Genomic DNA, 72,089 nt, shown 5'->3' with positions numbered 1-72,089 from the left:
GTATACTACATACTATATACTAAGACAAACATTTGACTAACTGATATTACATACAAACCATACCTAACTGTTCCAATTTACGTACAAATTTGACTTAAAGAGACTTAGAAATAAAACTCATTCATAATCCGGGAACTACCTGTATAGAATATGATGTTTGCACAACGTCCAAATCACATAACTTCCAATTTCACAGAACATATCGTGGGCGTTATGTGTTGCATGACTATATATTTGTTGTTGTTAGGTGCCCTCAAGTCAGTTCCAACTCATAGTACAACAGAACAAAACACTGCCCAGTCCTGCACCATCCTCATCATGGTAGCTATGTTGGAGTACACTGTTGCAGACACCGTGTCAGTCCAACTTGTCAAGGGTCTTCCTTTATTTTACCAAGCATGATGTCCTTCTCCAGGGGCTGGTCCCTTCTGACAACGTGTCCAAAACACATAAGATGAAGTCTCACCATCTTCCCTTCTAAGGAGCACTCTGGCTATATTTCTTCCAAGACAGACTTATTCGTTCTTCTGGCGGCCCACGATACATTCAATACTCTGCCAACATCATAATTCAAAGGCATCAATTCTTTTTTGGTCTTCCTTATTCATTGTCCAGCTTTTTCACACATACGAACCAAAAAAAAAAAAAAAAGAACCCATTGCTGCTGAGTCGATTATGACTCATAGCAACCCTACAGGACAGGGTAGAACTGCCCGATAGGATTTCCAAGGAGCAGCTGGTGGATTTGAACTGATGACCTCTTGGTTAACAGGCTAGTTCTTAACCACTATGCTATGATGCATATGAGGTGATTGAAAATATGGGTTGGGTCAGGTGCACCTTAGTCCTCAAAGTGACACCTTTGCTTTTTTTTTTTTTTAAGAGGAGAACTTATTTTAATGCTTATTTTAATAAGTTAGTTTCCAGTTTGCTTTCTAAGGTAACATATTCTAATTCCTATTATTGGAGCTAGCCACAATGAATTACCAAGATGTGATGATTTTAATATTAGAGTCTTAGTTTGTCATGAAAAATAAACCTAAACCTGAACATCTTTGCTTTTTAACACTTAAAAGAGGTCTTTTGCAGCAGATTTGCGCAGCATAATACATCGTTTGATTTCCTGACTCCTGCTTCCATGGGCTTTGATTGTGGACCCAAGTAAAATGAAATCCTTCACAACTTCAATCTTTTCTCCATGTATCATGATGCTGCTTGTTGGTGCCATTGTGAGGATTTTTGTTTTCTTTATGTTGAAGTGTAATTCATATTGAAGGCTATAGTCTTTGATCTTCATCAGTAAGTACTTCAAGGCCCCTTTGCTTTGAGCAAGAAAGGTTGTATCATTTGCATATCCCAGGTTGTTAATGAGTCTTCCTCCAATCCTGATGCCACATTCTTCTGTATATAGTCCAGCTGCTCAGGTTATTTGCTCAGAATACAGATTGATTAAGTATGGTCAAAGGATACAACCCTGATACACACCTTTTCTGAGTTTAAACCATGCGGTATCTTCTTGTTCTGTTCAAACGACTGTCTCTTGATTTATGTACAGGTTCCCCATGAGCACAGTTAAGTGTTCTGAAATTCCCATTCTCCACAATGCTATCCATAATTTGTTATGATCCACACAGTCAGATGCCTTAGCATAGTCAATAAAACACAAGTAAACATCTTTCTGGTATTTTCTGCTTTTATTATCTGACATCAGCAGTGATATCCTTCGTTCCACATCCTCTTCTAAATGGTGGTTGAATTGCCGTTAGTTGCCTGTCAATGTACTGCTATAACTGCTTTTGAATTTTACTTGTGTGTGATATTAATGACACCATTTGATAATTTCCACCTTCTGTTCGATGACCTTTCTTTGGAAAGGGCACAACAAATATGGATCTTTTCCAGTGGGTTGGCTAGGAAACTGTCTTCCAAATTTCTTGGCATAGGTAAGTGAGCACTCCAGGGCTGCATCCACTTGTTGAAACAATCAGTTGTTATTCTGTCAATTCCTGAAGCCTTGTTTTTCACCAATGCCTTCAGTGCAGCCTGGACTTCTTTTTTCAGTACCATTGGTTCTTGATCTTTTTTTCAGTACCTTTGGTTCTTGATCATATGCTATCTCCTGAAATGGCTGAACATCAACCAATTCTTTTTGGTACATTGATTCTGTGCATTCCTTCCATCTTCTTTTGATGGTTCCTGCATCGTTCAGTATTTTGCCCACAGGGATCCTTCAATATTGCAACTCAAGGCTTGAATATTTTCTTCAGTTCTTTCAGCTTAGGAAATGCTGAGCATATTCTCCCCTTTTGGTTATCTAACTCCAGGTCTTTGCATATTTCATTATAATATTTTACTTTGACTTTTCCAGCTGCCCTTTGAAATCTTCTGTTCAGCTCTTTTACTTCATCATTTCTTCTATTCGCTTTAGCTACTCCATATTCAAAAGCAATTTTCAGAGTCTCTTCTGACATCCATTTTGTTTTTTTCTTTTTCTTCTCTTTTTAATGACCTTTTGCTTTCTGCATGTATGATGTCCTTGATGTCATCTCAAAACTCATGTGGTCTTCAGCCATTAATGTTCAATATGTCAAATCTAATTTTGAGATGATCTCCAAATTCAGGTGGGATATACTCAAGGCTGTGTTTTGGCTTCCAAGGAGTTGTTTTAATTTTCTTCAGTTTCAACTTGAATTTGCATGTGAGCAATTGATGGTCTGTTCCACAGTCAGTCCCTGGCCTTGTTCTGACTTATGATATTGAGCTTTTCCATCACCTCTTTCTACAGATGTAGTCGATTTGATTCCTGTGTATTCCATCCGGTGAGGTCAATGTGTACAATCACCATTTATGTTGTTGAAAAAAAGTATTTGCAATGAATAACTCGTTGGTCTTACAAAATTCTGTCATGTGATCTCTGGCATCATTTCTATCCCCAAGGCCAAATTTTTTGACTACCAATCTGTCTTCTTATTTCCAACTTTTGCATTTCAATCACCAGTAATTATCAATGCATCTTGATTACATGTTTGATCAATTTCAGACTCCAGAAGCTCATAAAAATCTTCAGTTTCCTCATCTTTGGCATTAGTGGTTGGTGCATAAATTTGAGTAACAATCATATCAACTGGTGTTCCTTTTAAGTGTATGGACATTATCCTATCACTGACAGCACTATACTTCAGGATAGATCTTGAAATGTTCTTTTTGACAATGAACGCAACACCATTCCTCTTCAATTTGTCATTCCCAGCATAATAGACTACAAGATTGTCTGATTCAAAATGGCTAATACCAGTCCCTTTCAGCTCACTAATGCCTATGATATCAATGTTTATGCATTTCATTTCATTTATGACGACTTCCAATTTTCCTAGATTCATACTTCATACATTCCACATTCCAATTATTAATAGATGTTTGCTGCTGTTTCTTCTCATTTTGAGTACTACCACATCAGCAAATGAAGGTCCCGAATACTTGACTCCATTCACATTATTAAGGCGGACTCTCTTTTCAGGAGGCAGCTCTTCCCCAGCCATATGTTGAGTGCCTTCCAACCCGAGGGGCTCATCTTCAGGCACTCTCTCAAACATTGTTCCACTGCTATTCATAAGGTTTTCACTGTCCAATTTTTTCAGAAGTAGACCACCAGGTCCTTTTTCCTAGTCTGTCTTAGTCTAGAAGCTCTGTTGAAACCTGTCCACCAAGAGTGACCCTGTTGTTGTTTTAAATACCAGTGGCAAAGCTTCCAGTATCACAGCAACACGCAAGCCACCATACCAGGACAAACTAACAGATGCATGGCCATTCTACAGAGGTGGAACCTGAGGCCTGAAGAGATCACATGGCTAACCTGAGGAGGTTCAGTGGGTTATACGTGGGAGAAGTACACTCATGCCTGGATCTTGTGACAACACAGTCTCATGTTCTTTCCACCTGCTTTGGTCAAACTGTTTAAGCCTAGAGTGAAAAAAAAAAAAAAAAAAAACTTACAGAAATACAAAGGTTCATGCCTGCCTACAACACTTTCATTAGCTTTACCTCCACCCCCAGCTGCTACATCTCTGTTGTGGCAACAAAGCTGTTGTGTACCTGGAAAAAATGTTCTGATGTACCTTTGAGTCTGTTTGGATTTCTTCGGAATGTTTACTATTTAACCTGAAGGTTTTAAAGCATGGGAAATGGAGAAGAGAATAAGGAAGATCCACAAATGATCTTATTCTGTGGAAAAAGTTCCCATGCTCTGGACTTACTTGGGAGAAACAACTTTTTAAGAGTAACTCAACAAACCCCATCAGCTTCATGATCCTCAAAAGAGAGTTTGTAACCACTTGATGTTTCTGACCTGAGCGCCCTGTTGAGGAAGCATGAAGAGTGCTGACAGGTCACACTATAAACAGAGATCAGTTTACAAAGCACAAAAGCTCCAACAAACTCATGCAGAGATTTTCCTCCCTTTAGTCTGGATCTGACTTCCTGCAGGCAGCTATTAGATAAAGAAAAAAGAATGTTAGCTAATTTAGAAAGTTGGCTAAGAACTAAACTCATCGGTGTTAAAACTTACTGAATTTTATCCATTGTAGGGAATAAACTTTAGGTACAATGTCAACCTGGAAAATCTAAATTTGGTAACAAATTAGCAAAATATTTTTAATAGTCGATGAATCTTCCAATGTCATTTCAAATTGAAAAACAACAGTATGACATAGCAGAAGGTCTTAAAGTCACTAAAACTGTATTGTTTGGTCAGTACAGGTGAGGTTAAAAGGAGATTTGTCACTAACCCTTAAGTATATATAAGGTTTGGAGCTTACTTCTTCATTTTAACTAAGGAAAGATCCAGAGGAAAAGTATAACAACAAGGTAAGAAACCAGTAAAATAGGCTACCAAAAACCTGTAACATCTAGTTTTCTAGTGTTTTTTAAAAAAACTGAATAAATTCTTATGCTTCTTAGATAACTCCAATTAAAAAAAAAACCCACTGTTAGGTTTCCCTAAAAAGAGAGATGTATGTTGGTGACAATTAGAGCCATTGATCTCAGGAGAAAACAGAAACCAGTAAGCTCCAGAATCCCTACAGGAGGCTTCAGAGGAGAGACGAGAAGGTGGCTGGACCTTGGACATTGGGAAGGATTTGGGCAGAACCAAACCAAAACCAAAACTGTTGCCGTCGAGTCGAGTCCAACTCATAGCAACCCTATACAACAGAGCAGAACTGTCCCATAGGGTTCCCAACGAACGGCTGGTGAATTCCAACTGCTGACCTTTTGGTTAGCAGCCGTAGCGCTTAACCACTGTGCCACCAGGGCTCTTTGGGCAGAACAGTTCTGGTTAAAAATAAAAGAAGAAGAAAAAAGAATAAAGACTCCACGGCGGGACCACGTTTGGGGTCATATATAGGGAAGGTGACCAAGAATAAGATTAACAAAATTTATAAAAACACAAATGAATATAATAGTAGATTAATTCTTCACTGTACCACAAAATTCCAACATAAAAAAACATTTCTAGACCATCCTTTCCATATAATTTAAGTCTAATGTTCACAAAACATTGACATATTCTAAATTGTCCATCAGGGTTGTAAAAACTAACTGTGATGACCCACACCACCATCTGTGTTTTCAGGGGTTGTCTGAGCACCTGTTTCCTGCAGGAGCTGCGATCTGGCAAAGCCAGTAAATCAGGGCCAGGTTACCCAGTAAGCAAGCCAAATGCTTACTCTCACATGGGCGATGTGGTAAAAACACTTGCTAATCTGTAGTGCACAATTTCTCATAACCCAAGTAAGCTCAAGCTTACCCAGCTTAATGGGTAATCAGTCTCTGTCAGGGATTATAAATTTGAAAAGAGGCTTTGATTCTGTAGGAAGGTGTGAGGTTAGGAGAGAGACAAATGCCAGCCATACCTAGAAGCAGAATCTTTGGTGCGGTGAAAAAACGTGAAATTTTTCACTACAGGTGATCTGGTAAGCAAAGTAAGCACCGTGCTTACCTCGCCTATTGAATAATTCACTCCTGCGGTACAGACAGGTTCCAAGTTCAAGGAAGAACCAGGTGCAGAAGTGAGTAAAAGCAAATGCGCCAAACCTCTTTCCTGCCAAACTTCCTTACATTTACACTATTTCTATGGGTGTGTTTTTTACTGGACAGCCTTTTTAACCTTCGATATCCTGCCTCTCATATCCTCTTCTCTCCCGAAGACCTTTAGCAGCAAACAGCTCCCACTGAAATCTGCCATCCGTCTCTCTCCCACCCCCACCACTAGAAAAAAAAAAGTGAACACCCCTCCGGCACAGCTGCTCAGACCTGCCTAGTCCTGGGGCATCTCCACAGAGATGGTCAGACCCAGAATTCCACGATCCTCCTCAGGCCAGCTTAGAAATGATCTAAACACGAGAGGGTACAACTTATGAACTGAGATCTACTTAATGCAGCTAACCAAAAAAAAACTAAAATGCAGACCTGTTATAACAACATTTCAAATCATTTTGCACAGCACTTTTATTCAGTAGTCCACTATTTTTGAGACTTTCCCAAACCTATTGATGATGGATTAGCTAACGGTGAATTCATAACACATTTCCTATTCTTGGAGGAAGACCTTTAATTGTTGCTTTTTAGGCTGTGAGTGAAGAACATGACTAATTTCTTTTCAATTTTCAAGTACATGACTAATTTATTTTCAATGAGCCATCGCCCTGTGGTAAAACAGATGTTTCCCACCCCAGCTAATTTCAACCAATACATATGCCCTATAATCAACTCCAAATACCTTCATCTCACTCCCACACTAGGAATAACTAAAGGCATGGCCAGACCAGCCCTGCGCACATTGAGAAAGCAGGGCCACAGGTGAAGTCAGCTCCAGGGACAGAGTACAAGTACCATCATAACTACCTCTCCCAACTCTGGCATCTAGGCCTTCATTAGACACTTTCTGTTGTGGGCTGAACACTGTCCAAAAAAAATTCATGACCACCCAGAAATGTGGTGGAATCTGGAAATAGGGTCTTTGCAGATGCAATTAGTTAAGGATCTCAAAATTGAATCATTCTGGATTCAGGTTGGGTCCTAAATCCAACGACTGGTGTCCATATAAGAGGCATAGAAACACACAGAGAAAAGGGGATGTAAAGACGGAGGCAGAGGTAGAACGATGCACCTGCAAGGCATGGGGTGCTGGCAGCCACCAGAAGCTAGGAGAGAAGCATGAGGCAATTCTCAGAGGCTCCAGAAGGGACCAACCCTGCCAAAACATTCATTGCAGAATTCTGGCCTCCTGACTTGTAATAAAACGAGTTTCTCTTGTTAAAAGCCATCCAAACCAAAACCAAACCAAGCCTATTACTGTCAAGTCAATTCCAATTCATAGAGACCCTATAACAAACTCTCACTGCCGTCGAGTCGATTCTGACTCATAGCGACCCTATAGGACAGAGTAGAACTGCTCCATAGAGTTTCCAAGGAGCACTATAGGACAGAGTAAAACTGCCCCACAGGGTTTCCAAGAGGCACCTGGTGGCCTTTAACTGCTGATCATTTGGTTAGCAGCCGAGCTCTTAACCACTGCACTGCCAGGACTCCAGTTTGTGGTGATTTGTCATAGCAGCTATAGAAAACTAACACACCTTCCTTTCTCCCAACAGTACACTCAGGCTGCAGGATGTTTTCTTCATAGACACAACATATTTTAATACGGTTATAGCTAAATTTCATAATGTGGTGGAATTCATTAAATAATATCAATGCCCATAGTATGAATCTCTCAATGCATCTGGAATTTACTTCAGCCAATTCAGAGTTTAATAAACCATGTTTGCTTGCATTTGGCCAATTTAGGAGCGAAAATCTTTTAATTATGCTTAGAACATTATGTACTTGGCCCAAATTTCTACCAAGTGCAAGAAAACAGGTTGGCATAAAAGCAAGTAAGAATACATCAAGTGACATGACATCCTCTTATTAGGGTTGGAGAGAGGCTGACTCTCCTCACACAGATGATGGAGGCAGGAAACCTCACAGAGACACTTGCCCAGAGCTGGATAAAAATCCACTGGAAGGAGGCGAAACCAAGATTGCAGAATAGCCAGATGTTCTGGCTATCCCTCTTACAATAAAGACCCAAAAAAACAAGTGAAAAGATTATATTTATGACAAGCTAAGAGCCCTGAACATCAAAGGCAAAGTTAGAAAATGGACTGAGAGACAGGGGGAGGGAGAGACGGTTGAGAAGTGGAGAAGAGTTGCTGGATCTGAATCGCTGGGATCCCTCAGGCACCATTCCCAGGAGCAGCTGCAGTGGGCTGGTAGAAGCGTTCAGCCACAGTTCCCTCAGGAAGAAGCAGCCAACTGCACAGCCTACTCACACCTCCAGAACCAGAGAAGAATGGTGCTCTCAGAAAAAGCTAAGTACTTGCGTATATTTTACCGCATCCCACCCCACCAAGTCGACTTCAGAGGCTGTCATTTTCCCTGGGCCTGAGGTTGGTCCTGTTGTGATCCCTAAGCCATTCTCCCAGCCTTGGGAAAGGAATACATTCACAATTAGGGAAAAGATAATATGCTGGCTCAACTAACCTGGGAAGCTCAGGACAGAAGTGGTTCCTGTCCAGGAATAAATGGTCCATGGACTTTGAATACACTTCCCCCCTGCATGGACCTGTGTGGGCCTATTTCATGAGAATAAACCCTTGTTGGCAGACTGAAACTGTTTCAGCTGTGTGCTGGAGAGGTGGGTGTTTGATGATTGATACCACTTTGCCTATTAAACAGAGTTCTCACCTACACAGATCAGGGGCATAACAACTGGAGGCTCCACTCAGACCCCCCAGCCACCAGCAGCAGAGGTCCAAGGATAACTGGTACCTCCAAGTCCTTACAACCAAACGCATTGGGTGCCCAAGGTCGTCTGCAGAACCCACCCACCCGTACACTCTAGGGAAGAGGGACAGGCTTTCTTCAGAGTCACGTGGGGAACAATTCTCAGCCCCCTGCCTTGCTCAGAGCATGACCTCCTGCTGCAATCAGATACCAGTACCTACACCAATCACCACTGCCCCTCTAAGACTGTACCATGAACTTGATGAGCAGCTACTTGGACACTATGAGGTGAATCCATATAAGAAAAGTGAATGGACTCCCAGACTGATATACCTGATAACAGCTCTAACCATATGGTGACTGGAAGTGAGAGCTTCAAAGGTGAAAATAATCAAGCTAGCTCACTCAAGAAACCCATTTGGCATATCAAAACAAAACAAAGCAAGAAGCAGTAAGCAAACATAAAAGAAATTAACACAATAACATAGATGGCTCAGAGACAACAGTAAATATCAAATCACATAAAGAAACAGATGCTGATTGCTTCAACAAGCTCTCAAAACAAAGAATCAACAGATCTTCTAGATGAAAGTATCTTCCTGGAATTACCAGATGCAGAATACAAAAGATTAATGTACAGAGCCCTTCAACACATCAGGAAGGAGATCAGGCAATATGCAGAACAAGCCAAGGAACACACAGATAAAACAGCTGAAGAAATTAAAAAGGATATTCAAGAACACAATGAAAAATTTAATAAGCTGCAAAAATCCAAACAGACAGCAACCAGAAATTCAGAAGATTAACAATAAAATTACACAATTAGAAAACTCAAGACAAAGTCAGAGGAGGGAAATCGAGCAAGTAGAAGGCAGAACTGGTGACAATGAAGATAAAGCACTTGGAACCAATATATCTGAAGAAAAATCAGATAACACAATTTAAAAAAATGAATAAATCCTATGAATCATGTGGGACTCTATCAAGAGAAATAGCCTACGAGTGATTGGAGTACCAGAACAGGGAGGGATAATAGAAAATACAGAGAGAATTGTTGAAGATTTATTGGCAGAAAACTTCCCTGATACAGTGAAAGATGAGAAGATATCTATCCAAGACACTCATCGAAATCCACATAAGGCAGATCTTAAAAGAAAGCCACCAAGACATATTATAATCAAACTTGCCAAAATCAAAGATAAAGAGAGAATTTTAAGAGCAACTAGGGATAAACAAAAAGTCACCTACAAAGGAGAGCCAATAAGAATAAGCTTGATCTACTTGGCAGAAACCATGCAGGGAAGAAGGCAATGGGATGACTTATACAAAGCATTGAAGGAAAAAAATTGCCAGCCAAGAATCATATATCCAGCAAAAGTGTCTCTCAAATATGAAGGTGAAATCAGGACACTTCCAGATAAACAGAAGTTTATGGAATTCATAAAAACCAACCCAGAAGTACAAGAAATACTAAAGGGAGTTCTTTAGTTAGAAAGTCAATGACAGGTATCAACCCAAGAAGAGAACACTGGACAGAGCAATCAGATGTCAACCCAGACAGGGAAATCACCAAAATAAACCAAGATTGAAAAAATGCTCAAAACAGGGAAACAGCAATGTTATTATGTAAAAGAATACAACATTGAAACAATAAAAAGGGACTAAGAAATGTAATCATAGATCTTTCAAATGAAGAGAAGACAAGGCAATATAAAGAAATAAAAGTTAGGTTTAAACTTAGAAAAATAGGGGTAAATATTAAGGTAACCAAAAAGGAGACTAACTATCCTACTCATCAAAATAAAACACAAGCAAAAAATAGTCAACAGAAACAAAATCAACAAAAACGAGTGAAAGACAATATATAAACTACTCAGCACAAAAAATAACTGGGAAAAAGAAACTGTCAACAACACACAAAAAAAGAAATCAAAATGAAAGCACTTAACACCTATCTATCCATAATTACACTGATTGTAAATGGACTAAATGCACAAATAAAGAGACAGGGAGTGCAGAATGGATAAAAAAAACACGATCCGTCTATATGCTGCCTACAAGAGACACACCTTAGACTTAGAGACACAAACAAACTAAAACTCAATGGACAGAAAAAAATGTATGAAACAACAATCAAAAAAGAGGAGTGACAATATTAATTTCTGACAAAATAGACTTTAAAGTTAAATCCACGAAAAAGGATAAGGAAGGACACTACCTAATGATTAAAAGGACAATATGCCAGGAGGATATACCCATATTAAGTATTTATGCACCCAATGACAGGGCTGCAAGATACATAAAACAAACTCTAAGAGCACTGAGAAATGAGTTGGACAGCTCCACAATTATAGTAGGAGACATCAACACACCACTTTGGGTGAAGGAAAGGACATCCAGAAAGAAGCTCAAAAAAGAAATGGAAGATCTAAATGCCACAGTCAACCAACTTGACCTCGTAGACATATACAGAACACTCCACCCAACAGCAATCAAGTATACTTTCTTTTCTAGTGCACATGAAACATTCTCTAGACCAGGTATTAGGTCATAAAGGAAGCCTTAGCAGAATCCAAAACATCGAAATACTACGAAGCATCTTCTCTGGCCATAAGGCCATAAAAGCAGAAATTAATAACAGAAAAAGCAAGGAAAAGAAATCAAACACTTGGAAACTGAACAATACCCAGTTCAAAGAAGACTGGGTTATAGAAGACATTAAGGATGGAATAAATAAATTCAGAGAATCCAATGAGAATGAAAACTCTTCCTATCAGAACCTTTGGGACACAGCAAAAGCAGTGCTCAGAGTTCAATTGATATCAATAAATGCACACATACAAAAAGAAGAAAGGGCCAAAATCACCTTGAACAAATAGAAAGAGAGCAACAAAAGAAACCCTCAGGCACCAGAAGAAAACAATAAAAATTAGAGCAGAATTAAACAAAATAGAAAACAGAAAAACAATTCAAAGAATTAACAAGACCAAAAGCTGGATCTTTGAAAAAATTAACAAAATTGATAAAGCACTGGCCAAACTGACTAAAGAAAAACAGGAGAGGAAGCAAATAACCCGAATAAGAAACGAGATGGGTGACATTACAACAGACCCAACTGAAATTGAAAGAATCATATCAGATTACCACAAAAAAATTGTACTCTAACAAATCTGAAAACCTAGAAGAAATGGATGAATTCCTAGAAACACACTACCTACCTAAACTAAGACAAACAGAGGTAGAACAACTACATAAACCCATAACAAAAGAAGAGATTGAAAAGGTAATGAAAAAACTCCCAATTAAAAAAGCCCTGGCACTGACGGCTTCACTACAGGGTTCTACCAAATACTAAAGATGTTTCAGAGCATAGAGAAGGACAGAATACTCCCAAGCTCATTCTATGAAGCCACCATATCCCTGATACCAAAACCAGGTAAAGACACCACAAAAAAAGAAAACTACAGACTTATATCCCTCATGAACTTAGATGAGAAAATCCTCAACAAAATTTTAGCTAATAGAATTTAGCAGCATATCAAACAAATGATTCACCATGACCAAGTGGGATTCGTGCCAGGTATACACAGATGGTTCAACATTAGACAAACAATTAATGTAATCAATTGTTGAAATAAAACAAAAGACAAGGATCACATGATTTTATCAATTGATGCAGAAAACGCATTTGACAAAGTTCAACACCCATTCATGATAAAAACTCTCAGCAAAATAGGAAGAGAAGGAAAATTTCTCAACATAATAAAGGGCATTTATACAAAGCCAATAGCCAACATCTTTGGAACCAGAAAAGGATGCCCTTTATCACCACTCTTATTCAACATTGTGCTGAAGGTTCTAGCCAGGGCAACTGCCTAGAGAAAGAAATAAAGTGCATCCAGATTGGTAAGGAAGAAGTAAAAGTATCTCTATTTGTAGATAACATGATCCTATAAACGGAAAACCCTAAAGAATCCTCAAGAAAACTACTGAAACTAATAGAAGAGTTCAGCAGAGTATCAGGATACAAGATAAATATACAAAAATCAATTGGATTCCTCTACACCAACAAAAAGAACATTGAGGAGGAAATCACCATATCCATACTATTTACAGTAGCCCCCAAGAAGATAAAATACTTAGGAATAAATCTTACCAGAGACTAAAAGACCTGTACAAAGAAAACTACAAGACACTACTGCAAGAAACCAAAAGAAACCTACATAAGTGGAAAAACATACCTTGCTCATGGATAGGAAGATTTAACATTACAAAAATGTCTATTTTAACAAAAGCAATTTGTAGATACAATGCAATTCCGATCCAAATTCCAGTGACATTTTTTGATGAGATGGAGAATAAATCACCAACTTCATATGGAAGGGAAAGAGGCCCCGAATAAGGAAAGCATTACTGAAAAAGAAGAACAATGTGGGAGGCCTCACTGTACCTGATTTTAGAATATATTATACTGCCACAGTAGTCAAAACAGCCTGTTATTGGTACAACAACAGATACACAGACCAACAGAACAGAACTGAGAATCCTGACATAAATCCATCCACATATGAGCAGCCGATATTTGACAAAGGCCCAAAGTGAGTTAAATGGGGAAAAGGCAATCTCTTTAACAAATGATGCTGACATAACTGGATATCCATCTGCAAAAAAATGAAAGAAGACTCATACATCACACCATGCACAAAAACTAACTCAAAATGGATCAAAAACCTAAATATAAAATCTAAAACAATAAAGATCATGGAAGAAAAAATAGGGACATTAGGAGCCCTAGTACATGGCGTAAGCAGTATACAAAAATTTACTAAAGACAAAGAAGAGAAACTAGATAACTGGGAGCTCCCAAAATTCAAACACCTGTGTTCATCCAAGGACTTCACCAAAAGAGCAAAAAGATTACCTCCATACTGGGAAAAATTTTTAGCTATGACATTTCTGACCAGTGCCTGATCTCTAAAATCTACATGATATTGCAAAAACTTAACTACAAAAAGACAATAACCCAATTAAAAAATGGATAAAAGATACGAATAGGCACTTCACTAAAGAAGACATTCAGAGGGCTAAGAGATACATGAGGAAATCCTCACGATTATTAGCCATTAGAGAAATGCAAATCAAAACTACAATGAGATTCCATCTCACTCCAACAAGGTTGGCATTAATCCAAAAAACACAAAATAATCAATGTTGGAGAGGCTGCGGAGAGACTAGAACACTTATACACTGCTGGTGGGAATGTAAAATGGTACAACTTTGGAAATCAATTCAGTGCTTCCTTAAAATGCTAGAAATAGAACTACCATACAATCCAGCAATCCCACTCTTTAGAATATATCCTAGAGAAATAAGAGCCTTTACACAAACAGATATATGCACACCCATATTCATTGCAGCACTGTTTACAATAGCAAAAAGATGGAAGCAACCAAAGTGCCCATCAATGGAGGAATGGATAAATAAATTATGGTATATTCACACAATGGAATACTACACATTGATCAAGAACAACGATGAATCCATGAAACATTTCATAACATGGAGGAATCTGGAAGGCTTTATGCTGAGTGAAATTAGTCAGTTGCAAAAAGGACAAATACTGCATGATACCACTACTATAAGAACTCAGGAAATAGTTTAAACAGAAGAAAATATTCTTTGATGGTTAGGAGAGGGGGGAAGGAGGGAGGGAGGGAGGGAGGGAAGGAGAAGGGTCTTCACTAATTAGAGATAGTAGATATGAACTATTTTAGGTGAAGGGAAAGACAACACACAATACAGGAGAGGTCAGCACAAATGGACTAAACCAAAAGCAGTTTCCTGAATAAACTGAATACTTCAAAGGCCAGCATAGCAGGCGTGGGGGTTTGGGGACCATGGTTTCAGGGGACATTTAAGTCAACTGGCATAATAAAATCCATGAAGAAAACATTCTGCATCCCACTTTGGAGAGTGGCATCTGGGGTCTTAAACACTAGCAAGTGGCCAGCTAAGATGCATCAATTGGTTTCAACCTACCTGGAGCAAAGGGGAATGAAGAACACCAAAGACATAAGGTAAAGATGGTCCCAAGAGACAGAAAGGGCCACATAAACCAGAGACAACATCATTCTGAGATCATAAGAACTAGATAATGCCTGGCTACAACCGATAACTGCCCTGACAGGAAACACAACAGAGAACTGAGGGAGCAGTCAGATGCAGACCCCAGATTCTCGTAAAAAGACCAGACTTAATGGTCTGAATGAGACTAGAAGGACCCCGGTGGTCATGGTCTCCAGACCTTCTCTTAGCCCAAGACAGGAACCATTCCCAAAGCCAACTCTTCGGACAGGGATTGGACTGGACAATGAGATAGAAAATGATACTGGTGAAGGGGGAGCTTCTTGGATTACGTAGACACATGAGGCTGTTGGCATCTCCTGTCTGGAGGGGAGATGGGAGGGCAGAGAGGGTCAGAAACTGGTTAAATGGACACAAAAAAGAGAGAGTAGAGGGAAGGAGTGTGCTGTCTCACTAGGGGGAGAGCAATTAGGAATATATAGCAAGGTGTGTATAAATGTATGAGAGACTGACTGGATTTGTAAACTTTCACTTAAAGCACAATAAAAATTAAAAAAACAAACAAAAAAATTCACCGACAACCCAGAAATAGTCACAACTGGCATAACTCCAGCAGCATTGGGGGAAAGGTGATAAAGGACTTTCTTGTCTTATCTCAATCACTTATAACTGCATCAACAGGTAAACAGGTGCAATATTGCCCACTTCCAAGATTAAGTAAGAAAATGTGAAAACTCCTAGCATTGTGCTTGACACACAGCAGTCGTTCAATAATTGCTTATGTTTCTTCGTGTCTCTTTGGGAGTATAAGTTCCTTGGCCCGGAGAATAAACTTACTCTGTTTCATTTTAAGCACAAAATAAAGAAGATCTGTTTATAAAGAGGAAACCCTGGTGGTATAGTGGTTAAGAGCTACAGTGCTAACCAAAAGGTTGGCAGTTTGAATCACCCAGGCGCTCCTTGGAAATGCTATGACAGTTCGACTCTGTCCTACAGGGTCACTATGAAGCTGGTAAATTTGAACTGCTGACCACTGCACCACTAGGGCTCCATATTGATTACAGAGATTAATATTTTTAATTTTTCAAAATTACTTATATACCTGAAGCTAAATTTCAAAGCACAGAAGATCAACTAAATGTCTCATACAAAGTCCAGGAATTTCATGATTCAGTTTTGCAAATAACTTGAATGAACATGAAAAATCACTCAGACATAAACCAAATATAATTTCTGTAACCAAAGAAAAGAATAATAGATAGAAAAACTGAATACCACCTCTTTGGATAGGAAAAGAGTAAAAGTTTACTTATGAAATCTCGTTTCTTAATGCTAGTTGGCAAAACATCTGCAGAAGAAACTAGTCAACTTCACACACGTTACTATGAAACAGCTGAAATAAGCAAATTGCTATTCTAATCTCCTGGCTGGCACCCCAGCCAAACTGCTTTCTTTCTTATGCCTGTTACGACTTAAATCTACTTGATGAAACTCACATGTTTGCACAGCAGGTTCCAGCGGATTTTTATAACATACACATGATTCTCCATCTCGTTCTAAAGTGTGATCTTGGTTAAATACCAAAAGAAAAAAATTCCTTCAAGCTCAAGGTAAATCACAGCACTACTTTGAAGTGATCAAGGTCACCAAAACAAAGAGCTGAAAAATACCAAAGTGAATGGAAATATTTCACAGAATTTCATTTTTTCAGCTCTCTGAATGCTTGCTTATTTGACATTTTCCAGTATACATAACTAGACTGAACAATAAAAGCATCTATTTAAAAAATTAAATCTGTCACCACTGGGATGTATGCCCCAGAAATGCATGATTTTACCCCACACCTTTATGTGCTTGACTCAAGAAACACTGTCATCATTAAGTACACCCCCAAGTTTCTATCAAACCTTTTTATAAAGGGAAAAAAAGTAGACATGTAATGACTTTCTGGTTGCCGCTGAATAAGTAGAAAGGTAGAGATGTGGAATGAAAAGCAGAAAACATACATGTAGGACAGAATATGACTGAAGTTTCTAAATACATATCCCAAGCCATAACCATCGTATTTCCCTGGGGCTGTTTTTCCCCTCCACCTTTCCTATCTCTGTCAAGAGCTCTTCTCCTGCATGACTCACCCAACCTCAGAGGCAAAATTAGGCAACATGTTCTGCCATATTCTGAGTCCAGTTAATCACCAAGACCAACTGACACCTCCTTTGAAATATTTGTCATCATCCTCAAACTGTGCCTTATGTAGATAAACACACAACAAATATTAGCTGAATTAACTTCATTGCCCTGGTGGCACAGTGGTTAAGAGCTGGGCTGCTAACCAAAATGCTGGCAGTTCGAATCCACCAGCTGCTCCTTGGATACCCTACAGACAGTTCTACTCTGTCCTAACAGGTCACTATGAGTCAAAACCAACTCAACAGCACATAACACCAACAAGTATACATTTTCAGCTATTCTGCTTTAAAAATAACTATGAAAAATAGGCTATCTTTTGTTTGGATCCTGATTTGAACAAGTGAACTGTAAAAAATGTTTCTGTAAGTGCTGAAAGAAAAGAACTCTCAACCAAGAATACTGTATCAGGCAAACTGTCCCTCAAGAATGAGAGTGAAATTAAGACATTTTCACATAAGCAAAAGGTGAAAGAGTTCATATCCACTAGCCTAGCCTAACCAGAAATGCTAAAGGAAGTCCTTCAGTTGGGGAACAAAGGACACGAGAAAGAAACTCAAAGCCATGTATAGAAACAACGACCTCATTTATAGGTAACTGCACAAGCAAGTCAATAAAACACAGGTAAACATCCTTCTGGTATTCTCTGCTTTCAACCAGGATTCATCTGACATCAGCAATGATATCCCTGGTTCCACGTCCTCTTCTGAAACCGGTCTGAATTTCTGGGAGTTCCCTGTCAATATACTGCTGCAGCCGTTTTTGAATGATCTTCAGCAAAATTTTGTTTGTGTATGATATTAATGATATTGTTCTATAATTTCCACATTCGGTTGGATCACCTTTCCTTGGAATAGGCATAAATATGGATCTCTTCCTGTCAGTTGGCCAGGAAGCTGTCTTCCATATTTCTTGGCATAGACGAGTGAGCACCTCCAGCACTGCATCCGCTGGCTGAAACATCTCAATTGATATTCCATCAATTCCTGGCGCCTTGTTTTTCGCAAATGCCTTCAGAGCAGCTTGGACTTCTTCCTTCAGCAGCATCAGTCCCTGATCATGTGCCACCTCTTAAAATGGTTGAACATCGACTAATTCTTTTTAAGCATCAGTCCCTGATCATGTGCCACCTCTTAAAATGGTTGATCATCGACTAATTTTTTAATGACTGTGCATTCCTTCCATCTTCTTTTGATGCTTCCTGTGTCATTTAATATTTTCCCCATAGAATCTTTCACTATTGCAACTCAAGGCTTGAATTTTTTCTTCAGTTCTTTCAGCTTGAGAAACACCAAGCATGTTCTTCCCCTTTGGTTTTCCATTCCCAGCTCTTTGCACATGTCATTTTAATACTTTACTTTGTCTTCTCGAGAGGCCCTTGAAATCTTCTGTTCAGTTCTTTTACTTCATCAATTCTTCCTTCTGCTTTAGCTGCTCAACGCTCAAGAGCTAGTTTCAGAGTCTCCTCCGACGTCCATCTTGGTCTTTTCTTTCTTTCCTGTCTTTTCAGTGACCTCTTGCTTTCTTCATGGATGATGTCCTTGATGTCATTCCACAACTCGTCTGGTCTTCAGTCACTAGTGTTCAATGCGTCAAATCTATTCTTGAGATGGTCTCTAAATTCAGGTGGGATATACTCAAGGTCATATTTTGGCCCTTGTGGACTTACTCCGATTTTCTTCAGTTTCAGCTTGAACTTGCATATGAGCAATTGATGGTCTATTTCACAGTCGGCTCCTGGCCTTGTTCTGACTGATGATATTGAGCTTTTCCATCATCTCCTTCCACAGATATAGTCAATTTGATTTCTGTGTGCTCCATCTGGCGAGGTCCATGTGTATAGTCACCGTTTATGTTGGTGAAAGAAGGTATTTGCAATGAAGAAGTCGTTGGTCTTACAAAATTCTATCATTCGATCTCCAGCATTGTTTCTATCACCAAGGCCATATTTTCCAACTACTGATCCTTCTTCTTTGTTTCCAACTTTCCACCAGTAGTTATCAATGCATCTTGATTGCATGTTTGATCAATTTCAGACTGCAGCAGCTCATAAAAATCTTCTATTTCTTCATCTTTGGCCCTACTGGTTGGTGTGTATATTTGAATAACAGTGGTATTAACTGGTCTGCTTTGTAGGTGTATGGATATTATCCTATGGCTGACAGCACTGTACTTCAGGAGAGATCTCGAAACGTTCTTTTTGACAATGAATGCAACACCATTACTCTTCAAGTTGTCATTCCCAGCATAGTAGATTGTCTGATTCAAATGGCCAATACCATTCAAATATATGATTGTCTGATTCAAAATGGCCAATACCACTCCATTTCAGTTCTCTAATGCCTAGGATATCGATGTTTATGTGTTCCATTTCATTTTTGACTATTTCTAATTTTCCTAGATTCATACTTTATACATTCCAGGTTCCAATTATTAATGGATGTTTGCAGCTGTTTCTTCTCATTTTGAGTTGTGCCACATCAGCAAATGAAGTACCCGAAAGCTCTACTCTATCCATGTCATTAAGGTCAACTCTACTTTGAGGAGGCAGCTCTTCCCCAGTCATGTTTTGAGTGCCTTCCAACCTGGGGAGCTCACCTTCCAGCACTACATGAGACAATGTTCCACTGCTATTCATACGGTTTTCACTGGCTAATACTTTTTGGAAGTAGACTGCCAGGTCCTTCTTCCTAGTCTGTCTTAGTCTGGAAGCTCAGGCATTCGACTGTGTGGATCATAACAAATTATGTATAACATTGCGAAGAATGGGAATTCCAGAACACTTAATTGTGCTCATGAGGAACCTTTACATAGATCTAGAGGCAGTTGTTCGGACAGAAAGAGAGGATACTGATTGGTTTAAAGTCAGGCAAGGTGTGCACCAGGGTTGTATTCTTTCACTATACTTATTCAATCTGTATGCTGAGCAAATAATCTGAGAAGCTGGACCATATGAAGAAGAACAGGGCATCAGGATTGGTGGAAGACTCGTTAACGACCTGCATTATGTAGATGACGCAATCTTGCTTGCTGTAAGTGAAGAGGGCTTGAAGCACTTATTAATGAACATCAAAGACCACAGCCTTCAGTATGGATTACACCTCATCATAAAGGCAACAAAAATCCTCACAACTGGACCAATGAGCAACATCATGATAAATGGAGAAAAGATTGGAGTTGTCAAGAATTTCATTTTACTTGGATCCACAATCAACAGCCATGGAAGCAACAGTCAAGAAATCAAAAGACGCATTGCATTGGGCAAATCTGCTGCAAAGGACCTCTTTAAAGTGTTGAAGAGCAAAGATGTCATCGTGAAGACTAAGGTGCGCCTGACCCAAGCCATGGTATTTTCAATCACATCATATGCATGTGAAAGCTGGACAATGAATAAGGAAGATCTAAGAATAATTGATGCCTTTGAACCGTGGTGTTCGCGAAGAATATTGAATATACCATGGACTGCCAGAAGAACGAATAAATCTGTCTTAGAAGAAGTACAACCAGAATGCTCCTTAGAAGCAATGATGGCGAGACTGCATCTTACATACTTCGGACATGTTAGGAGGGATCAGTCTCTGGAGAAGGACATTATGCTTGGCAAAGTACAGGGTCAGAGGAAAAGAGGAAGGCCCTCAATGAGGTGGATTGACACAGTGGCTGCAACAATGGGCTCAAGCATAGCAACGATTTTAAGGATGGCTCAGGACCGGGCAGTGTTTCGTTCTGTTGTGCATAGGGTCACTATGAGTTGGAGCCGACTCAACAGCATCTAACAACAACAACAACAGCACGAGCAAGTATAAGGGGAAGTTTAAACATAATTGATAATTCTAACATTATGTCCTTCACGCTTTGTAATGACAAATGCATAAAAAGATGATAAATTTATTTTATTGCATACATGATGTATAAAATGTAATTAGTGATAACAATGACATAAATGGGAGAGGGGAAGAAACTGTATAGGTATAGAGTTTTGTATGTTACTGAAGTTAAGTTGGTATCAGTTTAATCCAGGTTGTTATAAATGCAAGATGTTAAATATACTCATGGTGACCATAAAGAAAATATCCAAAAAAAAATACACACAAAAGGAAAGAAGGGACTCAAAATGGCTCACTACAAAAAAACATAACAAACCTGAGAGTTAGTAGCATTAGAGCTAATAAGTGACAAAGAAGGTATAAGACATACGAAACAAAATAATAACATAGTAGAAGTAAGTCCTTCATTATTGGTAATCACAGTGAATTTAGAAACTCTGGTGGCATAGTGGTTAAGTGCTACAGCTGCTAACCAAAAGGCAGCAGTTCAAATCCGCCAGGCATCTCTTGGAAACTCTGTGGTGCAGTTCTACTCTGACCGATAGGGTCGCTATGAGTCGGAACTGACTCAAAGGCAACGGGTTTGGTTTTTTGGTTTACAGTAAATTTAAATGGACTAAGTGCTCCAATCAGAAGGTAGAGAACGACAGAATGGATAAAAACAAACATGATCCAAATATATGCTGTCTACAAGAAACACATCTTAAGCCAAAAAATGCAGATTGGTTGGAAGTGAAAGGATGGAAAAAAATATCCCATGCAAATCATAACTAAAAGACAGCAGGGTTGATGATCATTATATATCAGATAAAACAGACTTTTAAGTCAAAATCTGTTAAAGAGACAAAGAAGGACATTATATAATGATAAAAAAGTCAGTGCATCAAGAAGATATAGCAATAATAAATATATATGCTCCTAACATTGGAGGGAAACTCTGGTGGCATAGTGGTTAAGACACACAGGTGCTAACCAAAAGGTCGGCAGTTCGAATCCACTAGGCGCTCCTTGGCAACTCTATGGGGCAGTTCTACTCTGTTCTAAAGGGTCGCTATGAGTTGGAATCAACTCGACAGCAATGGGTTTGTTTTTTTTTTGTTTTTTTTTTTTTGACATCGGAGATCCTAAACACATAAAGCAAACACTGAAAGAATTGAAGGGAGAAATAGTTCTACAATATTAGTTGGAGACTTCAGTACACCACTCTCAATAATGGACAGAACATCTAGAAACAAGATCAATAAGGAAACAGAAAACCTGAATGAACTATAAACAAACTAGACCTAAAAGACAAATATAGAACGCTCCGCCCAACAATAGCACAGTAGACGTTCTTCTCCCAAGCACATGGATCATTCCCCAGAATAGACCACATGTTAAGTCACAAAGCAAGTCTCAATAAATTTAAAAAGATTGTAATCATAAAAAGTATCTTCTCCAGCCACAATGGTATGAAAGTATAAATTAATAACAGAAGGAAAACTGGAAAATACACAAATATATGGAAATTAAACAACATACTATTAAACAACCAATGTCAAAAAAGAACTCAAATGAGAAATCAGAAAATATTTAAAATCAAATGAAAATAAAAGGACAGCATATTAAAACTTATGGGAAATAGTGAAAGCAATGCTCAGAGGGAAATTTACAGCTATAAATGCCTGTTATTAAAAAAAAAAGAAAGATCACAAATCAATATCCTAACTGTACAACTTGAGGAAGTAGAAAAAGAGTAAACCAAACCCAAAACAACCAGAAGGAAGGAGACAACAGAGATCAGAGCAGAAATCCTGTATTTTTATACAAATACTGCACCCCTTCTATGTTTGTTTGGCAACTGTGCCCTTCACTTGCCCTCCCCAAGGTATTTTCATAAGCTCACTATGCTAATTTTTTTTTACATGAACATGATGTAAAAAGAAAAATTGGCATGGTGACGTGCTTACAAAAATATCTCATGGCAGCAGGGTGCAGTTGGCAAACAAACGTAAAATGTACACATAATTTGCTTAAAAAACACAATAAATAAAATAGAGAATAGAAAAACAATAGAGAAAATCAATGAAATCAGAAGTTGGTTTTTGGAAAAGATCAATAAATTTGACAAAACTTTAGTTAGACTGACAAAGCAAAAAAGAGAGAAGATACAAATATCTAAAATGAGAAAATAAAAGTGGGGACATTACAACTGTACAGAAATAAAAACGTTCATAAGAGAATAGTATGGACAACTGCATGCCAACTGTATGAACTGGACAAAGTCCAAGAAACGCATAAACTTCCTACATTGACTCAAGAAGAAATAAAGATGTGGTTCAACATAGTAGAGTAGTCAGATATTTCACAACACCCCTTTTACAACAAAGACCTGAGAAAGCAAGCAAATCAGATATGGATGACAACTTTGGAAGCCTAAGCACCAAAGACAAGGTTGAAGAATCAGACCAAATGCCAAGTGGAAGGAAAGACAGTACAAAAACAGTGGACACAGAGAATTATCGATTGCTGGCACCCTACTAGCTGAACCTGCACAGTGCTGCTACATTGAGACAAAGCAAGCAGCGTTCCCAGCTGAAACCCCCATCACCTAGTGCAGCCAAGCAGGAGCAACTCTGCACCCATGCCCAGAGCCAGGCAGGAGTGCTGCCATCCTGCAAAAGTTAAGTGCTTGTACCTCACTCAATTCATCCATCCCAGCCACCTGTGCTGGAGGCTCACAGGCCTGTGTGGTGCTCCCACCCTCCTCACCAAAGCCCCTTCCCTGCACGTGGTTGCTGTCCGGAGACACCAACCACCGCCCCACCCCCTAAGCCAGGAGCCCACAGACTGGAGGCACTCACCCCTTTACTCAGCCATCCGCACCAGGCACCCACAGATCTGCAGTGCCTCCTCCTCCCTCCAGCCACCTGAGCTATGGACCTAAGGGTAGGCAGAGCCTCATACTCCCTCCAGCCACCCACGCCAGAGGTCAGAGGGTTGGTAATGCCTCATACTCCTGCTGGCCATCCCAGCCGGGAACCCGAGGACCGGCAGTGCCTCCTACTCCCTCCAGCCACCCGCTCTGTGGCCCAGATGGCCAGCTGTGCCTCCTACTCCCTCCAGCCACCTGAGCTAGGGACTCTAGGGCCAGTGGTGCCTCCTCCTCTCTACAACCACTTGCACCAGGGGCCCAAGGACTGGCTGCACAACCTCCCCGGCAACACAATCTATTAGACAGGGCCCCCTCCATCTAGGCACCTGTGAGTAAGCAACATCACTTCTGCCTCACCTCCTGCATCACACCACCCATGCACACAGCCCTGCCTGCTTGTGACAGTCAGTGAGGGTTTCCATACCACATACCCAGGTACCCTTGCCCCGACCACCTGGCAATTGGTAAAACACACACACAAAACACTCAACCCAGCAACCAGGGAGAATGCCTCCTGCACCCAGAGCCAGGTAACCAGCTGGACAAATACATCACCTCACCAGAAACACCAACTACATCCTCAGCAGCCCTACAAGACATGCAAACAGAGATCTGCACTTACACTTACTGCCCCACGCACCTGGAGACAGGAGATGAGAGCTTCAATGCGGCCACATTAGATACCAGGTAAAACACACCCAGCCTGCTTGGATATGTCAAAACAAAAATTCAGGATGCAGCAAACAAACATATAACGTAAACATAAATATAATAACTTCTTGATGCATCAGAGACAAGAGACAATATAAAATCATATAAAGAAGTAGGACAAGATGGCTCAAAAAAGTGACAAAAATAAAGAACCAGAACACCTCCTGGAGAAAGATGGCATTGGAACCACCTGAGAAAGAATTCAAGATTTGCTGACAGAAAACTTCCCTAATATCATCAAAGACGAGAAAATATCCATCCAAGAAGCTCAACAACCTCCATACAAGATAAAAACCCATTGCCATTGAGTCAATTCCAACTCATAGATCCCGTATAGGACAGAGTAGAACTGTCCCATAGAGTTTCCAAGAAGTGCCTGGTGGGCTTGAACTGCCGATCTTTTGGCTAGCAGCCGTAGCACTTAACCACTATGCCATCAGGGTTTTCCCATACAAGATAGACCCCAAAATAAAGTCACCATGACATATCATAATCAAACTCACCAAAACCAAATACAAAGAGAGAATCCTAAGAGCAGCTTGAGAAAAATGAAAAGTCACATACAAAGGGGAACCATACAGGCAAGAAGGCAATGGGATGACATATATAAAACCTGTCAAGAAAAAAATTGCCAACCAAGAAGTATATATCCAGCAAATTTGTCTCCCAAATGCACTGGCAAAATAAGGACATTTCAGGTAAACAAATTAAAGGAATTTGTAAAAATCAGAACAGACTTACAAGAAATATTAAAGGGAGTCCTTCAGATAGAAAACCAACATCAGACAACAGCATGAGATTAGGACACGGGACAGCACCAGCCAGATACCAACCCAGACAAGGAATTCTCAAAAATAAAACAAAGCTAAAAGATTGAAAACAGGGAACCAGAGACATTGATCTGTAAATGACAACAATGTCAAAACAAAAAAGAGAGAATAAACAGTGTAGTTATAAAACTTTCATTATGGAGAGGATACAAAGGCAATATCAAGAAATAAAAGACTTTTAAACTTAGGAAGATAAAGGTAAATTTCAAGGTAACCACAAAGAAAGTTAACAAACCTACTTAGCAACATAAAAAAGAAGAAAAACATAAATAGTAAATACAAAATCAACAACAAATAAAAGAAATGAAAAAACCCTCAAACAAAAAGAACTCAGCACAGAAAATTAAGTGGAACAAAGAAACTGTCAGCAGCACAAAAAAAAAATTACAACAAAATGACAGCAGTAACATCATATTTATGGATAATCATACAGGATACAAGTGGCTTAAACGCACCAGTAAAGAGGCAGAGATTGGCAGAATGGATTAAAAAGCACAACCCATCAATACGCTGTCTACAAAACACACAACTTAGACACAAAGACACAAATAAACTAAAACTCAAAGGATGGAAAAAATATATGAAGCAAACAATAACCAAAAAAGAGGAGGAGTTGCAATACTGATCTCCGATAAAAAAGACTTTAAGGCAAAATCCACCATAAAACATAAGGAAGGACATTAAAAGTTTAATCCACCAAGAGGGCATAACCATAATAAGTATATATGCACCCAATAATGGGATTCCAAAATATATAAACTCTAACAGCACTGAAAAGAGAAATAGTTGGAAACTTAACACAACTTTCGGTGAAGGACAAAACATCTAGAAAGAAACTTAACACAGCTACAGAAGATCTAAATGCCACAATCAACCAACTCAACCTCACAGACATATACAGACCACTCCACCCAACAGCAGCATACATTCTTTTTCAATGCACATGGAACTTTCTCCAAATTACACCACATTTTAGGCCACAAAGCAAGCCTTAACAAAATCCAAAAGATTGAAATAATACAAAGCATTTTCTCTGATCACAACACCATCAAAGTAATAATCAATAACAGGAAAAAAAAAAAAAACAACGAAACCCAGTACCATCGAATCGATTCCAACTTATAGCGACACTATAGGATGGAGTAGAACTGCCCCATAGAGTTTCCAAGGAGTGCCTGGCGGATTCGAACCGCTGACCCTTTGGTTAGCAGCCGTAGCACTTAACCACTAAGCCACCAGAGTTTCCAATAACAGGAAAAGCAAAGGAGAAAAATCAAATACATGGAAACTGAATAACACCTTGCTTAAAAAACACTGGTAATAGAAGAAATAAAAAATCCAATAAAAAAATTTCTAGAATCAAATGGTAATGAAAATACATTTTATCAAACCCTTTGGGACATAGCAAAAGCAGTGCTAAGAGGTCAATTTACGGCAATAACTGCACACATCAAAAAAAGAAGAAAGGGCCAAAATCAAAACGTTAATCCTACAACTTGAACAAACAGAAAGAGAGCAACAAAAAAAAAAGCCCAAGTCACCAGAAGAAAGGGAATAATAAAGATTAGAGTTGAAATAAGTGAAATAGAAAACAGAAAAACAACAGAATCAACAAGACCAGAAGTTGGTTTTATAAAAGAATTGACAAATCCTTAGCCAAACTGACAAAAGAAAAGCAGGACAATAAGCAAATAACCTGAATAACAAATCAGATGGGTGACACTACACCAGTACCAACTGAATTAAAAAGGATCATAACAAAATCTATGAAAAACTGTACTTCAACAAATTTGAAAACTTAGAGGAAATGGACAAATTCCTAGAAACGCTACCTAACTATCCTAACACAAACCGAGGTAGAAAAACTAAACAGACTGTCTTAGTCATCTAGTGCTGCTATAACAGAAATACCACAAGTGGATGGCTTTAACAAAGAGAAGTTTATTCTCTCACAGTACAATAGGCTAGAAGTTCAAATTCAGGGCACCAGCTTCAGGGGAAGATTTTCTCTCTTTGTTGGCTCTGAAGGAAGGTCCTTGTCATCAGTCTTCCATTGGTCTGGGAGCATCTCAGCGCAGGAACCTCAGGTCCAAAGGATGCACTCTGCTCCCAGTACTACTTTCTTGGTGGTATGAAGTTCCCATGTCTCTCTGCTCATTTCCCTCTTTTATAACTCAAAAGAGATTGGCTTAAGACACTACCTAATCTTGTAGACCTCATCAACATAACTGCTGCTAATACAACATATTACACCATAGTGATAGGACTGGTTTTCTTTTTTTAGGAAAATCACACAAAATGATGGACAATTACACAATACTGAGAATCATAGCCCACCTAAGTTGACAGATAATTTTTGGGGGACACAATTCAATCCATGACATAGGCCCATAACAAAAGAAGAGGTTGAACAGTTAGTAAAATAACTCTCAACAACAACAACAACAAAAAGTCCAGACATCTTCATTTGAGAATTCTACCAAACATTCAGAGAAGAGTTGACACTAATACTACCCAAATTATTTCATTGTATAGAAAAGGAAGGAATACTCCCAAATTCATTCTACAAAGCCAGCATAACCCTAATACCAAAGCCAGGCAGACACTACAGAAAAAGGAAATTGAATACCAACATTCCTCATGAATATAGGTGTAAAATCTTAATAAAATTCTAGCTAATAGAATAAAACAGCATATCAAAAAAAAAAACACATAGTCAAGTGGAATTCATACAGGTATGCAAGGATGGTTCAACATTAGAAAAGAAATCAACATAATCTACCATTTAAATACAATAAAAGAAATGCATCACACGATCATCTCAACTGATGCTGAAAAGGCATTTGATAAAGTCCAACATCCATTCCTGATAAAAACTCTCAGCGAAATAGGAATAGGAGGGAAATTCCTTAACATAATAAAGGGTATCTACACAAAACCAACAGCCAGCATTATTCTCAACAGAGGGAGACAGAAAGTATTTCCCTCAAGTACGGGAACAAGACAAGGATGCCTTTTATCACCTCTCTTATTCAGCATTGTGCCAGAAGTGCTAGGTAGAACAATAAGGCAAAAAAAGAAAGAAAGAAAAGGCAACCAAATTGCTAAGGGAGAAATACAATCATGCCTATTCAGAGATGATATGATCCTATACATAGAAAACTCCAAAGATTCCACAAAAAAAGCTACAGGATACAAGATCAACATACAAAAATCAGTTGGATTTTGATGTGGAGGTGGAGCCAAGATGGCAGAATAGACAGATGCTTCCAGCAAGCCCTCTTACAACAAAGACCCAAAAAAACAAGTGAAACGAATATATTTATGACAAGCTACGAGCCCTAAACATCAAAGGCAAGCTTAGAAAATGAACTGAGTGGCAGGGGGAGAAAGAGACTGTTCAGAAGCAGAGAGGAGTTATAGGACCCGAATCTTGGGAGCCCTCAGGCACCATTCCTGGGCGTGGCAGCAGCTGGCTGGTACTAGCATTAGGCTGCAGTTTGCTCAGGAAGAAGCAGCCAGCCACAGAGCCTACTCACATATCCAAAACCAGAGACCAGAGGTCTCCAAAAAAGCTAAGTACTTGCGTATATATATTTTATTGCAACCCCTCGTTCCCAAGCTGGCTTCAGCGGCTGACTTACCTGGGTCTCAGATAGGCCCTGTTGAGCACCTAGAACCATCCTCCCGGCCTTGGAGAAGGAATAAATTTGCAATTAGGGGAAAGATACTTTGCCAGCTCCACTAATGAGAAGCTCAGGACAGAAGAAACTCCAGTCCAGGCAAAAACAGTCCATGGACTTTGAGTACCTTTCCCCTCTGCATGAACCTGTGTGGACCTATTTCAGGAGAATAGGCCCTTGTTGGCAGACTCCAACAGTTTTGGCTGTGCAGCAGAGACGTAGGTGATTGATGTTTGACGTTGCTCTGCATATTAAACAGGGTCCTCACCTACCCACATCAGGAGCCTAAGGACCGGTAGCTCTACACAAGTAACCCAGCCACCCGTGACAGGGGTACGAGGACAACTGGTACCTTCCAGTCCTTACAACCAAAAACATTACGTGCCCATGTTCCGTCTGCAGAACCCACCCACCTGTACGCTCTAGAGAACAAGGACACACTTTCCTCAGAGACATGGGGGCGGGGGATGATTCTTAGGGCTCTGCCTTGTTCAGAGTGTGACTCTCTGCTGCAACCAGATACCGGTACCTACACTAATCACCCCTGTGCCTCTAAGACTGTAGGACAGAGTCTGTACCACACACTTGATGATCAGCTACCTGGACACCTGAGCTGAATTCATACAAGAAAAGTGAATGGACTTCTAGACTGATACACTTGACAACAGCTCTAGCCATCTGGGGACAGGATGTCAGAGCTTCAAAGGTGAAAATAATCAAGCTAGCTCACTCAAACAACCCATTTTGGCACATCAAAACAAAACAAAGCAAAAAGCTAAGACACAGTAAGCAAACATAAAATAAACTAATACAATAACTTATAGATGACTCAGAGACAACAGTCAATATCAAGTCACATAAAGGAACACCATGATTGCCTCAAAAAGCTCTCAAAACAAAGAATCAAGGGATCTTCTACATGAAAGTGGCTTCCTGGAATTACCAGAGGCACAATACAAAAGATTAATATACAGAACCCTTCAAGACATCAGGAAGGAAATGAGGCAATATGCAGAACAAGCCAAGGAAAACACAGATAAAGCAACTGAAGAAATTGGAAAGATTATTCAGGAACATATTGAGAAATTTAATTAGCTGGAAAGATCCATAGACAGAAATCAGAAATTCAGAAGATTAACAATAAAATTACAGAAGTAGACAGCTCAATAGAAACTAAGAAAAACAGGTTTGAGCATGTGGAAGGCAGAATTTCTGAACTTCAAGATAAAGTACTTGGCACTAACATTTTTGAAGAAAAATCAGACAAAAGAACTTTAAAAAATGAAGAAACCTAAAGAATCCTGTAGGACTCTATGAAATAGCCTACGAGTGATTAGAGTACCAGAACAGGGAGGGATAACAGAAAATACAGAGAGAATTGTTGAAGATTTGTTGGCAGAAAACTTCCCTGATATCATGAAAGATGAGAAGATATCTATCCAAGATGCTCATCAAGCTCCACATAAGGAATATCTTAAAAGAAAGTCACCAAGGCATATTATAATCAAACTTGCCAAAACCAAAGATAGAGAATTTTAAGAGCAGCTAGGGAAAAACGGAAAGTCCTCTACAGAGGAGAGCCAATAAGAATAAGCTCAGACTACTCAGCAGAAACCATTTCAGGCAAGAAAGCAATGGGATGAATTATATAAAAAATGAAGGAAAAAAATTGCCAGCCAAGAATAATAAATCCAGCAAAACTGTCTCTCAAATATGAAGGTGAAATTAGGACATTTCTAGATAAAAAGAAGTTTAGGGAATTCGTAAAAACCAAACAAATACTACAAGAAATACTAAAGGGAGTTCTTTGGTTAGAAAATCAATAATGTCAGGTAACAACCCAAGACTAGAACACTGGGCAGAGCAATCAGAAGCCAACTGAGACAGGGAAATCAAAAAGTAAAAAAAAAAAAAAAAAAACACTCAAAACAGGGTAACAGCGATGTTATTAAGTGAAAGAAAAGAACATTAAAACAATAAAGAGGGACTAAGAAATGTAGTCACAAATCTTCCATATGGAGAGGAAGATAAAGTGATACAAAGAAATAAAAGTTAGGTTTAAATTTAGAAAAACGGGGGTAAATAAAAAGGTAACCACAAAGGTAAAAAACTATCCTACACATCAAAATAAAATACAAAATAGAGACTCAGCAGAAACTAAATCAACAACAATGAATATGAGGAAAGGACAATATATAAAGACAAGCTACTCAGCACGTAAAATTAAGTGGGAAAAACACACTGTCAACAACACACAAAAAAAGACATCAAAATGATAGCACTAAATTCACACCTACCCATAATTACGCTGAAAGTAAATGGACTAAATGCACCAATAAAGAGACAGAGAGTGGCAGAATGGATTAAAAAACACAATCCATCTATATGCTGCCTACAAGAGACACACCTTCGACTTAGAGACACAAACAAACTAAAACTCAAAGGATGAAAAAAAAAATCAAGTAAACAACAGTCAAAAAAGAGCAAGAATGGCAATGTTAATTTCTGACAAAATAGACTTTAAAGTTAAATCCATCAGAAAGGATAAGGAAGGACACTATATAATGATTAAACAGACAATACACCAAGAATATATAACTATATTAAATATTTACGTGCCCAATGACAGTGAGATAGACGGCTCCACAATAATAGTAGGAGACTTCAACACGCCACTTTTGGTGAAGGACAGGACATCCACAAAGAAGCTCAATAAAGACATGGAAGATGTAAATGCCACAATAATCCAACTTGACCTCATAGACATATACAAAAGAGTCCACGCAACAGCAACCAAGTATACTTTCTTTTCTACTGCACATGGAACATTCTCTAGAATAGACCACATATTAGGTCATAAAGCAAGCCTTAGCAGAATCCAAAACATCGAAATATTACAAAGCATCTTCTCTGATCATAAGGCCATAAAAGTGGACATCTACAACAGAAAATGCAGGGGAAAAAAAAATCAAACACTTGGGAACTGGACAATGCCCTGCTCAAAAAAGACTGGATTATAGAAGACATTAAGGATGGAATAAAGAAATTCACAGAATCCAACGAGAATGAAAACACTTCCTATCAGAACCTTTGGGACACAGTGAAAGTGGTGCTCGGAGGTCAATTTATATCAATAAATGCACACATACAAAAAGAAAAAAGGGCCAAAATAAAAGAATTATCCATACAACTTGAATAAATAGAAAGAGACCAACAAAAGAAATCCACAGGTACCAGAAGAAAACAAATAATAAAAATTAGAGCAGAACCAAATGAAATAGAAAACAGAAAAACAATTGAAAGAATTAACAAGACCAAAAGCTGGTTCCTTGAAAAAAATCAACAAAATTGAAAAAGCATAGGCCAAACTACCAAAAGAGAAGCAGGGGAGGAAGCAAATAACCCGAAAAAGAAATGAGATGGGTGACATTACAACAGACCCAACTGAAATTAAAACAATCATATCAAATTACTATGAAAAATTGTACTCTAACAAATTTGAAAACCTAGAAGAAATGGATGAATTCCTAGAAACACACTACCTACCTAAACTCACACAAACAGAGGTAGAACAACTAAACAGACCGATAACAAAAAAAGAGACTGAAAAGGTAATCAAAACACTCCCAAGGAAAAAAAGCCCTGGCCCTGACAGCTTCACTGCAGTGTTCTACCAAACTTTCAGATAAAGGTATTTCAGAGGTACTAAAGGTATTTCAGAGCATAGAAAAGGAAGGAATACTCCCAAAACCATTCTATGAAGCCACCCTATCTGATACCAAAACCAGGTAAAGACTCCACAAACAAAGAAAATTACAGACCTATATCCCTCATGAACTTAGATGCAAAAATCCTCAACAAAATCCTAGCCAATAGAATTCAACAACATATCAAAAAAATAATTTACCATGACCAAGGTGCGATTCCTCAACATTAGAAAAACAATTAATATAATCCATAACATAAATAAAACAAAAGACAAGAATCACATGATTTTATCAATAGATGCAGAAAAGGCATTTGACAAAGTTCAACACCCATTCATGATAAAAACTCTCAGCAAAATAGAAAAGAAGAAAAATTCCTCAACATAATAAAGGGCATTTATACAAAGCCAATAGCCAACATCAAGGTAAAAGGAGAGAGCCCAAAAGCATTCCCCTTGAGATCGGGAACCAGACAAGGATGCCCTTTATCATCACTCTTATTCAACATTGTGCTGGAGGTCCTAGCCAGAACAATTAGGCTAGATAAAGAAATAAAGGGCATCCAGATTGACAAGTAAGAACTAAAACTATCTCTATTTGTAGATGACATGATCTCATACACAGAAAACCCTAAGGAATCCTCAAGAAAACCACTGAAACCAATAGAAGGGTTCAGCAGAGTATTAGGATACAAGATAAACGTAAAAAAATCAGTTGGATTTCTCTACACCAACAGAAAGAACATCAAAGAGAAATCACCAAATAAATACCATCTACAGTAGCCCCCAAGAAGATAAAATACTTAGCAATAAATCTTACCAGAGATGTAAAAGACTTATACAAAGAAAACTACAAAACACTCTGCAAGAAACCAGAAGATATATGCATAAGCGGAAACACTTACCTTGCTCATGGAGAGGAAGACCTAAAACTATAAAAATGTCTATTCTACCAAAAGGAATCTATAGATTTAATGCAATTCCAATCCAAACTCTAATGACATTTTTTAATTAGATGGAGAAACAAATCACCAACTTCATATGGAAGGGAAAGAGGCCCCGGATAAGTAAAGTATTACTGAAAAAGAAGAACAAAGTGAGAGGCCTTACTCTACCTGATTTTAGAACCTATTATACCACCTCAGTAGTCAAAACAGCCCGGTACTGGTACAACAACAGATACATAGACCAAAGGAACAGAATTGAGAATCCAGACATAAATCCATCCACATATGAGCAGTTGATATTTGACAAAAGCCCCAAAACAGACAAACGGGAAAAGACAGTCTTTTTAACAAATGATGCTGGCATAACTGGATATCCATCTGCAAAAAAAATGAAACAAGATCCATATCTCATTCCATGTACAAAAACGAGCTCAAAATGGATCAAAGACCTATATAAAATCTAAAACGACAAAGATCATGGAAGAAAAAATAGGGACAACGTTAAGAGCCCTGATACATGGCATAAACAGTATACAAAACATTACTAACAATGCAGAAGAAAAACTAGATAACTGGGAGCTCCTATAAATCAAACACCTATGCTCACCCAAAGACTTCAGCAAAAGAGTAAAAAGATTACCCACAGACTGGGGAAAAGTTTTTGGCTATGACATTTCTGATCAGTGCCTGATCTCTAAAATCTACATGATGCTGCAAAAACTCAACTACAAAAAGACAAATAACCCAATTAAAAAATGGGCAAAAGATATGAACAGATACTTCACTAAAGAAGACATTCAAGTAGCTAACCGATACATGAGGAAATGCTCATGAACATTAGCCATTAGAGAAATTCAAATGAAAGCTACAATGAGATTTCATCGCACTCCAACAAGGCTGGCATAAATCCAAAAAACACAAAATAATAAATGTTGGAGAGGCTGTGGAGAGATTGGAACACTTATACACTGCTGGTGGGAATGTAAAATGGTACAACCACTTTGGAAATCTATTGGGCACTTCCTTAAAAAGCTAGAAATAGAATTATCATACGATCCAGCAATCCCACTCCTTGGGATATATCCTAGAGAAATAAGAGCCTTTACATGAACAGATATATGCACACCCATGTTTATTGCAGCACTGTTTACAATAGCAAAAAGATGGAAGCAAGGTGCCCATCAATGGATGAATGGATAAATAAATCATGGTATATTCACACAATGGAATACTACACATCGATAAAGAATAGTGATGAATCTGTGAAACATTTCATAACATGGAGGAATCTGGAAGGCATTATGCTGAGTGAAATTAGTCAGTTGCAAAAGGACAAATATTGTATAACACTATTACAAGAACTCAAGTAATACTTTAAACAGAGAGGAAAATATTCTTTGATGGTTATAAGATGGGAGAGGATGGAGGGCCAGAGAGGGATATTCACTAATTAGATAGTAGATAAGAACTACTTTAGGTGACTTCACTAATTAGATAGTAGATAAGAACTACTTTAGGTGACGGGAAAGACCACATACAATACAGGCGAGGTCAGCACAACTGAACTAGACCAAAAGTAAAGAAGTTTCCTGAATAAACTGAATGCTTTGAAGGCCAGTGTAGCAGGGGCAGGGGTTTGGGGACCATGGTTTCAGGGGACATCTAAGTCAATTGGCATAATATCTATTAAGAAAACATTCCGCATCCCACTTTGGAGAGTGGCATCTGGGGTCTTAAAAGCTAGCAAGTGGCCATCTAAGATGCATCAATTGGTCTCAATCTACTTGGATCAAAGGAAAATGAAGAACACCAAGGACACAAGGTAATTACGAGCCCAAGAGACAGAAAGGGCTACATAAACCAGAGACTATGTCAGTCTGAGACCAGAAGAGCTAGATGGTGCCTGGCTATAACTGATGACTGCCCTGACAGGGAACACAACAGAGAACCCATGAGGGAGCAAGAGAACAGTGGGATAAAAAAAATGCAGACCCCAAATTCTCATAAAAAGACCAGACTTAATGGTCTGACTGAGACCAGAAGGACCGTGGTGGTCATGGCCCCCAGACCTTCTGTTGGCCCAGGACAGGAACCATTCCCAAAGCCAACTCTTCAGACAAGGATTGGACTGGACAATGGGTTGAAGAGGGATGCTGGTGAGGAGTGAGCTTCTTAGATCAGGTGGACACTTGAGGCTATGTTGGCATCTCCTGCCTGGAGGGGAGATGAGAGGGTAGAGAGGGTTAGAAGCTGGCGAAATGGACAGGAAAAGAGAGAGTGAAGGGAGGGGGTGTGCTGTCTCATTAGGGGGAGAGCAATTGGGAGTATGTAGCAAGGTGTATGTAAGTTTTTGTGTGAGAGACTGACTTGATTTGTAAATTTTCACTTAAAGCACAATAAAATTTTTTTTTAAAAATCAGTTGGATTCCTACACACCAATAAGCGGAACATTGAAAAGAAAATCAGGAAAACAATACCATTTAAAATAGCCCCCACAAAAGATAAAATCTTTAGGAGTAAATCTAACCAGTGATGTAAAAGACCTATACAAAGAATACTACAAAACACTACTGCAAGAAACCAAAAGATACCTACACAAGTGGAAAAACATACCATGCTCATGGATAGGAAAACTCAACATGGTGAAAACGTCAATTCACCACAAAGTAAGGTACAGATACAATGCAATCCTGATACAAATTCCAACAGTATTCTTTAATGACATTGAAAAACTAATCACCAACTTTACCTGGAAAGGAAAGAGGTCCCAGATCAATACAGCATTAAAAAAATTACTGGAGAACAAAGTAAGAGGCTTTGCATACCTGGTCTCAGAACCGACCATACAGTCACAGTAGTCAAAACAGCCTAGCACTGGTACAACAACAGACACACTGACTGATGGAACATAATTGAAAATCCCGATGTAAATCCATCTACCTACAGCCACATGACCTTTGACAAAGGTCCAAAGTCCATTAAATGGGGAAAAAACAGTCTCTTTAACAAATGGTACTGGCAAAAGGGGGTGTCCAGTAGTAAAAAAAAAAATGCTCATCAGCCATTAGAGAGATGCAAATCAAAACTACAATAAGATACCGTCTCACCCCATCATTACTGGCACTAATCAAAAAAAAAATCAAAAAAACAGAGAATAGCAAATGTTGGCGAGGTTGTGGGACGGCTGGAATGCTCATACACTGCTGGCAGGAATTTAAAATGGTAAAACCACTATAGAAAATGGTAAGGTGCATCCTTAAAAAGCTAGAAATAGAAATACCATATGACCCAGCAATCCTACTCCTAGGTACATACCCTAAAGAAATGAAAGCCATCACACAAATAGACATATGCACACCCATGTTCATTGCAGCATTTTTACAATAGCAAAAAGATGGAAACAACCTAAGTGCCCATCAACAGATGAATGGATTAGCAAACTGTGGTACATACATACAATGGAATACCATGTAACAATAAAGAATAATGACAAATCCATGAAATGTTTCACAACATGGATAAACTTGGAAGGCATTATGCTGAGTGAAATAAGTCAATCACGAAAAAACAAATATTGTATAAGACCACTATTATAAAGAAACAAGAAAATGTTTACAGACAAGAAAAAAAATTTTTTTTGATGGTTACCAGGGATGGGAGGGGGAGGATGAGAAAATTACCAAATAGACAGAAGGCAGGTATTAGCACTGGTGAAAGGAAATGCAATACACAAAATGGAGGAAGTCAGCACAACATGACCAAAGCAAAGGAAAACATACTCAAGAATAAAGAACAGCAAAAAGCATAGACAATCCTGCCACAGCAGTATTAACAAACAGTAATTTACGAGTGAATACAGAGGTAGACAGGTATGCCAAGAGGTGTGGGAGGGTGTAAGGGAAAATACCCACCTGCAGATAGGTTTGGTGGTGGATATTTCCACATACATAACTGCAGGTGCTGCTTATATGTTATTAACATAGACAATAGAGCACACAAGGACGACAGTCGGGGCAACTTCTTAGACATAACCAAACACCTCATGGGACGGAGTTCCTAGGCTCAAAGGTAAAGGACCATAGACTCGGGGGACATCTACGTCAATTGGCACAACAGTACATAAAGACAAAATTCTGCATCCTACTTTGGTGAGTACCACATCCGGGATCTTAAAATCTTGCAAGTAGCCATCTAAGATACAACACTCAGTCTCTTACCGTCCAGAGCAAAGGAAAGTAAAGAAAACCAAAGACTCGAGGGAGCAATTAGGTCCAAAGGACTAATGGACCACACAAACCGCAGCCTACAGGACCCTGAGACCAGAAAAACTAGACGGTGCCAGGCTACCACTACCGACCACTCTGACTAGGATTACAACAGAGGGTCCTGGACTGAGCAGGAGAAAAGGTAGAAAAAAAGATCAAATTCACTAGAAAGACCAGACTTACCGGTTGGACAGAAACTGGCAGAACCCCCTAAGATACTCTTCTGACCTGGAACTTAAGCCATTCCCAGAGACCACCTTTCAGTCAAACCATAGACAGGCCCATAAAATAAACAATAACACCAGGGAGGAACATGCTCCTTAGAACAATCAATTATACGAGATCAAAAGGGAAACATTTGTCCCAAAGCAAAGATGAGAAGGCAGGAAGGGGCAGAAAATCAGGATGAAAGCAAGCGGGGACCCCAGGGCAGAAATGGGGAGAGCGCTGACACATTGTGGGAATGAAACCAATGTCACGGAACACTTTATGTACAAACTATGGAATGGCCTGACCCAAACCACGGTATTTTCAATCGCATCATACGCATGTGAAAGCTGGACAATGAATAAGGAAGACGGAAGAAGAGTTGACGCCTTTGAATTGTGGTGTTGGTGAAGAATATTGACTATACCATGGACTGCCAAAAGGACAAACAAATCTGTCTTAGAAGAAGTACAACCAGAACGCACCTTAGAAGCAAGGATGGCGAGACTGCGTCTTACATACTTTGGACATGTTGTCAGGAGGGATCAGTTCCTGGAGAAGGACATCATGCTTGGCAGAGTACAGGGTCAGCAGCAAAGAGGAAGACCCTCAATGAGATGGATTGACACAGTGGCTGCAACAATAAGCTCAAGCATAACAACGATTGTAAGGATGGCGCAGGACCGGGCAGTGTTTCGTTCTGTTCTGCACAGGGTCGCTACGAGTTGGAACCGACACAATGGCACCTAACAACGACAACAACAACATGGAATGGGAAACTAAATCGTTCTGTAAACTTTCACCTAATGCAGAATAAAATTTTTTTTTAATAATCAATGGGAAAAAAAAGAATACTGCTGTTTTGCATTGTAGATCACTTTTTACTATGTGATTTTTAAAACTGCATGCATATATCATTTTGATTAAAATAAAATTAATTTTAGAAAGAAAGAAGACAAATAGCTGTTTGGAGAGTTGGCATTATTATTTAAAAAAAAAAAAGCCACTGCTATTGAGTCAATTCCAACTCATAGCGACCCTATTGGTGATGAAAAATATAGAGACATATTATCAAAGGAAAAGGAGGATCCTTTGAAGGACCAGGAGAGTCTCTCACTGAAACAGATATGGTAAAAGAATCAGAGCGTAGAAGATGGCACCCAGGCATCTTTAAAAGAATAGAATCCAGGACAAGTTCCTCAAGGACGATACCTATATTTCAATTCTTTACTGCACAGGAAGTTTATTCAATTAACAATTATTGCACACTAAGCTCTGTGCAAAATTCAAAGGTGAGTGAGATGTGATTCCTACGCCCAGATGCCTACAGTCCAGCAGAGACAAGACAGGTGGGCTACCTGCAAGGTATGTGAAGATTAAAGGAATCAAGGAAAACCACCTGTCGGTGTGAGTACACGAGCGGAGTGACAGACACACTCGCTCAGCGTCCAGAGGCAAAAAGCTGTGGAAAGATGTGCAACGTTCAAAGGAGAGGGGTGCATCTCAATCCAGGTCCTTTCTGCCTTGTGTCCTTGATGCAACACCTTGACCGAAACTCATTTCCACAAAGCTGGGAAGTGTCTGATTTCAGAACCTCAATTCTTTTGTTTCACTGCTATTTTATTTAGGAATTTAAGAAACACAAAATGCTTTTAAGGTCCCAGCCAAAAATAAATCTCTATAGTGGGATACCACCACCAATCAGTTTGTCGTACTGTGGTGGCTTGCATGTTGCTGTGATGCTGGAAACTACACCATCAATATTTCAAATACCAGCGGGGTCACCCACGGTGGAGCTTCCAGACTAAGACAAACAAGAAAGAAAGGCCTGGTGATCTACTTCCAAAAATTAAAAAAAAAAATTAGCCAATGTAAAATTTATGGATCACAACAGAATATTGTTCGATATAGTGCTGGAAGATGAGCCTCTAAGGTGGAAGCGGGGTTTCAAACCAGTTCATTGCAGTTTACCCCTGCTGAGAATTTACATTTCTACCCCCAGATATACTGCATCAGAATTTACAGGTGATTCTTATGCATAATAAAATTTGAGAACCACTACTCTACAAGTGGCTCTCAGAATTGGTCCATAACCTGCAGCATTGGCGTCACCTGGAAGCTTGTTAGAAATGCGGATTGTCAGCAAGGCTGTTCAAAGAGCCCTGACTGGAAGACACTACACAGCTGCAAGGATGGCCTCAACCAACAATCACGAAGATGGTGCAAGACTGAGCAACGTCTTCTGTTATACATAAGGTCACCATGAGTTGGAGCTGACTCAGTGGCAACTAACGACAACAAATAGTGGGATAGAAACTACCCCAGTGGATTAGTCAGTTGAGCAGAAAGGAAACAGGAAAAAACAAGAACTGGCAGCCATACTATCACCTGTAAGAGCTAAAATGTTGGAAACTAGATTTCAGGGAGATGATCTCTGAACACAGAAGGAAATTTCTTATGGTAATCTCCCAAACTGTACTGAAAGAACACCAAGTGTGGAATGCTTCTGACAGCAAACATATACTTTAACTATGGAATCCTGACAGACAAGAGATGCCAGTGCCACAGAGGGAGGGTTGGAAGAAAATGAAAACAGAGTGGCACTCTCATATTTTGCCAGAACACTAGCGCTATATAGGGTCTCTGCCATCATATGGGCTGGGCTTTCCCAAGCTCTGTCATTTGCATTCCACCTTCACCTCACCTTCTTTACTATTAATTATCTAACATTTTTATTTTAATTCAAGGGCTTAATATGTTGTTATTTTTTTAAGTAAAAATGTCTGTTAGTGTCAGATGAAATATCTACAATAGGCAAATGTATAGAGGCCAAAGTTTATTAGTGGTTACCAGGGATGGGAGGGAGGAGGGGGAAGCCACTGTTTAGGAAGCAGTGACTTTCTGTTTACAGTGACGGGAAACTTGGCAACAGATATTGATGATGGTTGCACAGCATGATTTATGTGACTGAGTCGCTAAATTGTGCACACGACAAATGCTGATCTGATAAATGTGTGATATATAGAACAATAAAAAAGAAGAAATAGAAGAACTCAACAGACGCATAACAAGAGACTTAATTAGTAATCAAAAACCTTCCCAGCAAAGAAAAGTCTTGGATCAGATGGCTTCACTGGGGAATCCTACCAAACATCTGTAGAGGAAGTGACCACAATCCTTATCAAACTTTTCCAAAAAATTGAAGAGGAGGGAATACTTCCTAACTCTTTCTATGAGGCCAGAATTACCCCAATATCAAAGCCAAAAACACCATAAGAAAAGAAAATGACAGGTCAATATCCCTTATAAATACAGATGCAAAAATCCTCAATAAAACACTAGCAAATATAATACAAAGGCATATTAAAAGGGTTTTATGCCACAATGAAGAGGGATTTATCCCAGGAATGCAAGGGTTGCTCAATATTAGAAAATCAGTCAACATAATACACCACAGAAACAGAACAAAGAACCATATTGATGCACAGAAGGGTTTTGACAAAATCCAACACCTTTTCATAATTAAAAACACTCAACAAGCTAGGAATAGAAGGGAAGTTCCTCAATCTGATAAAGGGCATTTATGAAAAACCCACAGCAAACATCATACTCAATGGACGGAGAACTTTCCCCTTCAGATCAGGACAAGGATGCCGACACTCACCACCGCTATTCAATATTGTACCAAAAGTTCTAGTCAGAGGAAACAGGCAAGAAAGATAAATAAGTAAGTAAAAGGAATTCAAATTGGGAAAGAAGTAAAACTAACTCTTTTTGCAGATTAAAAAAAAAAAAAATTAAAAACTGGTCCTATATACATCAACCCCCTCACCCCCACCCCCCCACCCCCGCCGCCAAAGAACCCACAAGAAAGCTATTGAAGCTAACAAAGTGGCAGGATACAAGATCAACACACAAAAATCAGGTGGGGTTTTATATGTCAACAATCTGGAAAGGAAATTAAGGGAATAATTCCATTTACAATAGTACCTAAAAGAACAAAATACCTAGGAAAAAACTTAACCAGGGAGGTGAAAGTCCTGTATACTCAAAACTATAAAACTTTACTGAGAGAAATTAAAGAAGATCTAAATAAATGGGAGAACATTCCATACTCACGGATCAGAACACTTGATACTGGTAAGAAGTCAATACTACCTAAAGCAATCTATAGATTCAATGCAATACTCACCAAAATTTCAACAGCCCTCTTTCAGAAATGGAAAAGCCAATCCTTAGATGTATATGGAACTGTGAAGGGCCCCAAATAGCCAAAGTAATCTTGAAAAAGAAGAACAAAGTAGGAAGACCCACACTTCCCAACCTCAAACTACTATAAAGCTACAGTAATCAGAACAGTCTGGTACTGGTATAATGATAGACATAGAGACAATGGAATAGAACTGACAGTCCAGAAATGAATTCAACTGATCTTCTATGGCCAACTGATCTTCAACATGAGTGCTAAGCCCATCCAATGGGGAAAGAATAGCCTCTTTAATAAACAGTGCTGGAAAGACAACACACAACAGGGGAGGTCAGCACAACTGGATTAAACCAAAAGCAAAGAAGTTTCCTGAATAAACTGAATGCTTCAAAGGCCAGTGCAGCAGGGGCAGGGGTTTGGGGACCATGGTTTCAGGGGACATCTAAGTCAATTGGCATAATAAGATCTATTAAGAAAATATTTTGCATCCCACTTTGAAGAGTGGCATCTGGGGTCTTAAACGTTAGCAAGCAGCCATCTAAGATGCATCAATTGGTCTCAACCCACCTGGATCAAAGGAGAATGAAGAACACCAAGGACACAAGGTAATTACAAGCCCAAGAGACAGAAAGGGCCACATGAACCAGAGACTACATCAGCCTGAGACCAAAACTAGATGGTGCCCGGCTACAACCGATGACTGCCCTGACAGGGAATACAACAGAGAACCCCTGAGGGAGCAGGAGAACAGTGGGATGCAGACCCCAAATTCTCATAAAAAGACCAGACTTAATGGTTTGACTGAGACTAGAAGGATCTCAGTGGTCATGGCCCCTAGACCTTCTGTTGGCCCAGGACAGGAACCATTCTCAAAGCCAACTTTTCAGACAGGGATTGGACTGGACAATGGGTTGGAAAGGGATGCCTGTGAGGAGTGAGCTACTTGGATCAGGTGGACACTTGAGGCTATGTTGACATCTCCTGCCTGGAGGGGAGATGAGAGGGTAGAGGGGATTAGAAGCTGGCGAAATGACACGAAAAGAGAGAGTGGAGGGAGAGAGCGGGCTGTCTCATTAGGGGGAGAGTAATTGGGAGTGTGTAGCAAGGTGTATATAAGTTTTTGTGTGAGAGACTGACTTGATTTGTAACCTTTCACTTCAAGCACAATAAAAATTATTTTAAAAATTTAAAAAAATAAACAGTGCTGGGACAACTGGATTTCTACAAACAAAAGAATGAACCTAGACTTGTAGCTCACATACCATATATGAAAAGTAACTCAAAATGAATCAAAGACCTAAATGTAAGATCTAAAACCATAAAACTCTTAGAAGAAAACATAGGAATAATGCTTCAGGGTCTAGCTGACAACAATAGATTCTTAGATATGACACCAAAAACACAAGCAACAAAGACAAAACAGATAAATGGGACCTCATCAAAATTAAAAACTTTTGTCCATCAAAGGACTTTATCAACCAAGTGAAGAAGACAACCTACAGATTAGGGGAAAACTTTGAGGAACCACATATCTAATAAGGGTTTAATAGCCAGAATATATAAAGAGCTCCTACAATTTAACAAAAGACAAACAACCCAATCAAAAAATGGGCAAAGGACTTGAGTAGCCATGTCATCAAATAAGGAACACAAATTGCCAGTACACACATGAGAAGATGCTCAACATCATCTGTCATCTGGGAATGCAAATCAAAACCACTATGAGATACCATTTCATGCCCACTAAGACGGCTATGATCAAAAAAATGGAAAGCAAAAGGTGTTGGTGAGGACGTGAAAAAATTGGAATCCTCACCCGTTGCTAGTAGGATTATAAAATGGTACAGCTGCTGTGGAAAACAGTCTGGCAGTTCCTCAATCAATTAAACATAAAATTTACCATACAACCAAGCAATTCCACTTTGAGGTATATACCCTAAAGAACTGAAAGCAGGAACACAAACAGATACTTGTATATCGATGTTCATTGCAGCACTATTCAAATTCCAAAAGATGGAAACAACCCAAATGCCCATCAGTAGACGAAGATATAAAATGCAGTACGTACATACAATAGAGTATTATTACTCTTCTATAAAGAAAAACAAAGCCCTGATACATGCTACAGCATGGATTAGCCTTGAAAACATCAAGTTGAAGGTTTTGTGAAGTCATTAACAAAACGACAAATAACTGTGTGATTCCATTTGTATGAAATATATAGACTAGGCAAGTGTATCCAGACCTAAGGTTATTGGTGGTTACCAGGGGCCAGAGAGACAGGGAAAGTAGACTCATTGCTTAGGGAGTGCTGAGTTTCTGTTAAAAAAAAAAAAACTGCCGTCGAGTCGATTCCGACTCATAGCGACCCTATAGGACAGAGTAGAATTACCCCCATTGAGTTTCCATGGAGCGCCCGGTGGATTCGAACTGCCGTAGCTCTTAACCACTATGCCACCAGGGTTTCCGAGTTTCTGTTATGGCTGGTGGAAAAATCTGGAAATAGATAAGAACGATGGCTGCACAGCATGGTGAACCTAACAGGTGTCACTGAACTGCACACACGAAGAATGTTAAAATAGCAAATGTTTTGTTACAGCTATATTTGCCACAATAAAAAATATTCAAAGTTAAAATTTTAAAAGGTGTTTTTGAAGTCATCCAGGAAATTTAAACACAAATTGGCTAGTTGATAAGATTAAGGAACTACTGATAATAGTTTTAATTTTGATAATGGCATTGTGGTTCTATTTTTTTAAGTGCCATCCTTTAGGGATATGTACATAACCATTTACAACTGAATGAAAAGATGTCCATCCGGGATTTACTTCAAGACAATCCGAGGTAGAGGTGAGGGGTAGGTGGTGGAAAAGATGAAACAAAACGGCCATATACCGATCATCACTGACGCTGAGTAAACGGGAGTTCATTATACCAGTCTGTCTATTTCTGTACATAGTTAGCATTTTTCATAATTAAAAAAATGGCTTTATTTTTTCTTATTTAAGTGCTATAAGAGTACAGAGGCTGTAGCTCTGCTACGTAGCAACCAGGTGGCCTCGGACAAATTACCTGGCTGCTCTGAGCCTCAGAGCTCTCATCCGACAGCACCGCTGAGATTAAATGAGTAATTACGTAACTCCTGGCAAATGATACCCCATACGTTTGCTACTGCCGTTCCTACCGCTACCGCTACCGCTACCGCTGCTTTTAGTAATTAACTCTTTACTGAAATACCAATAAAACCAGTTGCTGCTGAGTCGGCTCCAACCCGTGGTGACCCCGTGTGTGTCAGAACAGAACTGTGTTCCACAGGGTTTTCAATGGCTGATTTTTCCGTAGATTGCCAGGCCTTTCTTCTGAGGTGCCTCTGGGTAGACTTGAACATCCAGCCTTTCAATCAGCAACCAAGCATGTTAACCATTTGTGCCACCCAGAGATGCCACTGAGAACAAAGAAGAATGTAAAGCACAGTCCCCTTTTAAGGGTCTTTGGTCCAGCTGAAGATTCAGGACATATAGAGAAAAAGAGAAATTACCGTATAAATACATTCTACGCACTAAGCATCGTGCTAAGTCCCTTCACACATATTACTACGCTTAAGTCTCAGCACAACCCTGGGAAAGATCTGACAGAGAGAGGAGTGAAGCTGAGGGGTTCGATGACGCGACCCGCCCAGGGTCACAAGCCTAGCAAGAAGCAGCCCCAGAGATGTCTGATTCAAAGCACTTGCTCATTCAACAAGCAGGTAGCTTATAAAAAAAAAACCCATAATAATTAAGCGGATTAGGTAATAAAAGCCACAAAAGTTGAAAGGAGATAGGTCCCACTTGCTCAGCTGGGGAGGTCAGGGCAGAAGTTTTCAAAGGGAAGATGAACTCAAGCTGTGCCTCAAAAGCCAGAAAGTCATTTGAGTCCGAGGGCTGAGACGGAACACACGGGGTGTGTCCTGGGATAAATGTACGAGCTGTCCCAGTGGAAACAGGGTTTGCTGAGGAGAACAGTGAGGGTACGGCCAGAGGAGCAGGCGGCGCCGGTCCAGCGGTAGAGTCCTCCCGTTCCATGCGGGGCCCCGGTCTGACTCCCCACCAATGCACCTCAAGTGTAGCCCCCACCTGTCTGCAGTAGTGGTTTCCGTGCTGCTGCGATGGTTTCCGCAGCGTTTCCAGACTAAGACAAACTAGGAAGAAAGGCCTGGAGATCTACTTGCCAAAAAATCAGCCAATGAAAGCCCTATGGATCACAACAATCTGGTCCCATTGCGCATGGGGTCACCATGAGTCAGTGGCCAACTCGAGGGCAGCTGACAAGGGTAGAGGAAGGGAGAAGGGGCTCAATGGCAGAAGCATTGCAAACCAAAAACTGATAGAATCTGCTGTTTTCTCAAAGGTGGTCCTCAGATCAACTGTTCCAGAGTCGTCTGGGATGCAAAATGAAAATGCAGATTCCAGCCCCACTCCTAGCTTACTGAACTGGAGTCCCCAGGAGTGGGGCCCAGTAACTTGTGTCGTTAATATGCTCCCTGACTGAGTCTGTGTGCACTAAAAATTGAGAACGTCTGGAAAAGAAAAACAGGGAAGGGGTCAGGTAGAGGAAGAAGTCAAAGATTGCCCAAAGGTTTGAGGAACTGAAAAAGGACAGCAATCTTCCGCTCACACCCAAATGACCCATGCTTCCCTGCCTTCTCCCTCGAGCACCACTTTGACGACACCCTGTCTCTGCTTAGGAGCCTGGAGCAGCTTCCCACTGCGTACCAAAAATCTAAAGTCCTCTGCCTGCTGCCTCCGCCACAGTCAGGCCCGGATAGCCCCCCTCTAGGTCTCACACTCTTTACCCCTCCACTGTGTCTAGGGTGACCTATTGCCCAAATTATCCCCAGAGATCAATGGAAGCAAGTGTTCAGGGCTCTGTAAGGAGGCCTGGGAGAAAAGTGAGCAGGGACGAAGGGGGCACCCCCTCCAACCCCTGTTAGCAGGGTGGAGGCCCTATTACACATACCCTTATGAGATGGCACCAACTCTCCCCGCAGGCTGCACACAGCCTGGGAAAAGCCTCCTCACCGCTCAGATTACGGCTGCCTGGAGGCCCAAAGTTAGCACATGTCATTAGGATAGGGATGATAACAGGTAGTATAACCTGACTTCTGCCCTCTCCAATGCAAGACCAACACAGACTGAGGGACACAGTGGCTAAGAGCTACAGCCAGCTACAGCTGCTAACCAAAAGGTCAGCAGGTGAATCCACCAGCCAGCCACTCCTTGGAAATCCTGTGGGATTCCTACTCTCTCCTGCAGGGTCGCTGTGAGTTGGAATCGCCTTGACGGCAGCGGTTTTGGTTTGGTTGGGATGTCCACCTCGCACCATGCTGCTTTGGAGGACTTACTCAAACTGCTGTTCCCTCTTTAAACCAGTACCAGTTGTCGTCCAGTCGATTCTGACCCGTGGCGGCCTCGTGTGTGTCAGAATAGAACTGCACTCCACAGGGTTTTCAATGGCTGATTTTTTTGGAGGTAGACCACCAGACATTCCTTTCGGGGTGCCTCTGGGTGAACCCGAACCTCTAACCTTTTTATTAGCAGCAAGAGCATTAGCTGTTTTCACCACCAGGGGTGCCTCTCCCTCCTCAGAATGCCTCCTTTCCTCCTCGCCCACCAGCTCTCCACCTCCTCATGGATAATTAGCTCAAGAGCTTCAAGGCATAACCTGTTGCTGTTATGCAACGGAGGGACCTTCTGGACGTTCTGGATGCGATGTCAGGAAGACAGCTAACTGATACCCCCACATAGTAATCCAGAGTAAGAACCCTACTCTAGCTCGGCTGACTTCCTCCCGTGAACTCACAGAGCTTGCCTGGCATCTGCCACAGTGTCCTGTTGCTCCCTCAGAAGACCTGAGCCCCTTGAGGGCCGAGACCCATGGTGCCTAGTGCGTCACACGATACACACTAAACGCTCAATCGGTTAAAATGTTATTTTCATTAAAAGCATATTTTTCTCTTTGATTCACTTTGACATTTATTCCACAATTCAAATAAATATAGTCTTTGTTAACCTGGTTTTTCAAGAAATAAGATACTTTTATAATCCTACAATAATATTTTCGTGGTTGCTTATTTGAGTCACTCCTGAAGTTTATCAAGATGGCTTGGCTGTTTCATTTAATTCTCTCTAGAGCATTTTTTCATATGAGGTATAACTGAAACTTGCCTAATGAAATTACCCAAGGCTGAGGTCTAGGAAAATAAAGTACACTTAAATAAAAGCAGAAGGTAGGTAAGAAATAATTTATATTAAACTATGGGAAGTATTGGTATTGGTAAAAATATTTTATTTCCTTTATGCCCCAGAAAAGAATGTAAAGCTTAGATATGAGAGTGTTCCTGTTTAAATTTCCATTTCTGGATAGTTTGAATTTATCATCAGATTTTTTTTAATCCCAAAATTATTTTCAAGTAGGTGGCATTTATGGGGTGAAGCTCAAAAAAACTATTACATAAAACTGTGGAGTTATTTTGACACTTCGTATCTTCTCAGGTTTGCAAGAGCACAACAAAATGTACCTTGTAAAAAACACTTCTCATGAAAAGTGTGGTAGCTGATTTTACAAGATACAGGGCTATACACGTCTGCATATCCGGGAAAAAGATCGAGACCTGAGGCTCCATTTGAAGGGTAAGTTTGTATTGTTGTTATACCTTTTTTAATGTAAGGCTTACACAGCCCTTTACAATAATTTAAATATGCCAACGAGCAAATCCCTGCCCTAAAGCATTCACAGTCTAGATGCACAGATGGAAGGGGCCAAGAAAGAACACAGGAAGTGGTGGAAGTGACTGGAATTGAAAGACCTGCGGGAGCTGTCGATCAGTTGAACTTGGGAGCATTAACTACCTTTAGGCATTGCTGTCTCTTTGGTTTGAGAACTCTGAATACATGCTTTGCTGTAACCTCTTGTGAACCAGATGTGTGGCAGCTCACTAGAACCACTGTGACTAGGGAGGAAAGATCCAAGATGCACAATCCCACATTCCAGGCTTGGGAGACTAAGGAATATTACAGGCTGGTGGGAAGAAAAGCCTTGTATTGTACGATTTGTCTTGAGAGAGTCTGCTCTTCAAATAGCAGCCTCTCTGTATGACAGGGTTTTAAAAAGAGGACCATTCTCAGATTATTGGAGCTAAACTTATATTTAAGAAAAAAAATGATTGAATAAGCTCTGAAGAGCATCTGAACAAGAGAGCCAAGTGGACTGACTGCAGCGGGAGAGACACGCACCCAGGGGGAGACCCCAGAACCAGCTCCAGCTGTGGGGTCAGGTGGCTCTGGGCCCAGCCTCCCCATGGCCACTGTCTACCAACCTCACCTCAGCTAAAACACTCACCTCTGAATTTCAGCTTCTTATAAAATGGAGATAAGAAAAAGAGGCAGATGTTTAAATACAATAAATGTATGTAGATGGTCTATTCAGGATCTAACACATAGCAAGTGTTCAGTAAATCAGAGAAGAAAAGCAGGTGCAGTGGGGATGATTTGACGCATGGTGACCCCACGTGTGTCACAGGAGAACTGGGCTCCATAGGGTTTTCACTGGCTGATTTTTCGGAGTAGATTAGCAGGCCTTTCTTTCAAGGTGCCTCTGGGTGGATTTGAACCACCTCTGGGTGGTCTCAAACCACCAACTTTTCTTGGTTAGCAGCCAAGCACGCTGACAGTTTGCACCACCTGGGGACCCCTGTCCAGTCTATAGCAGCTGCTTTCTAAGCTCAGCTCTTAAGCCACAATGGAGCCTGCCTTGTCTGGAAGAGCTCACAGTGTTTGAGGATTTGACTCCCCCAGGCCCATGTTGGGAAATTCATTTCACAATGAACCGCTGTATGGCAAAGGTACTACAGTCCACAGCCAGAAGGCTGGTGTCTGCTGACCAGGACTGGAGGAAAGGAAGTCTGAGAAGCATCCCACCCTGAAGGACCACGCAGAAAAAGCCCTGAGCTGCCCCTGTGCGCTAGCCTTGGTTCAGGGACACCCTCGCTGGGCAACCCTACACAAACTCCATTGCCTTTCTATATACTTCAGTGTCTGGTTCAGTGAAGGGCAGGAGTGGGTGAGTCCTAAGGTTTTGTTGTCGTGGAGTCAATTCCGAGTCATAGCATCCCCAAGTATGCAGAGTAGAGCTGCTCCATATGGTTTTTAAGGCTATGACCTTCAGAAGCAGATCACCAGGACTGTCTTCCAAGGTGCCTCTGGGTGGGTGTGAACCACCAACCTTTCGGTTAGTAGTCCAGTACTTAACCATTTACACCACCCAGGGACTCCTCCTGAGGTTCTATCTGGATCTGATATCTACAGCTGCAATTCTGTGGCCCAGAGCCCCAGACTACTCATTAACAGACCCCAGAGGCAAGGGCTGGAGTCAAGCCTGGCAGGGACTGGAGGCTCCCAGAGGGAACAGGGGACCCTCGCTGCCCTCCAGTCAGGGCCCAGACAATGGTGGCCTGAGAAGGTCCAGGGACTGGTGTCCTGCAGCTGCAGAGGAAGAGCACAGACAAACAACCATGACTTCCACCGTGACTCACCAGCCTCCAGGAGGACACAAGTTTCAAGAGGCACAGGTCCCAGCACCTGTGGCATCAAAGCACAGAACACAGAAAGGGGTAAACCTGCCAGCCACGATCTTTGACGTAAAGATCTGAATTGCCCTCGTTCTCTTAAGAGTCATGGGTGAAAATATTCAGAAGGTAGTTGGGAGGGAATTACTATTGTCTAAACAGATTTTTTTCTCAAAAAAAAAAAAAAAAAAATTTCTTTTTTTTTCTCAAACAGATTAACAGCCTGCTGTGCTCTGGCACAATACTATCAGGGTAATGCTTTCATCTGTATTTTTTAGGCGATCTTATACCTGTTAACACAGGTTCCCACCCATTAAATCAGAGAAGCAAATGAAGCCATTATTTGCATTCCATCAAGGGCCATATGGTTACACAAAGGCAGCCAGCCAAGAGAGGGTTCTAACCAAGCCTCCTTGTACAATTCAAAAACAAAATAAACAAAGTCATTACAGTCTATTGGATTAGCAAGGGAACAGAAGGCCAAGACGTTAATGGAACTGTGAACAGTAAAAAACTCTTCAGCTTAATTTTTTATCTTCTGGTTGCCAAATTTAACTCTATTGACAGCTTATGTTATTCACACGTGGAAACCAAGTATGAAAATGTCAGTACTTTGCAAGACATATAACCTCATGTTACTATGCATAAATAATGGGATAGACTTTTAAAAGGCTAGCTACTCAGAATCCAAAGTTTTAAAAGGATAAAGAACGACTTGCTACATTTGTACTTTTTACCTTGTCTAATCTTCTGATAGGACAGTGACTTCAGGGGACCCCACAGCTGGTGAAAGATAGAGAGGAGAGGAGAAACCATATCCATGTCCATACCCTTTATTGTTAGCTGCCTGGACTTACGGTGACCCCACGCCCTGTCCTGCTCCATCCCCACATCCCATGACCAGCTGCAGGTCAGAACAGCTGTGGTCCATAGGGTGACCCCACGCCCTGTCCTGCTCCATCCCCACATCCCATGACCAGTTGCAGGTCAGGACAGCTGTGGTCCATAGGGTGACCCCACGCCCTGTCCTGCTCCATCCCCACATCCCATGACCAGTTGCAGGTCAGGACAGCTATGGTCCATAGGGTGACCCCACGCCCTGTCCTGCTCCATCCCCACATCCCATGACCAGTTGCAAGTCAGAACAGCTGTGGTCCATAGGGTGACCCCACGCCCTGTCCTGCTCCATCCCCACATCCCATGACCAGTTGCAGGTCAGAACAGCTGTGGTCCGTAGGGTTTTCACAGCTGATTTTCGGAAGCAGATGACCAGGACTTTCTTCCTAGTACATCTTAGTCTGGAAGCTCTGCTGAAACCTGTTCCCTCCACAGCGACACACAAACCTCCACTAGCCACACAAGAGGGGCCAGGAAGTAGGCCTGGTTCATCCTCACGGAAGGCGGGAATTCTGCCACTAAACCACTAATGCCTCACACCGAGGGCTACTGCCTGGGAAAGGCTTATCTTCATCCAGCCCAGAGAGTGACAGCAGATGAGAGAAACAGCAGCAGCAAGGGGACAAAAACTAGACTGCTCATGCTGTCCCAAAGCCTCTCCACAGGTGGCAGAGAAGGGCACTAAGATGAGGGATGGTGACCTGTCTCAGGAGAAGCACGTGGTGACAGGCAGAAGTGAGGAACAAGTGCAAGCAGGTTATCAGCCTCACGTGCACAGAACATCATTTGAGGTATGAAATAAAAATAATGACGATTTTTGAGATTTTTTTTAACTGTACAACTAGAAATCACCACAAAATAGAGTAATGGGAGAACTATGCAAAACAATTTTTTAACCACTAATAACTATTGGGGTTTACTTGAACGCTAACACTTATCTGATAATTGACATTCTTTAAGCGCTCCAATAGCCACAACGATGCATTCAAACACACCAACGACCATGAAGATGGCACAGGGCTGGGCTTAATGTTTGGTTCTGTTACACTTAAGGTCGTCTTGAGTTGGAGTCCACTCGAGAGCAACTAACAACAACAAAGCACTCCAAATCTCGACTGTATTTAAAGCTTTTTTCTGGAACATTTGCGTAGTCTCATCCTACTTGAGAGCATAACCAAGCCATCTTTCCTCTCAGGGTAGTTCCCACAGGGGGAAAAAAGTCCTAAACTTGGCAAGGCAGATAGAAGAAAAACTTTATTCTAAACTTGATTTTCTTACTTGTGATCTATTGTGGCAATATTTTTTAACCTTTTTCAAACCACACCTCCTTTTGGTAAATGTAAAAATCTCACGTCCTCTTTAACTTAACGTTTTGAAATTAAATATATCAATGAAAAAGATTAAAATGAGGATACTTTAAAAGAAAAACGTTTACACTAACCTTTAAATTCACCACTCCTCCGTCAGTCTGTTGTACTGTGGTGGTTTGGGTGTTGCTGTGATGCTGGAGCTAGCCGCCAGTTATTTCAAATACCGGTAAGGTCACCCACGGTGGATGGGTTTCAGCAGAGATTCCAGACTAACACAAAATAGGAAGAAGGACTGGTGGTCAACTTCTGAAAACACTGACCAGTGAAAATCTTATGAATAGCAGCGGAACACTGTCTGATATAGTGCCAGAAGATGAGCTCCTTAAGTTAGAGGGCACTCAAAAGACGACTGGGGAAGAGCTGCCTCCACAAAGCAGAGTGGACCTTAATGACATGAATGGAGAACAGTTTTCAAGACCTTCATTTGCTGATGTGGCATGACTCAAAATAAGTAGAAATAGCTGCAAACATTCATTAATAATCAGAACATGGGATATATAAAGTATGAATCTAGGGAAAAAAATGGAACGCATTAAGATTGATACCCTACACATTAGAGAGCTGAAACGGACTTGTATTGGCCGTTTTGAATCAGACAATCATATGGTCTACTATGACAGGAATGACAAATTGAAGAAAAATAGTGGCATATTCACTATTAAAAAGAACATTTCAAGATCTATCCTGATGTACAACACTGTCAGTGATAGGATAATATCCATATGCCTACAAGGAAGACCAGTAAATATGACTATTATTCAAATTTATGCACCAACAACTAATGCCAAAGATGAAGAAACTGAAGATTTTTAACAACTTCTGCAGTCTGAAATTGATCAAACACGCAATCAACACCCATTGATAATTACTGGTGATTGGAATGCAAAAGCTAGAAACAAAGAAGACAGATTGGTATTTGGAAAACACAGCCGTGGTGATAGAAACAATGCCAGAGATTGCATGATAGAATTTTGCAAAGCTAACAACTTATTCATTGCAAATGCCTTTTTTCAACAACATAAACAGTGACTATACATGTGGACCTCACTAGATGGAATACACAGGAATCAAATCTACTACATCTGTGGAAAGAAACAGTGAAGAAGCTCAATACCATCATCAGTTAGAACAAGGCCAGAGGTTGACTGTGGAACAGATCGTCAATATGCAAGTTCAAACTGAAGCTGAAGAAAATTAGAACAAGTTCGCAAGAGCCCGAGTACAACCTTGAGTATATCCCACCTAAATTTATCCCACCTAAATTTAGAGACTATCTCAAGAATAGATTTGACACACTGAACATTAATGACCGAAGACCAGGCGATTTGTCAGATGATTTATGGAGGACATCATCCATGAAAAAATCAAGAGGTCATTAAAAAGACAGGAGAGAAAGAAACGGCCAAAATGGATGTCAGAAGACTCTCTGAAACTTCTTCTTGAACATAGGGCAGCTAAAATGAATGGAAGAAATGATGAAGTAAAAGAGCTGAACAGATTTCAAAAGGCAGCTTGAAAAGATAAAGTAAAATATTCTAATGAAATGTGCAAAGACCTGTGGTTAGAAAACCAAAAGAGAAGAACGCATTTGGCATTCCTCAAGCTGAATGAACTGAAGAAAAAAATGAAACTTCGAGTTGTGATAGTGAAGGATTCTATGAGCAAAATACTGAATGACACAGGAAGCATCAAAAGAAGTTGGAAGGAATACACAGAGTCACTGTACCAAAAAGAACTGGTTGATGTTCAACCATTTCAGGAATAGCATATGACCAAGAATTGATCCAAGCTGCACTGAAGGCATTGGCAAAAAGCAAGCCTCCGGGAATTGACAGATTACTTTGAAACGTTTCAACAAATGGTTGCAGTGCTGGAGGTGGTCACTTGTCTATGCCAAGAAATTTGAAAGTCAGCTACCTGGCAAACTGACTGGAAGAGATCCATATTTGTGCCCATTTCAAAGAAAGGTGATCCAACAGAATGCAGAAATGACTGAACAATATCATTAACATCACAGGCAAGAAAAATTTTGCCCAAAATAATTCAAAAGCAGTTGCCAGCAGTACATCGTCAGGCAACTGCGAGAAATTCAAGGTGGATACAGAAGAGGACGTGGAATGAGGGATATCATTGCTAATGTCAGATGGATCTTGGCTGAAAGCAAAGAATACCACAAAGATGTTTACCTGTGTTTTATTGACTGTGCTAAGGCATCGACTGTGTGGATCATAACAAATTATGGATAACACTGAGAAGAATGGGAATTCTAGAACACTTAATTGTGCTCATGAGGAACCTGTATATAGGCCAACAGGCAATCATTTGAACAGAACAAGGGGATACTGGATGTATGGTTCAAAGTCAGGAAAGGTGTGCTCAGGATTATATCTTTCCACCACACTTATTCAATCTGTATGCTGAACAAATAATCCGAGAAGCTGGATTATATGAACAAGGTGGTATCAGAATTGGAGGAAGATTCATTAACAACCTGCGTTATACAAACACAACCTTGCTTGCTGAAAACGAAGAGGAGTTGAAGCACTTACTGGTGAAAATCAAAGACTACTGCCTTTAGTATGGATTACACCTCAACATAAAGAAAACAAAAGTCCTCACAACTGAACCATAAAAAAAAGCCACCAAACCATAATAAACAGAAAATATTGAAGTTGTCAAGGATTTCATTTTACTTGGATTCACAATCAACACTCATGGAAGCAGCAGTCAAGAAATCAAAGGATGTATTGTACCGGGAAAATATGCTGCAAAAGACCTCTTTAAAGTGTTAAAAAGCAAAAATGCCACTAAGGTGCACCTGATCCAAGCCATGGTATTTTCAATCACCTCATATATATATGCAAAAGCTGGACAATGAATAAGGAAGACCAAAGAAGAATTGATTTCTTTGAATTATGGCGTTAGTGAAGAATACTGAATACACCATGGACTGCTAAAAGAAGGAAAAAAATCTGTCTTGGAAGAAGTACAGCCAGAATGTTCCTTAGAATCGAGGATGGCGAGACTTCCTTTCACATGTTTTGGACATATTATCAGGAGGGACCAGTCCCTGGAAAAAGACATCATGCTTGGTAAAGTAGAGGGTCAGCAAAAGGGTAATACCCTCAACAAGGTGGATTGACAGAGTGGCTGCAACAATGGGCTCGAGCATAACAATTGTGAGGATGGTGCAGGACCGGGCAGTGTTTCATTCTGTTGTGCGTAGGGTTGTTATGAATCCGAACCAACTCAATGGCACCTAAGAACAACTTTAAGTATACATATTTTCCTTCTATCACATAAGACTTTTAAAAAATTATAAGGATGCTTGCTTACCATGAGGACAGTGACATTCATTTCAAAATCAAGAGTCTGCTGCTTGCTGCCTTACAAATGAATGAAGAGGAAAAGCAGGATTGCTGTGTTAATGTAAATAAGACCACCACAGTGACCTGAAATCTGTGTCTGACACCTCAATCAAATTTCTATTCCAGAACCTTTCTTGAAGTCCTCTGTTTAAGAATATCAGTGAGAAAAGGTCTCTCCTTCCAAGCACACAGATGTGACTTTCCACCCGTGTTGAGCGTGGATTGTCTGATTCCACCCTGAGGACTAACTGGATGAGGTGTAACTTCTTAAAAATCACTTTTAGGAAGCCTTGAGAGTGTCATCAAATTGAAAAGATAAAGGGGCGGTTTCAACAGCAAAAAAAAAAAAAATTAGCTTAATTTTGGCTGTAAGTATGAACAATAATATTGGTCTCCGCCCCTTGAAGTGCCAATGTTCATTTAGTAAGAGTTTCAAACTTTTCTACCAAATAGGCAATGCTCCCCTGAAACCTTGTGTAAAGAAGTTGGCCCTTTCCCTGGAGTTCCAAAAATGAGGCCATTGTTCTGGGTCATAAATCTGGCAAGCATGTTTCCCTCTGATAACTTGATGAACAGATGGACCTATAACTGGCATTAGGAGTCCCCGAGTGGCACGGATGGTTAAAGTGCTCAGCTGCTGACTGACAGGTTGGAGGTCTGAATTCTTCCAGAGGAGCCTCAGAAGAAAGTCCAGGTCACCCACTTCCCAAAACCCAGCCACTGAAAACCCTACGGAGCATGTTCTACACTTGACGCGCAAGGGACTGCTGTGAGCTGGAATCTACTCCCCAGCCACCGGCGGGTTGACTGGTAATTAGCATCCCAGGGCTTATACGGCAAGGCACACTGTCTGGTGTTTCAAACACTCTCTTGGACATAATGAACCACCTTGTTGTTGTTGTTGTTGTTGTTGTTGTTGTTAGGTGCCATCAAGTCAGTTCTGACTCAGAGCGACCCTATGCACGATAGAACGAAACACTGCCTGGTCCTGCTCCACCCTTACAATCGTTATTATGCTTGGGCTCATTGTTGCAGCCACTGTGTCAGTCCACCTCGTTGAGGGTCTTCCTCTTTTTCGCTGACCCTGTGCTTTGCCAAGCATGACGTCCTTCTCCGGGGACTGATCCCTCCTGACAACATGTCCAGAGCACGTAAGACGCAGTCTCGCCATCCTTGCTTCTAAAGAGCATTCTGGTTGCACTTCTTCCAAGACAGATTTGTTCATCCTTTTGGCAGTCCATGGACTATTCAATATTCCTCGCCAACACCACAATTCAAAGGCATCAGTTCTTCTTTGGTCTTCCATTGTCCAGCTTTCACATGCATATGATGTGATTGAAAACACCATGGCTTGGGTCAGGCACCCCTTAGTCTTCAAGGTGACATCTTTGCTTTTCAACACTTTAACCTTTGCAGCAGATTTACCCAATGCAATGTGTCATTTGATTTCTTGACTGCTACGTCCATGGCTGTTAATTGTGGATCCAAATAAAAATGAAATCCTTGACAACTTCAATCTTTTCTCCGTTTATCATGATGTTGTTCATTGGTGCAGTTGTGAGGATTTTTGTTTTCTTGATGTTGAGGTGCAATCCATACTGAAGGCTGTGGTCTTTGATGTTCATCAGTAAGTGCTTCAAGTCCTTTTCACTTTCGGCAATCAAGGTTGTGTCATCTGCATAATGCATGTTGTTAATGAGTCTTTCTCCAATCCTGATGCCCCGTTCTTATTCACACAGTCCAGCTTCTTGGATTATTTGCTCAGCATACAGACTGAATAGGTATGGTGAACGGATACAACCCTGTAGCACACCTTTCCCAACTTTAAACCAATCAGTATCCCTTCGTTCTGTCCGAACAACTGCCTCTTGATCTATGTTAAATTTCTTCATGAGCATAATTAAGTGTTCTGGAATTCCCATTCTCCGCAATGTTATCCATAATTTGTTATGATCCACACAGTAGAATGCCTCTGCATAGTCAATAAACCACAGGTACACATCCTTCTGATATTCTCTGCTTTCAGCCAGGATCCATCTGACATCAGCAATGATATCCCTGGTTCCACATCCTCTTCTGAAACCGGCCTGAATTTCTGGCAGTTCCCTGTCGATACACGGCTGCAGCCGTTTTTGAATGATCTTCAGCAAAATTTTGCTTGCATGTGATATTAATGATATTGTTCTAAAATTTCTGCATTCAGTTGGATCACATTTCTTGGGAATAGATATAAATATGGATCTCGTCCAGTCAGTTGGCCAGGAAGCTGTCTTCCATACTTCTTGGCACAGACAAGTGAGCACCTCCAGCACTGCATCCATTTGTTGAAACATCTCAGTTGATATTCCACCAATTCCTGGAGCCTTGTTTTTCGCCAATGCCTTCAGTGTAGCTTGGACTTCTTCCTTCAGTACCATTGGCTCCTGATCATATGCTGCCTCTTGAGATGGCCAAACGTCAACTAATTCTTTTTGGTATAATGACCCTGTGTATTCCTTCCATCTTCTTTTGATGCTTCCTGCATCGTTTAATATTTTCTCCACAGAATTCTTCACTATTGCCAACTCAAGGCTTGAATTTTTTCTTCAGTTCTTTCAGCTTGAGAAACACCGAGCGTGTTCTTCCCTTTTGGTTTTCTATCTCCAGCTCTTTGCGCATGTCATTACAATACTTTACTTTGTCTTCTTGACCCAACCTTTGAAATCTTCTGTTCAGTTCTTTTACTTCATCAATTTTTGCTTTAGCTGCTGGATGTTCGAGAGCAAGTTTCGGAGTCTCCCCTGACATCCATCTTGGTCTTTTCTTTCTTTTCTGTCTTTTCAATGACCTCTTGCTTTCTTCATGTATGAAATCCTTGATGTCATTCCACAACTCGTCTGGTCTTCGGTCACTAGTGTTCAACGTGTCAAATCTATTCTTGAGATGGTCTCTAAATTCAGGTGGGATATACTCATGGTCGTATTTTGGCTCCCCTGGACTTGCTCTGATTTTCTTCAGTTTCAGCTTGAACTTGCATAGTAACTTACTTGTTAGTAAGGATGAAAGTCTTCTCCTAGATTACTGAGCAGTTTTGGAAGCCAAAGCTTTCTAACGACACAGTTCAGTCCCAAAATAGTTGGAGGTTTTTTTTACCTTTGATTCAGTTTATTGGCTTCCAAGAAGGTTTACACATTTTTAGTGGTGGTCTCCTACCTTAAGGAAACAGTACAGTGCCTTTTCTTCTATCATAACTTCAGGTATATATTATACCCAGACCAGGGGTTGAACACAGTTTCAATCATCACAGCCAGCAGCAGAAGCATGATGACTTGATCTGTGGCTACACTGGAAATTCAATATCCTCAACTAAGCCATCAATTCAGCCAATTCAGCACTTGCCTGTAGGGTAGGACAAAGATGTCACCTAGAGTGTTTTCTCCATTTCCTCTCCAAGTCAGCTTTGGTGGACCGCAAAATGCCAGTTTTCATGAGAATGTCTTTAATGATGACTTTTTTCATCATTTCAATTAAGTAATTATTTAATATAAAACTTCAACAGCCTTTGTGGATTTCTGATATGTTCCAGTTCTGTCCAATTTCATTTATGGAGAAAAAGTAAATTTTGCAGAAAAAAAAAAAATTCACCTGTTTTCTCATAAGGTTCTCATCACTAAGGCAAAATGGCATCCTTGCTCAGCTTTTAAAAATATATACAATATGCATCTTGTCCTCTGCAAAATACATTCAGGAATCCATACTTTACATACACGCTTTAACAAATTACTAATTATTTTTGGAAGGGCCCCAGGAATTCTCAAGACTGTTTAGCCAGGCCTGCAAAGAGACAGATGTTGACGTTGGACACTGGGGGCTAGGGCTACTCCAGGTATCAAGTCACGTAAACAAAACAAACAAACAAAAATTATCATTTCAAATAACCCAATATATATATATATAAAAAAATATATATACAGCAGTATAAACATAAGTTTTTGAACATTTTATTTTTAGACTATATACATATAATTTGTCTAAATTTTGACATCTTCCTCTGCTTTCCTAAAAAATGGAAAGTTTTCAACAACTCTTTTATTTTACTTAAGGTACTACATTGTTATTCTTGCCTCGGGGTGACCCAGTATGGGGACTTGCAGTATTATGGAGACCTGATTGAAAAGACCCTGTGTTTACCTCCCAATATTTTAGGGTCACATCGTTGACCATTAACATAAAGTCCATGATTTCCTGTAAATTACTCTATGATTTCACACCATTTCATCTCAGGTAGGAGAAGAAACTCTTTCCTCCTTTCTGGACAACAAAAAGGTTCTGCAATCATAGTTTCCTCTCTTGCTTGTCAAAAAGCTAAAAAGACCAGTTTCTCTATGGCTTTTCTTAACTATCCAATGTACTTTTTTTCTTAATTGAGATATGATTCACATAACATTCAACTTTTTTAAAAAATCTATAGTCTAAGTCTTAGTCTCTAAGAGTGTTCTAATTCAAAATTTCTTAACATACAGTGTTAACTATATTATTATTAACTGTGTATTTGGTAATATTTTTCTAAGATTAAGCCTCTTATGGATATGATTCCATTTTCCCCACTCAAACTTCCTCATAATGGACTTTTAAAAAGAAGCAGCATATAATATTCCCCCCATAAAACAAAGGGGGACTCTTTAAAGACAGATCTCTTAGTCAACTTTCTCTTCATTAATTTTTTATACTCTCAAAGTAACACCATTTCTTCTTACTGGAGAAAATCTGAAAAAAACAAGAAACAAAAAAATTTCCTTTAGTCTTACTACTAAAATTCAAACATTATTAATATTCACAATACTAGTATTTAGTGTATTTCTTGAGGCTTTATACAGCAAATGGAATTTTCAAAGGGTCCCAGATGCTGGCCACAATACAGGGATAGAGCCCATCCTATTTTTTAAAAATATAGGCTCTTGGATATATATCTGATGATTCTGATTCAGTAGATCCCTGGGTGATGCAAACAGTTAAGTGCTCAACTACAAACCCAAAAGCTGGCAGTTTGAACCCACCCAGAGGTGCTTTGGAAAAAATGCCTGGCGATCTGCTTCAGAAAAATCACAGCCTTAAAAACCCTTCGGAGTGCACTTCTACTCTAAAACACATGGAGTTGCCATCAGACGTAATCAACTCAATGGCGTCAATGGCAACTTTTCTTTTGCGGGGGCGGGAAGGTTGGGCCATAGAGTATTTATTCATTTTTTAATTTCTTTCTTTAAGGCTCCCCAAATGATTCTGATGCAAACTTTGCAAATCATCAGTTTTGGGCACAGACTTTAGATTTCACAGGCCTGAGTCCAGAACCTGGTCACATTACTTAGCATGGCTGAGCGAGGTTACCCAAACTCTCTAAGCTCAGTTTCCTCAGCTACAAACTGGAAACACCAAGACCACAGTGCCTAAAATACTGTAATTATTCAATACATGGTAACTATTGTTATTCTTTCCCATTTTTTCCTATACGGCTGGTTTGGAATTTTGTTCTATTTTGTATAGCTGTGAAATATTGAACATATTTTCAAGTAACATTTGATATTGTAAGCATTTTTTCAAAGTGTTTCATAACCCTCATAGACATTTTAATGGCTATGTAACATTCCACCCAATATATAGAACCATAATTTGCCTAGTTATTTTCCACTCATGGTATCCAGGGCACTTGCAATTTTCCTTTCTTAAAAATTGTCTAATAAGAGCATTTCCAGCCAACACAGCACCATAGACAGAAGCACCACACCATTCCTTCATAGCAAAACTAAGTAAAACAGAGACAATGTCATTCCTGGAACCTGAAGTGTCAAAAAAAGAGATAGAGAACTCAGTCAAGCACCAAATGGAATAAGAAACTGACAGAGAACAGAGAGCAAGGAGAGATACATGCAGAGGTCCCCTATCAGCTAACACAGCACGGATTTGCCATCTTGGACTCCTGTTGGAGACTGGCAGTCATGGAGCACAGGAAAGCAGCTTCACAGAGCCAGAGCACCGGGTAACCAGTGATACATGCTTTCCCACCCCCTAACCTCTAGCCACTGCTCTACCTCTGCGCTTCCTGGCTGGCAGCAGTGGCTCGGACAGCCAAGAAGTACAGCATATGTGCCACTGGGATTTGCCCTACCCACACTGGAGATCAGCGGACAAGGAGTACAGGAAAGTAGCTTCACAAAGTTGCCAGCAGGAGACATAACACCCAGTAACCAGAGGTATATGCTTTCCCATCTCCCCTCACCCTCCCCCCACCCCTCAGCCACCTCTGCTTCCCGCCGGCTGAAATCTCTTGGTCAGAAGGCAACTGTTTCAGCCCCGGGCCACTTGGATTCTCCCCACCCACACCGGCCTGCTCCCTGACTGCCATTTGTCTGTTGTTGGTGTTGCTTTTTCCTGTTTCTTTTGGTTTCTTCTGTGCCTCCCACCACCTCCCCTTCCTTTCTCTTGAACACCAGGCTCCATGTGCCATCGTTGCTTCTTAAAAGGCCGTGAAGCACTACTCAACTGGGGAATTACTCCCCCATCCCAAGACACCACATGGTGAGACCCCTGGGGCTTTTTTTTTTTTTTTTTTTGCTTTGTTCTGTTTTATTTGTTTGTTTTCTTTTTCTTTTCCCAGCTTGGAAGCCCCTTCTACCCATGCTGCAGTGCATGGCTTAGGAGCCACGTCTCCAGTCTGTGCAGCCCCTCGGGGCATTTCATTTTTCTTTCTTTCTCTCTCTCTTTTCCTTCCTGTCTTTCTTCAATTCTCAGCTCTCACCTCTCTATACTTACCTTATATTCCTGTCTGTTGAATACCTGGTGCTGTGTATACCTCTAATCAGTCTATACTGCAGCAGCCTGGGAGCAACTGCAGCCACACTGGTGGGACCCCTGGGGGCTTTTCTTTTCTTTCTTTCTTTTTTCACATTTTTATCTAGTTTCTTTTTTTCTTTTCCTTTTTGTTTTTCTCCATATCTCAGTTTCTCATCTCTCCACTCCAATTGGCATACTCCCTTAGCACTCTTTTTTGTTCTTATTGTTTGTTTGTCTGTTTGTTTTTGGCTCCTGTTTCTCTCTCCTCTTTCCCATACCCATATTAGCTCCACACATCACAATCTTCCCCCTCCTTCCTGCCAACCTGCACCATGCACTGAACATCACGCTCCTGAGCAGCACAGTCATGGCCTACCAGAATCTGTCCAGCACTGATTCCCAGCCCACCCTGTCAGCCCTAGTACATGCCACAAACAACCCATCCCAGCAGCCCCTTCAGTTGGACCTGCCCTGCTGCACCATAGCTGAGCGACTAGCCCTGACCATTGGACAAGGAGGTGAAAAATATCATGTCCACAGAGTAGCAAACAACTAAGAATGCACAGCCTGCCTGCTCAAATATAACTAAATAAAACAAAAAAAGCAGGATGAAACAAACAGACCTACAATTAATAAATGAAGAAAATTACTATTGAATATCCCAAAGACAGCACAAAATGCCAAAACCTATTTTTAAAAAAAGGACAGAATGGTTCCAGTAGGCATCCAAAATAAAACACCAGATGACATTCCAGTAGAAGAAAAGGAACTAGAACTACCTGATAGGGAATTCAAATTTCTAATATTCAGAGCTATCCAAGAGTTGAAGCAAAAAGCAAACAAAAAATGAGGAAAAAATAGACAAGTTTACGGAAAAGTCAGACAAATTCCTGGAAAATACAGACAAAAAAATGGAACAATTCAGGAAAATAATACAGGAACAAAATGCCAAAATAAATTCACAACCAGAAATCATACCAAAACAACAACTAGAAATCAAAAACATAAACAACAGGATTTCAGAAATGGACAGTAATAGAAGGGCTGAGGAGCAGGTTCGAAATGACAGAAGACAGGATCGGTGAAATTGAAGACAAATACTGGGATATAACTCTGTTTAAGAAAAAAATCAGAACAAAGAAAAAATGAAGAAACCCTGAGAATTACATGGGATACAATCAAAAGCAAAAATTTGTGAGTCATCAGAGTGCCAGAACAGGGGGAGAAACTGGAAAACACAGAGAGGATCATTGAAGAACTTCTGACAGAAAACTTCTCTAATATCATGAAAGATGAAAACCTGACCATCCAAGAAGCTCAACGAACCCCATATAGGATAGACCCCAAAGGAAAATCACCGAGGCATATCATAATCACACTTGCTAAAATCAAAGACAAAGAAAAAATCCTGAGAGCAGCTAGAAAAAAAACAAAAAGTCACAGACAAACGAGAAACAATAAGACTAAGCTCTGATTATTTGGCAGAAACCATACAGGCAAGAAGGTGATGGGATAACATACATAAAACCTTGAAAGAAAAAAATTGCGAACCAAAAATAATACATTCTGCAAAACTCTCACTCAAATATGATGGTGAAATTAGGACACTTCCAGATAAACAGAAATTAAGGGAATATGTAAAAACCAAACCAAATTTATAAGAATTATTAAAGGGAGTCCTTCAGCCTGAGAACAAACAACATCAGACCACAGCCTGAATCTAGGACACAAGATTGTACCAGCCAGATACCAAGCTAGGAAATGAACTCTTGAGGACTATCTAAAACCAAAAGATTTACAACAGGGAACCAGAGAGGTTAATCTGTAAATGAAAACAACGTCAGAACAATAAAAGAGTGAATAAATGGTATAGGTATAGAACTTTCTAATACAGAGGAAGGCAAGGTAATACCAAGTAATAATATAGGCTGGTTCAAACCTAGAAAGATAAGGGTAAATTCCAAGGAAACCACAAAGAAAGCTAACAAAAAAAGTATATACACACAATGCAGCATTAAGCAACAATAAAGAACAAAGATGAATCCGTGAAGCATCTCATAACATGGATGAATCTGGAGGCCATTATGCTGAGTGAAATAAGTCATACACAAAAGGACAAATATTGTATGAGACCATTACTGTACTGAAAAGATTTACACACAAAAAGAAACAATCTCTGATGGTTACAAGGGAGGGGAGGTGTGGGTATGGAAAAATATTAAGCAGACAATAGATAAGTGGTAACTTTGGTGAAGGGTAAGACAGTACACAACACTGGGGAAGCCAGCACAACTTGCACAACTTCTATGGAAGCTCCATAGATACATCCAAACTCCCTGAGGGACTGAATTGCTGGGCTGAGGGCTGTGGGGATCATGGTCTTGGAGAACATCTAGCTTGTTTGGCATAACATAGTTTATAAAGAAAATGTTCTACACTCTACTTTGGTGAGTAGTGTCTGGGCACTTAAAAGCCTGTTAGCGGCCATCTAGGATATTCCACTGGTCTCACCCCTTCAGAAGCAGGGAATAATGAAGAAAACTAAAGATACAAGGGAAAGATTAGTCCAAAGGACTAATGGACCACATCTACCACAACCCTCACTAGACTGAGTCCAGTACAACTAGATGGTGCAGGCTACCACCACTGACTGCTCTGACAGGGATCACAATAGAGGGTCCTGGACAGAGCTGGAGAAAAATGTAGAAGAAAATTCTAACTCAAAAAGAAAGACCAGACTCGCTGGCCTGACAGAGACTGGAGAAATCCTGAGAGTATGGACCTCAGACACCCTTTCAGCTCAATAATGAAGTCACTCCTGAGGCTCACCCTTCAGCCAAATATTGGACAGGCCCATAAAAACAAAATGAGACTAAAGGGGGCACACCAGCCCAGGAGCAAGGACTAGAAGGCAGAAGGGGACAGGAAAGCTGGTGATAGGGAACCCAAGGTTGTGCAGGAAGAGTGCTGACATGTTGTGGGGTTGCTAACCAATGTCATAAAACAATATGTGTACTAACTTTAATGAGATACTAGTTTGTTCTGCAAACCTTCATCTAAAGTACAATCAAAAAGGAAAAAAAAAATTGTGTAATGAATAGCTTCCTACATATAACCAAAACCAACCCCACTGCCGAGTCGATTCCGACCCTATAGGACAGAGTAGAACTGCCCCGTAAGAGTTTCCAAGGAGTGCCTGGCGGATTTGAACTATAGCTGTCTATATTTTGGATTATTATTTTAACAATAGTCCTAGAGGTAGAAATATTACACCAAAGTATGTGAATATTAACATGGATTTTTGATACATATTGCCAAGATGCTTTCAAAAAAAATCACAATACCATTGATCATTTATTAAGTCATCCAGCTTATCTCACTCCTGCCAGCACTGAGTGGTTTTTTTTTTTTTAATGATAAAATGGTAGTTTAGAAACTACCACCAGCTCCCAGTCAGCTTTAAATATACTTAGAAATATACTTACACTACACTTGTAAGTGCACGTTACATAGAGAACTGGAGTAGGAAACACAGACTGAAGTTTATAGTCTCCGCCCTCGAAGAAATTGTAATCTAGTGGGAAAGATACATTCAAAGGGAACTGATGTAAGCAAGTAGAATACAAATGCCAATTATCTTAAAGCAAGTGATCACATAAATAGAAGTCATTTTCAACTTCTACGACTTGAGAAGGCAGTATACTCCCTGAAAGGCCTGGACAGTTTTTTTGGCATGAGGGCAAACTCAGCGCACTGACCTATCGCCTTGGAAATTACATAGTAATATTACAAAGAATGACATTCACCCTTTCAAGATCACATTTTTACGTCATCAGAACTTTGGAGCAGAAAGGGTCAGGGCTTTAGGAAAAGCACTCAGATTCTCTCTCTTTGCACAATTACACATACTTTAAATTCCTCCCCTTGAAAGAAAATGCATTTTTTGAATAGTAAATTATACTCTTGACCCTTGAACAGCCCAGAACAGATTTACGTTCTAACAGAGGAGTCAGTAAGAGAAGTAGTCACTGAAATTATGTGAACTCCCAAGTTCATATCAAACAGCTATGTAGAAATAGTTTCAATTTACATTGTCAGCATGAAATTTTTCCCTTCTAATAAATTTTCATAAATTTTAACGGGTTTTTTTTTTTTTTTAACAAACCTAAAATCATTTAAATAGTTTAGGAACATTAAAAGGTATTATCTACAGTGTGATTTTTTTTTTTGGCTGATCATCAGTTTGGGTATATAAAAATTTAAAGTACAGTTTACTCAATTACATATAAATTTTCTGACTAAATTTGGCTTTATATTTCTACTGCACTTATAGCTACACCTGTTGGGACTTTAAGCAACCCTGACTTTACTTTTGGCTGCTTTATAAGAAGCAGGCACATACCTGAGACAGAAGAAACTAATGTTATTTTGGGAAAACAAAGAAATTCTGGAGTTTCTTCCATAATCAAAGAGATATATAAAGTGCTCATTTTTAAAACCAGAAAGAGAAGAAAAAAAAACCATCATTAACCTTTTTTTCCCCCAGAGGGAACCTTTCCTAATTAGTCATAGATGACTCAGCTAATACTATCAGCAATTTTGATCCGATTTTATTTTCATGGACTTCTTCAAACTGAGGATTTGCCTATTACAAGAAGCTTCTATTCTCTTGTTTGTTTGTTTGTTTGTTTTTAATTAGATAAATATTTGTGTAACACAACAGTTGCCATCTCAGTGTTCCTCACGTGCACAGGTCAGTGACACCAGCTGTGTTCATCATGTTGTTCAACCACCACCGTCACCTGTTTTCGAATTGTCCCATCACCCTTACAAGAAGCTCTGTGTCTCCTAAGCGATGGGTATCCTTTATCTCCTCCCTCCCAGCCACCCAGGAAATCACTAATTAACTTTGATCTCTACACATTTGCCTATTCTAGGTATTTCATATAAGTCATACAGTAGTTGTCCTTTTGTGACTGATTTATTTCACTCAGCATGTCATTTGGCATAAGTAGTTTCAAACGTGTATCAATCTCTTCCATATAAAAGAGATAGAAGATTTAAAACAGCAGAGGTGACCGGCAAGAATCAAAACTTGTCACCCAGAGGAAGGGCGTGACACATCCGTACTCTAAACCTAGGCCAAATACCTGATGCTTGCAACATGGGAAATCTCTTTCTAGAATTGTTCAAGGCTTCTGCTTGTTTTGTGAGTCAGTTTAACTCTGGAACAGTGCCAACATCCTTCATCTTTCTGATTTTGAATCTTGGATCTAAAATCGTTGTTGTAAGCTGTCAGATCTAAGAAACGTGCACCATATGAACTGGCAAGCAAAAGGAAAAAAAAGCAGTCCATTTCCAAATGTCATTTATGTAGTCTGCCTGGAGTAAATGAGTGCCACTGCCTGTGAGCCCTCTATCACCTCCCTCTGTCCTCTGAGGTCTATTCAGGGCAGGAGCAGACTTACGGTTCAGATAAACACTGCCCGAAGGGAGTTTCTGGCCCAGGAATTGAACCTTTTACCAGCTCACACCTACACTGGCTCCCTCCTTCTCAATTTGAAATAATAGTAATGGTTATCTCTCTCCATTCCATTTCTTAGGGTCTTCATTCACATAGAACAATCAGGTTTGCAAATCATTGCTCTAGTTAGAAGACCCACCCAAAACCAAAACCACTGCCCTCAAGTCAGTTCTGACTCATAGCGACCCATAGTACAGAGTGGAACTGCCCCACAGGGTTTCCAAGCCTTGAATATTTATGGAAGCAGACTGTCACATCTTTCTTCTGTGGAGTGGCTGCTGGGTTTGAACCACCCAACTTTCAGCTAGCAGCTGAGTACTTAACCACTGTACCACCAGGTACTTAATTCTTCATTTGTACCAAAAATGATACTTAATTCTTCATTTATAAAAATGGCAGTGACTATTTGAGAGTTCTACTGCACTCCCCCCGCCCCTCAGTTCAATTAAATAACATGAAAAGCTGACACTGTATGATCTTACATGCAAAAATCTATTAACTTTGGAGAATAAAAGTTGTTCACAATTCAAATTTTTTAAAAAGGTGTTCAGAGAGGAACAGGTAGTGGTTAAATATTTTATCAAAAACACCTAAGTATAACAACCCAAGAGTAGAACACAGGACATATAAACCAGATATCAACCCAGACAGGGAAATCACAAAAATAAATAAAGATTAAAAAATGCTCAAAACAGGGAAACAGAGACTCATTATGTAAAGGATGGCAACATTAAATCAAAAAAGAGGGACTAAAAAATGTAGTCATAGATCTTTCATATGGAGAAGAAGTCAAGATGATATAGAGAGATAAAAGTTTGGTTTAAGCTTAGAAAAATAGAGGTAAATAATAAGGTAACCACAAAGGAGACTAAAAATCCTACACATCAAAATAAAATACAGTAAAAACATAAAGACTCAGCAAATACAAAATCAACAACAATGAAAAAGATGAAAAGAAAATACATAAAGAAAAACAACTCAGCACATAAAATTAAGTGGAAAAAAGAAACTGTCAACAACACACAAAAAAGACATCAAAATGACAGCACTAGACATACCTATTCATAATTACATTAAATGTAAATGGAATAAATGCAACAATTGACAGAGAGTAGCAGAAAGGATAAAAAAATGATCTGTCTACATGCTGTCTACAAGAGACAAACCTTAGACTTAAAGACACAAATGAAAAGAATGGAAAAATACCCATCAAGCAAACAAACAATCAAAAAAGATCAGGAGTGACAAAAGTAATTTCTGACAAAATAGACTTTAAAGTTAAACCCACCACAAGGATAACGAAGGACACTATATAATGATTAAAGGGACAATATACCAGGATGATATTACCATATTAAATATTTACACACCCAAAAACAGAGCTTCCAGATACATAAACTCTAACAACACCGAAAAGCGAAATGGATAACTCCACAATAATACTAGGGGATTTCAACACACCACATTCAGTGAAGGACAGAACATCCAGAAAGAAGCTCCATAAAGGCACAGAGGATTTACATGCCACAATCAACCAACTTGACCTCATAGACATATACAGACAACTCCAGTCAACAGCAGACAAACATACTTTCTTTCCCAACGCACATGAAACAATCTCTAGAATAGACCCCTATTAAGTCATAAAGCAAGCCTTAACAGAATCCAAAACATCAAAATATTACATAGCATCTTCTCTGACCATAAAGCCATAAAACTAGAAACCAATAGTAGGAAAAGCAGGGAAAAGAAATCAAACACTTGGAAACTATACGAGAACTTGCTCAAAAAACACTGCATTATAGAAGAAATTAAGGACAGGATAAAGAAACTCATAGAATCGAATGAGAATGAAAACACTTCCTACCAGACACTTAGGGAAAAAGCTGTGTTCAGAGATCAATTTAGAGTAATAAATGCACACATCCAAAAATCAGAAAGGGCCAAATTCAAAGAATTATCCATACAACTTGCACAAATACAAAGAGAGCAACAAAAGAAACCCTCAGGCACGAGATGAAAGCAAATAATAAAAATTAGAGCAGAATTAAATGAAATACAAAACAGAAAAACAATTAAGTTATCAAGACCAAAAGCTGGCTCTTTAAAACCATTAACAAAATCGATAAACCATTGGCCAGACTGACAAAAGAAAAACAGGAGAGGAAGCAAATAACCCGAATAAGAAATGAAATGGGTGATATTACAACAGGCCCAAATGAAATAAAAAGAATCATATCAGATTACTACGAAAAATTGTACTCTAACGAATTTGAAAACCTAGAAGAAATGGACAAATTTCTAGAAACACACTACCTACATAAACTAATACAAACAGAGGTAGAACAACTAAATAAAGCCAAAACAAGACACTGAAAAGGTAATTTAAAAACTCCCAACAAAAAAAAAAGCTCTGGCCCTGACAGCTTTACTGGAGAGTTCTACCAAACCTTCAGAGAAGAGTTAACACCACTACTACAAAAAGTATTTCAGAGCACAGAAAATGACAGAATACTCCCAAACTCATTCTATGAAGCCAGAATTTCCCTGATACCAAAACCAGGTACGGACACCATAAAAAAAGAAAATTACAGACCTATATCCCTCATGAACTTAGACACAAAAATCCTCAACAGAATTCTAGCCAATAGAATTCAACAACAAATCAAAAAAATAATTCACCACAAGCAAGTGGAATTCATACCAGGTATGCAGGAATGGTTCAGCATTTGAAAAACACTCAATGTAATCCACCATATAAATAAAATACAAGAACCACATGATCTTATCAATTGGTGAAGAAAAGGCATTTAACGAAGTCCAACACCCATTAATGATAAAAATTCTCAGCAAAATAGGAATAGAAGGAAAATTCCTCAACTTAATAAAGGGCATTTATACAAAGCCAACAGCCAATATCTTCCTAAATGGAGAGGACCTGAAAGCATTACCCTTGAGAAACGGAAGTATACAAGGATGCCCTTTATCACTACTCTTATTCAACATTGTGCTGGAGGTACTACCCAGAGTAATTTGGCTAGACAAAGGAATAAAGGTCATCCACCACTATTATAAGAACTCAAAAAATAGTTTAAACAGAGAAGGAAATATTCTTTGATAGTTACAA

The sequence above is a fragment of the Elephas maximus genome, chromosome 21, assembly GCF_024166365.1.
Source record: "Elephas maximus indicus isolate mEleMax1 chromosome 21, mEleMax1 primary haplotype, whole genome shotgun sequence".
Lineage (NCBI taxonomy): Eukaryota > Metazoa > Chordata > Mammalia > Proboscidea > Elephantidae > Elephas > Elephas maximus.
This window is presented reverse-complemented; position numbering follows the sequence as displayed.